Raw genomic sequence first — 72,089 nt, forward strand, 5'->3', positions numbered from 1 at the left:
CGCACGTTGTGCTCCCGCTGCAACGCTGGAACCTGCTGGAAATTAACTCTGGAAGGAGGGTGCTGTTGACGATACGTTTCCAGGGCTTTCGGAGCCACCTCCAATTTGCCTTGCCTTTTTCTTTCCTTCTGCCCCTCTCCGCGCCTCAGATGTGCAGGCGGGGGGGCAGAAACTCCTTTGCAGAAGGTGATTATGAGAAAGAGGATGGGTATGGACGGGGCGGGCCTGTGCTTTTGGAAACGCGCTCCTCTTTTCTGAGAGCATCTGCCCGGAGACGAACAGATGTGGGCACCTGCGGTGACAGGCCACATATGCTCCGTCCTATTCACAGGCATTCAGACACGGCTACAATGGCGCGGCTTTGTGTACGCCGAGTCACCAAATATATTAATCTGTGCTCCCAGGAGCACCGCTCTGTTTAATTTTTCACCAGCAGAAACATCTGATCTAATCCTTCCCCCGGCTCCCCAGAGCGCCCCCTTTCCCCCCGCCCCTGGAAATACGTGAGGTTACCCGGGTCCCCACCTGTTGCCCGCCGGCTGCGGGCGGCTCCGCGGCGCAACGCGCGGGGCGCGCCCCGGCGGCACCCGTGGGGCACCCGTGGGGCACCCGTGGGGCACCCGTGGGGCTCGGCTGCCCGGCGCGGCCGCGCCGAGCCGCCCCCCGGCCCCGCCGCTCACGCACGGGGTCCCCCGCGGGTCGCTCTGTTTATCGAGCTCTGGCAGCGCGGTTATAAACACCGGTCAATAGGCCGCGCAGCCAAAAGGTAACATAAATCTCAGATGTAAGACTGAGATATCCTCCCCCCCCGCCTCCCCCGCACCCCGCAAACAATTTTGGTGAGCGACTCTTTCATCTGATCATCCCTTATTCTGTTTTGATTTGTTTCCGGGCACAATGGGCCCTTTGGTGCCATTGTGGCCGGCACAATGCGCGCGGACACCAGGCTGTGAGGGGAGGCAGAGGCCGTTCAAACACGCCGGGCCCTTTCTTCCCCCTCCCGCTATTGTCCCGCGAATGGCCCCGCCGGCGGCTCCCGGGAAACGGGGCCGGCACGAGGGATGTAGCATGTAGCACACCACAAATCTAACGGTAAGGCGTAGCCGCGCACCTCAGCCGCCGTTGCTGTTTATATATACATATATATATAAATATATATTTATTTAAAGTCAACTCCCAGATTCCTGCCAGCCCCCTAGTGTGTCACGCCGACCCCCAGCCCGGAGAGGCCGAGGCCGGGTCAGCCCTATGGCTCGGCCCACGCGAGCGCGCGCGGCGACCGGTAACGGCCGCTCCCGGGCCCAACGGCCGCTCCCCGCGGCAGCCCCCGCCCCGCCGGCGCGGGCGGGCGGGCGCACGCGCAGCCCCGCCCCAGGGAAGCGGAAGCGCCGGCCCGGTCAGTGCTGGGGGTGCCGTTAGGCGGGGGCGCGCGGCCGTTTAACGGCGACGCGGTGCGCGCGCGCGCGCGGGGAGGTGCGAGGCGCTCTGGGGGTCCCTTCGAGCAGCGAGCGGCGGCGGCGGCAGCAGCTCCGGCCGTGGCCGGGAAGGGGCTGCAGCCGCTCGGGGCTGGTGCCCCGTGGTGCTGCGCGCGAAGCAGGAGCTTTACCCGCCGCCGCCCCTGTGCTGTGCGCGCCCGGCCGGGGGGCCTTGCGGGCCCGGGCGCTGCTGTGGGCACCTCTGCCCCCGCGCAACGGCCCCTCGCGGTGCCTTAGCACGAGTGCGGCGACATCGCGGTAGCTCTTTGGTGACATCTCGCCAGCCGTGACCGGGGCCACCTGTGAATTCTTGTGTATACATAAAAGTTAGAGGGAAGATATTTCTTTCAGTTTGTGAGGACTTTTTTTTTTTTTTTTCCCCGCACTTGATAGTTATGCATTTGGGATCTTGTGGTAACCTGACATCTCCGCTCTATGCAAATAACGTTTGTGTAAATAATAAGACTCCCCAGTCTTAAATTATTCATCCACTGCACAAAATACACATGCTTTTCACTGTGAAGGATTGGACACTCTCATTAGAAACTTATTACTGGAACATAAACCTTTTAAATTCTTAACTTGCCAACTTTATTAAGCTATTTAAGGATGAAAATACTTTTCAAGTTGCTAGGTTTGACTTATTTTTCTGTTCTGCAAACATGGCTGATTGGACAGAGGTTTCTGTAATGTAAAGGTTACAGTTTTGTAGAGAAGCAGAATGAATGGCAGAATATAAAATGTCTGTTTTTTTCTTATGTATACATGTAATATGGCTATGATAACAGGATTAAAATACCAGTTGTGGCCAAGCTGTTTGCTTACATGCTAAGATATGCAACTTTCTATCTCTTAAACTAAACTAGTCCTGGTAATGGATTTTTTTTTCCTGTTAAGGTCTGTATCATAGGCTTGTTTAGATTGCCAGGCAAAAGGAATGGTTCAAATACAGGTGTCCTGGGGTAGGGAAGTGTTTCTATCCCATTACAGTATAGCTGGTAAATAATTTACTACACTTCCTCCTCTGCATGTGTAGCTACTGAGGCAGAACCTGCACTGAATCGTAGCTAAATTGTAGATAATCGCAGACACACATATCCCGCAGAAACAACACCAGCCCTGGCCTGCTGTACCTGTCCAGTGGCCTCCTATCCCTCAGTGTGTCTGCACGTGTGGGGGTTTGGAAGGTAAAGATGTTCACACCAATTGCGATTTCTCCGTGGAAGGCGGTAAAAAGCAGTAACATAACCCGTGCTCAAGCTGGGATCAGAGGTGCAGCTCTCCTGGGGCACTCCTGCAATGCTGGAAGTAGCGTTGTATAGAAATAGGACCCGTTATTGCACTGTCAGTGTAGTCATGAAGCAGTTTCATTTATTTCTGGTTTTATTACAGTAATGTCTACTTGCATACTCCCAAGTTTACTTTGTGTTTGTATTTATGTATTTAATGCTGCTTTCAACTAAAGAGGGTATTCAAAAACAGTCTGGGAGGGGTCTTAGATATTTAAAACTCCAAGGAAGAACTCAAAAATACCTCTGAGAGTTGTCAATTCACAATACTGCTGTGAATCTGACTTCTTATTTCTACACCCCAGGCATGTATGCTGTAATGTGACACTCCCGAGACAGTCTGTAATTGAAATGTCAGAAAACAGCAGTGTGAAAAACAGAAAAAAAACTGTATGTGTTTAATTAAAGCATGGTGAATTTCTTAACTATTTAAATGAGGAAATATTTGTGTAAAGTTAAAATAAAAGCCAAACAAAGCTTGTCTCATTGTGTGAGGAAATAATGTTGTTACCTCCCGTTTTGAGTGGAAGGTCCTTTGAAATAGAATAGTGTTGTAGGAGAGGAAATTGCTGTTGTAGTAAAGAGAAAGGACATTTAACATGAAGCTATGTCAAACTCCTAGGCATTCAAATGACAAGATAATAAATTGGATTCAATTTATTTTTTCAAAGCAGAATTGACACTACGAAAGTTGTATAGGAGTAGAAATACTGCAGCTGGTGTCATATTAATGGATTGCTGACAGTGAATTCAGATGGCAACTGGGCCATTTAAACACTCAATGTACAGGGCTGATTTTCAAAGTTATTCATTATGTGTTTTCACCGACTTCAGTTAAAGGTACTTGTATACATTTACTGTGAAAATCAGATTGTTATTCTGTTGCACATTATCGGCTAAGATGTTGTAAATCTTTTGATTATATATACACTTGTTTTCCTGTAAATGATCACTTTTTACATATTTAATTCTATCTGATTTTTTTTTTAAAATCATACTTGTGAAATCCTTTTTGACAATTACAGTTTTCACTTAATATAAAAAGCAGAGGTGGAAGGCAAAGTGCTTTGCAAGGTGAGGGGGCTTTATGTCCAAATTGCTGAAGGGTAGAAAACTGGTTCAGACAGTTTAAAGGCCATATTAGGGACAATTTAAATAACACAGCAAGACATTAGCAAAACATAAAATGAACTGTTTCCATTTCCAAGCTGTTTTTTTTTAAAAAAAAAAAAAACATGAAATTTCATTGCTTTTCTCAGTATTACATTTTAGAATGCTTGTCTTATTTTTCTTCTTTCAGGTCGCTGAGAATTTCAGAGATCGACCATGGGCATTAAAGGTTTACAGGGATTTGTGACAAATGTTTGCCCTGATGCATGCAGAAGGGTAAATCTGAAAGAACTGGCAGAAAGACACCGTGTCAGTCATCCTGATTTCCCTCCTGTTATTGTAGTAGATGCCATGAGTTGTGTTAGACGCTGGTACACACCAGAATCTTGGGTGTGTGGGGGCCAGTGGCAGGAGTATCTTGCTAGCTTAGAGAATTTTATTGAAGCTTTTGAGGCAGCTGGTATCAAGTTAGTGTTCTACTTCGATGGTGTGGTGGAAGAAAAAAAGAGGGATGAGTGGATTAAAAGGAGGTTGCAGAATAAAAAGGAAATAGACAGACTATTTCAGTTTATCAAAACTCACAGGAAACAACCAGGCAGAGAAATGTTTGTTATTCCTTCCGCTTTACCTACTTTTACACGTTTTGCTCTAAAGTCACTCGGCCAAAAAACAGTATGCACCTTGCAAGAGGCAGACTTTGAGGTGGCTGCTTATGGATTGCAACATAATTGCATGGGGATCCTTGGGCAAGACAGCGACTACCTCATCTATGATACATCTCCCTACTTTTCAATTGAGAAGCTCTGTTTGGACAGACTGGTCACTGTTATGTACTCCAGAGAAGACCTCTGCCAAGCGTTGGGTCTTACGGTGACTCACCTCCCCCTGTTTGCTTGCTTGCTTGGCAATGACATTGTCCCAGAAAGCTTGCTGGAAGGCTTTTGGCGTAAATGTTTAGCCATCTGCCCCCCCAGGAAAAGGAGCTACAGCAGAAGAGCTGACATACTTATGGCAGTAGCAAATTACATCTCGAAAATTCCATGCTCATACAGCAGCCTGAAAGACTTGGAAAAGATGCTACCTTTGGGATCAGACAAGACATTACTCTACAGGGGAATGGAGTCCTACCTTTTGCCTGGGCAGCAGTCTCCATGGCTTCCTCGTGATGTGGCAAATATCCAGAAGTTCTCCAATCAGCAAGAAACAGCCATGTGTCCAGATAAGGAAATATTTCAGGTACTTTGCCTCTTAAGCTCAATGATTGCTTTATTACAATGGCTGTTTAATGAAAATTAGTAGTGAATATACTGAACTGCTCATTTAAATTTGCTTGGGTAGAATCTTTTGTGTGTTAAGTACAGCTGTGATATGATGTGACTAGGGCAAATGAAGCCCTGGTGGTTCGACTGCTTTTGAAACATGAGGCAGGTCAAATAATGGGCCATCAGATAAATTGTGGTACACAATGGTCACTTACCTGTACCTCCCATGTATTGTACAGTGCAGGAGCTTTTGCTACTTAGTTTTGCTCTGAGAACCCACAGGTCAGATCCAGCTGATTACTGGTCTGCTTCTCTGCGCCTGGCCCTTGCAGTCGAGGTAACAGGGGAGACTATCTGGTTGGTAGAAAATGCTGCTTCTAGGACATGGACTAATATTTATATCAACTGAGCTACCTTGTGTCAGGGTTAATTTTTATAACAGCATTAAGTCAAGAGTAAAATATTCCAAGCTCATGGAACTTAAGAAAATATGTTGAAATTTACTTTTAAAGATACTTGGAGGAAGTGTCTTTTGGTCCTTATGTTAGTCATCTATTAATTCCTCTTTTGTTAGGTATATAGAAGCTTCAAACAGAGCCTTTTCTTTTGTCTGTCTCAGCGTCCTTGAATCTTTAAAATTATTTTGCTATTTCCTCTTTGCCCTACACTGATATAATCCTATATTTTACATTTTTCTGCCTAAGAAGACTAAAACAAGTGTAGTATATAAACTATGCAGTGCTCTTTTCAGCTAAACTGCAGACATCTTTGGGGTTGATATTAACCGTACACAGATACATGCAATTTTTGACTGTGCTACTTAAACAGAAGACATTATTAAAAAAAAAAAAAACAAAAGCCTTACATTTTAATAAGGGGTTGAAAATACTGTTTGTGACTTAGGTACAAGGAAAAGATAGGCAGAATATAATTAGTATGTTGGATTATGGCCAGGACAATAGTGTTGATGTGCTTACTCTTAAGAGAGCGTGCCATACAGTCTTTATGACAAGTAGTCATTATTCCTGGGTTTTGTCTTTCATTTGAAGGGTTACATTTTTTTAGCATCATGCTGAGAAAGTACTATAATAACTATAATTTCATAATAGTTCAGGTAGTTTATTATAGTCTAGAAGTTTCATTGAAGACCATGGCCTCACCATTGCTGCATAAATCCCATATTAAGTCAGTTCCTTGGCCAAAGAAATTACCATCTATTTTGTTGATTTGTTAAACTGCCTTTTGTTTTTGTGTTACAGATATTTAAATATTTGTAATGTCTATGTTGCACCTCATATTTTAAAGCACATACCGAACTCTATTTACCTTACACATTATCTAAAATGCAAATAGGCAAAATTTATAGCTCAATTCCAATCTTGAGGGTATTGCCTCATGTTGCTGCTGCTTTTCTCAGGGGAAGAAATCCCGAAATATAACTTTCTAGGCGTCTGTGTGTAAATCAGAAATGTTTTTTCACAATATATCATTCAATACAGCTGTAATTTTGAAACTAAGATCTTTATATTGCATTAGGATGTGTAGGTTATTGGTAAATTGTGAGAAACTAGCATTTTCAAATGAATTAATACCCATGAACATGGTCTGGCTGAAATAGTTCCATATTATGTGCCAATCGTGCTTGAAACTAATGAATTATTAGTTTTTGTATTACACAAAAGTGGACTGGGAGATGACATTACTTAAGTGAATTAAGCATCCTGAAGTTTTTTTCCAGAGCAGTTGTTAACTTGCTCCTGTAAGAGAATACTGTGTTGATGTGCACTGTATGCAGGAGCCTATTGTTAATTTTATACTCACGTGAGATGTTCTCTGGTGTTTCGTTCATGTGACATTTCGATAGAATTAGTTCTGATCAGTAATGACCCTGTAATTGACTGCAGCTCTTACATGGATCCCTGAGTTGCCAGGTTTGCATATATTAGGAATTTTGCAAAAACTATGAGTTTGGCTCAGGGCAATAGCGTAGTGATCTCCCATGAAAGGATTTGAGATAGCTCTGTAGATGGCACAACACAAATAATAGAGATAGTGTATCATACATAGGAAATATGGAGCCGAAAAACTTGAATGCTTGCTCACAATACGTCACAAGTAGAGGAGAATTTATTAGTGTCCCCCTCTGTGGAATCAGGCCTGCCTCCAGTCAGCTCTTTGAACTATCCAGTAGGGTTAGACCAGGGGTGTGGAGCAGAAACAGTTGGTTTCACCACAGTGTAAACTACACAGAGTCAGCTAGTGTCAGGAAAGAAATAGTGATATTCCGTATAGATGATCCTTTAATAAAATGAGAAATTTGGGGTTGTCTTGCCTCGCCCACATGTTTAAGACAAAGTGTGCATATGCACTTTTTAAAGGAGAAAAGATAAGTTTTCAGGTGAGGGTAAAGGAGGATAGCTCATTTTTCCATGGCTGACTTCAAAATTTATAGTAAGAATTCTTCTTCTCAAAAAAGATTTCATCACTAAACAGATTTAGGAATTCAGGGAGGGAATAGGAGAAAGGTAATGACAGGTTTTCTAAGGATTTCCATCCACAAAAAAGCTGGGTGTCTGAAAATGTACTAGATTCCTCTTTTTTGAAAAAACACTTGTTCTCCCCGACCACTCCCTCAATATTTTCACTGACAGAGGAGGTACTGTGTCCTCTAAAAATTAATTCATTGTTTTACTTTTTGATCATTCTTAATTTTGAAGATCAATGGCTTTTTCCTTCTTTAAAGTTAGCTAAAGAACAGCACATCCAGTCTGAAAATCACGTAGTCTTCAATATCCTGAGTAATGGAGTGACCGAGTGCAGCAACTCTCTGGAAGATGATTGTGACACAGAGATTCCTGGACAGGCGCTTATCTTCCGTCCTGCACGTCAGCATATTTATTCTGTCTTGCTGGAATCTGGAAAAGGTAAGGATTAGACTAGTTACCCCATTCTTCAAGCACACTTTGAATTTGGAAATGTAAAATCTTGAATTCCATGTTTCAGTGGATAGATCTGCAGTTTCTTAATCCAGTGATTGGAACCAATGCTGTAACAGGATATGTTTTTGTGCTTATTTTGTTCTGTGTAAAGAGGGAGAATTCTTTATGCAAACACATGGACAAATTTTATGTTCTCAAGACTGCCAGTCATTAAATGTTATTTTAGCCAGAACAGCTCTTAGACTGATTTGAAAAATTTAAAAAAAAATACAGCTTTCTTCCTTGTTTTCTGCTTATTAATCACTTCACATTTTGGTGATGAAAGTGCACCACCATCAAACCTGATCCATTAATTATGTATTTAGAAAGTCCTGACTTCCTTCAGACATCGCAGACTGAAGTTGTGCTATAATAGGAAAGAAAATAGGAAAAAGTGAATCAGAGTTTAAAAAGTCATTTGGAGAGAATAACAAAAAGCTCAGCAGTAATCATGCACATCTGTCATTTTTTATTTTTCAGCCCACTGCATCTAAATTTTGGGGACAATTATAACTTAGTTGGGTTGTGTTTATTCCCCTAAGCAGCAGGATATTCATTGATGTTCTCAGGAACACCCAGAACCAAAACTTTCATTAACCGCTGTCGCCGGGGAGGGTAGTGCTACAGATCTGAACTTTTATTACAACACTTGGAGTACTCCAATGACAATTAAATTTGAGTTGCAGAAGCATTAATAATAAGTGCATTTTTACTGGACATGCCTACCTACTAAGTGTTTTAACCACATGATTTTCTGTTAGTGTATAGGTTTGTGTTTTATTCCAGTTGCTTCTGGGTCAAGGTGGGCCATTAATCAGAATCGTTATGAAAGTTCATAAGTAAACATCATCATCTTATGAATTTGCTCTTACAGCTACAAGGAGGTAGTGTCCTTTACTAGTTCTGCATCCTTTAGATGAAGCAGGCTGTTATTTTGTAATTCAGTGAGGGGGAGCATGGGAAGGATCCACCTAGTGATATGTCTATACTGCAGACCCAAGTATAATGTAGAATTACTTTGGGCTAGCATTAAAAAAGAGCTTACTAGAAGGAGCCAGTCAATTAAATTGATATTTGTGGAGTTTGCTGTCACTGCGAAACAATTGTCAATATAGCTCATTTACAACTAACTTGTCTGTACACAGTGTGCCAGGTTGTAGTGCAGATGTATGTGTGGAATCAGATTGCCTGCGCTAAATATCACGCTTAGCTTTTTAATTCCCTGAGATCCCTTAAATACAAGATTCTTGTCCTGGAGACCTCTCCACAAACATTTTGCAGTTTGTAACTAATAGGGTTGTAAAAGAGGCAACAGTTTGTAAAACAAGTAGTTATAGTTTTGTGTTAAGAACAAATTAAAAAATAATAGGAACTGCTTCCCCTATCCTGAAACAAGAAACTGTTGAATTTGAATGTTTACCTTGAGATTCTCAAGGGTGCCCAAGGGAAAAGGGAACCAGTAGGAGCTGCATGCCTTCATACTCTTTGAATTCACCTGCCTGGACCTTGGTACTTTGCCTGAAGCCATAGTTTGATGAGGTTTTTGTTTGTTTGTTTGTTTTTGTTTTTTGTCACTGCCAATGTGAGAACTTCTCTTGCAGAGCCATTCATTTCAGCCCCTGTACTACCTGTTAATTGTGCTGGTGCAGCTGTTTGTGCAGCTACCTGGTGACCTGAACTGAAAAACTGATCTGAATTAAAATAGCCCCCTTTGTCCCTCTTGATCTTTCTGTCATTAAGCTAAATGTAAACTGAATGAGTTACCTAGTCTGGTTCTTTGGCCAGACAGAGCAGTGGAGATAACCTGAGGGAGCAAGTCGGTACTTGCTTAAGTGAGCAGAGCTGCTGAGAGACTTGTTCAGGGGGCTGTACGTTTAGCTGTGATTAGGGATATGTTAAGCATGTGCAGACCTTTACTCAGTGGTGGGTAGAAGTGTGCAGACCTTTACTTTGACTAGAGTCAGAGCCTTAATTTGATTCCCAAAAAGAAATAGAGCTTTGGTGGTAATCTTGAATAACATGGCATATGTTGTCTATGCATTTTTAAAGTATCTTTACAATTAATTGGATTGCCTGTGTTTGTTAAGTGCAATATTGCATGTAGTGATATATAAGGATCTTTTTTAGAATTGCAGTACTACTGGAAAAAAAATCAAGGAGGGAAAAATAGCATTGAATAATACTCCTGTGTAGCACCTTCATAGGCCAGCCAAGTTCTTTCTTTTGTGTGTCTAACAAAGAGTTCAGAACAAAGTCGAGGGGCTTTGGAACTAACTTGGTCTATGGAAATACCTGCACCTGCATTACTCTTGCCAATTAGGAGGTTATGTAATGTAGCATGAACATGGGGCCAACTCTTGGAAGTCCTGGAATCACGCCTAGTTCTACAATTAGCAGATCAGACTGACCCACGCTTTGATACTGTCAAAAACAGCCCAATAGCAGAATTTTTGCCAGGTGCCACCACTGACTACTTGGAAGGGCTAACACTAGATAGAGGGTATATGCTTATGTAGAGGAGCAGATAGAGCATGGTTTCCACGCTATTAGAATTTGCTGGCACTGCTCATTGACAGACTGTTCGGAGAGTGTGTGAACAAAGAGCTATCTCTGAGTTTCAGTGCGGCTGTTCTGCATGTACATCGTGGGAAAAACTTTGAAAAAGGAGACTGGGATTTTTTTCAGACTTTTCTGTGTAGGGAGAGTTGGCATTTAATAATCATGTCTGCATTTTGTTCTTGTTGCATTAATATGCTGTCATTTTGCAAGATCTTGCTTTCAGCTATATTTATGCAACTTCTTATATGGATAGTCATGGACTTTTTTAAGTAATGGATTCTGATTGTGAAAAGCTCTAAGCTGAAGTTGGTGCTGCATCCTGTACTAACATTCACATAGATTAAAATCACAATGCTAGAGTTTCCTGTTAACTTTTTACTCTACTTCAGTTCAATTGTCAATGTAAAAATAGTGTTTTGTTGGCATTTGGGAGCAATTGACATTTTAGTTAAGTTGTTCTGTGAGCCGTGGAAGCAGTTAAGACTAACTTCCTCCCCACTGATTTCCTCACAGCAAAGCTCTTTTATTCTCAGGCTCCTTCCTAGTATCCTCTCAGCTTGTCCCTATGTCTGTAAAACCTTCTTCAAGGAGTATATTGAGTTACAATATACTGATTTTTCAGGTATGCACTTGTTGCCTCCTGCTCTCCCCGAGTCCTATCTTACTCTATAGAGATAGCTCTAGTGTTTTCACAGCTATTTATGTATTCATTTGCCATCCGGTGCTACCAGAGAAAACAGGCAACTTAACTTCCCTGCTTTTCCTTCAGTTAGGGTTTTGATAGGCTTCTTCTCTCAGCTGAGTCACCAGTTTCTTGTATGTTTTGTAACTTAATATATTTGAAACATCTTCTCCTCTGTCCAATTTAGTTGAAAAAGTGCAGTGGGTTCATTAGTTAAGTAATAGACACCTCCTAATTGTATAAGCTTTGCTTCCTTAGGAAGCCAAGATAAAGTGTGGGAGGTTGAGCAAGCTAACTAGGTTGAACAAGGCAAAGAAATTCACTTAATAAGTCTTAAAGCAGAATGCTAAAACATTAAAAATCTTTCTGAAAGTAACTTTGGGCTATTATACTGGAAGTTCTTGTTAATGAAATAACGTTATTGTAGGCAATGGATTATAATCAAGATGAAAGATTTTTCATCTATTGGAATATGCCATTTCAAGTTTGTTTGCTTTTTTAGTGAAGACATTTTTCATTTTATTCTTCATGTCAGCAGCTCCCAAACAGTGAAGCATGGAAAGAGAGGTGCAGTGCTGTCCCTCACAGTCCAGCTGGTGGCTCTTCAGTGCCTCACCTTTGTTAGGAGTTTGTGCTTCAGGTCCATGGGTAAGAAAGGAGAGAGGTGTAGGGTTGTAAAATAGATGACATTTTTGTTATTTTTCCCTTCCTCTTATCCCTGACACTAGCACCCCATCTGAGGAATTGCTGCCCTTGTACCAGTCACTCATTTATTCCAGCAGACATTTGAAGAGTTGAAAAATGAATGGGATCAGGAGACTGATATGACCAAAGTTTGATGGTGGAGAGGGAGAGTGTTGGAGGGATTCTTTTTTTTTTTAATTTTAGCTGGATCATGTTTTTTTATTGGAGTTCACACTGTGGTATCAGAAATACTTGTGCATTATAGTGCATGGTGATGGGAACTGATGGTAAAAGGTAGGTGCCTGTGGACATGTTAGTACAATTGAAGCCCCAACATCTTAAAACCAGAAGCTTCAGCACTGTGGGTCATAGCCAGAAAGAACTGGGGGTGCAGTTCTGTGAATCTGGAAAGGGATAAGGGAAGAAAAGAAAAAAAAAAAAAACAGCTTTTAGACTTGCCTAGAAAAGATTTGAAAACAGTGTTCAAGGGGTCCAGGAGTGGCTGGGTGTGGAAATTTAAGGTTCTATAACATGGTCATCAAAAAAGCAAAATCCACTCAATGCAGAAGCACCATTTGTGGCAATGGTCACTCCCAGTTTCTGCATAGTATTAGGGAAGGCATCTGCTTATGGACTGACTACTTCAAATTGAGTAGACTTCATTTCAAAAATTCTTAACTTTTTTTAAGTGCACTGAGGGTATTTTCATTTGGAATTTTTAAAGCGTCAAGTGGTTAGATGCACTAACAAAGACGGCACGTAACCATTTCTGCCCTGAATATATTTGTAATATCTAGAAAAATAAGCCAGCCTATCAAGATAATTAGACCAGATATACCAGTGTGCTGGAATTAATGTTATGCAAAGAAAGGAAGAAAACTGTATCAAATAAAGCTGTCTTATTTGGAGGGACTGAGAACATGATTAGGCCTTTGTCATGCAATGTGAATCAAATTTAATAATTTGCTACTCCCTCACCCTCTGTATGCCCTCTTGCTACAGAGTCACTGAGCTTGAAAGTCAGTATGGAATAGGGAGAGTGTGGCTCAGGTAGCAAAACTTCTAAGTTAATAGATACCTTAATGTTTACTTGGGGGGTGGGAGTGTAGAGGTAGGAAGATACTTGAGCTGTTATGCATAAACAATCCATATATACCAGATAAAAGGTCTGGAACAATATAAAAGGGGCTTTAAAAGCTCTCCATCTGACACTGGGATGACTATTGCTGTTGGCTTTCAAATAGATAGCCATCAAGGCCTCCAGTAAAGATTTTGTCTCAAACGCTGACATAGGAAATATCAGGACAATTTGGGAGGAGGATATATTAAAGACTGGCTGCATATGTGGCAGTGGCAGTGGGACACCCTAGAAACTGAGGTAGCTCATGCAGGTCCCTAAGCTACAACAGACACCTCTGCAGCTGACCGAAAGCTGTCTCAGATTGGGAGGGCTTAAAATTGTCTGAAAGCCATTTTAGAATGCTTTCCACAGACTCTTGTGCTTATAATTTCGGCTGCAATTCCCAACCCCAAACTCATGTTTATGGTACATAATTCAATCTCTATTCCTTTGCTCTGATGGTTTGTCATAAAGATACTAAAACTAATTTTTCTTGGTTTGTTCTTAAGGAAGTTAAGCAAACAAGTCATTATGAAGTGCGTTCTATTGCTTTAGAATTCTGACCACCAGAACTTCCAACTTTTACACTGATGTCAATAGATGCATTTGATTTATTAACTTAATTCTGTCTTTTTTTTTTCTTAATAGATGGAGCCTGTCCTTTGGTGGTAAAAGAGTGGTTTGTCTATTTGGGAAATCCTCTACATCAACCAGAGCTGGTACAGCCTATACAGCCTCCTGTTCCAGGTAGAAATAAAATAGGTGCTGAAATCTTAAATGATACAATGATGTCACTAAAACCAGCTTATAAAATCCATCATTAGGCATTTGATACAGAATCCAAAATCACTGTGGAGAACAAGGAGCTGATGTTGGAATTTCTGCCTGTCTGCAATTGCAGCTAATTGCCCTGTGTATTTGTAACAGGATTCTGCTTTGAACTTATTACTGTGTCTCATTAAACCCAATTCTAATTCAAACATCAATTCTAAAAAGCAAACAATTTTTAGGGGTTCTATCACTGTTCCATGGCCAGGCTAAGTGGTGTGCGGGGATGTATTAAAATTCTTCTATTGTGCTGTTTGAGAAAATCCATCAACAGTATTGGAGGAGAAGAAATATATATATATTTTTAGATCACCTGTGACATACCAGTCTCTTTAAGGTCTCTTCTACTCTCTTAAGCATAAACTGTTTTGCATATTCTTACTGTATTTACTTCAGTCTTTTTTGTTAGTTCCCTTTTCCTTTAGTAAAGGTCATGTTCATAAACATCTTATGAGATTATGTGTTATGAAGAATGTCCTTAATTTATAAACAAATATCTCACATTTTAGTCAAAATATTGGGTCTAGTTCTGTTGACACATGCTACCATTGATATCTTGTTGGTGTATAATTGAATTTGAGAGTGTTCACTAACAGGTTTTCATGCGATACCCAGAGTTTTTGATAGCAGTACTTGATAGAATTGATTTAAAGCTTATTTGATTCTAATTTTCTAGGGCTATAATAAACTGCATTTGTTCATGTAAGATTATATGATTATCTTAAGATTATATGTTTATCTTGATGTTTGAAGCTTACATGTTTAGTGAGAGCGTTCAAATTCAAGCATGAAGAGCAGGATTTTGGTCTTTAGCAGACTCCTTTCAAAAGGAGCTGTGTTTGGAAAGAATTGAGTTAAGTAAACAATGTACAAACTTGCTTTTGTATCATACAGAGTAGTTTCATTCTATTACGTTATGGGGAGAGTGATTAGCTAAATGATTTGATGATATCATGAAATTGCTGTGAAATTTTCCAAATGCATGTTAGTATGCAGGGTAAAAAATGATTGTGGAAGTGTTTTATTTCAGTATACAATGCTGTGGTGTATGACAGCTTGCATTTATGAAACAAACAAAAGAAAAAGTGCAACAAAGCATAAGCCATACCTAAGTGTTACAATAAAATACAAAATTACTCCAAACGTAGCCTCAAATGCTGTTCCAAGCACCCCTGCTGAGGTGATCTACTTAAAGAGCAGGGGTTTGATTACAGTAGGGGTAAACATGCCTAATCTACTTTTAAGCTGAGCTCAGCTTGTTTCCAGAGAGCAGCAGGAGTATGGAATCATCACCTCAGTAGATACCCAGCTGTGAGCATCCTATACTCGTGCTTACTCCTTATGGTACCTCAGTTGTGGTTGCTTCCGGTGCAGTTACATTTCAATTTATGTTATGCATTTTTCCTTTCTAGATAATACAGTAAATTTTTCCTTTTCTGTAGAGGAATCTGCTTAATATCATGTTCTCTGATTCTACTCAGCAAACATGCTGTACACAGAACCCACCTTCATATTGACAATAAACAGGATTTAAAATCACTGTAGTTTGTTTGTTTATAGCAACTACAAAACAGAGGTTTATAAAACAGCATCTTCTCAGCCATAATCTTTACTAAATAATTAAAGGCTGTTCTAGCAGACTATTAAAAAAGGGAAGGAGGACTTCTAGTGTGTATTTTTAGTGCTCTGTTGTCATTCCTTCAGCGAACAAATATTTTTCTAAAATTTTTGCAGTCCATATTTGTATGCCTTACATTCGCTCATGCATCTTTTATTTTCCACTGCATGACTTTATAATTCACCAAATAAGGTTCTCAGCCGTGCATCACATCTTTCAGACAGGAATCTTACTTAGAGCTAAATTTAAAGAAGTTAGGAAGTTAAGAGTTCAAAAACATCACTCAGGATCAGGTTACTCAAAAAATTACATCTTCATAATGATTATTTGAGAAATCACAGGTGTAATTAATCTGGGAGAGTCCTTTTTATCTTTTGAAGGAAAAATGGTAACTCCATCATCATACTATTTTAGAAGTATGCTGAGAATATATGGAAAGTCTTGACACTGAAGTTGATTTGTTTTAAAACGTCTGAAGAAAGAATATGAGATGTTAATTTTGAACCACAGTCTACATGACTATACATATTAGAAATTTATCGTTGCTCTTAAAAAAAAAAAGTCCACTGAAATGTGCACATTTTTTTTTAAGGAGCATTGAATCCTAAATGCTACAGCTGGTAGTTTAAAATATTGTGTGTATTACGCATACACATTTTTCTCAATACAGTATGTTCTGAATTAGCACATGCAGGCACTTTCTCTTTTTTTCCCTTTCTGGAATGTTCCCTTTCATTGGAATGAATGTGAGCCTGATGTTGATTTAAACAAAAAAAAAAAGTTGATGAAACATCTCTGAGAATTTGTTAGAAGATTTGTGATCTAAGAAAGTACTGTCTAACATCCTTATCTTGTGAGCATAGCTGATCTCTTTGGTTTGATAGATTTAGCATGTGTGTGGTTTATTATGGAGCAGGAGGAAGTCTTGTGTATGGATTCTGCTCTTCATATTAGTTCTGAAAATGTGTAGGCTATTGTAGCTGAAAATGTTTGCAAATCTCCTCGTACTGCAGGAATCTAGATATACTTTCAGTCTTTTAATGATTATATTTTACAGGGACATGTCCTGAGTACACTCATTTTAAACTTACTGTCTTCTAAATGTTTCTCTGGTGTTCACATTTAATTGGTATTTCAGTTTATGGCATCTTTAAAATTGGACAAGATTGTTGACAAGTTAATGCTGAACAGTGAGTTCTGTTTTAGTAGGCCTGGTGGTGATGGGCTTACGGTTGGACTCGATGATCTTAATCTTCTCCAACCATAGTGATTCTATGATTACAACTGTTGTCAAATGAAGATTCAGTAATCATTACTTCAGATATCAACAATCTTGAAGTGCTCTTGTTTTGTAGGACATTTTCCATATAATCATGTATTTAAATATATGCATTAGGAAAAAAAAAACAATCTGTGATTTTTATTTTCCACTTGTTGGTGATCGATCTGGGAGGAGGTATAAAAGCACTACCTCTTGACATATCCTTGGGGATTTTTGTGACACCCTCCTAGGAGGGCTTAAGGACTACTCACATGCTCCTGAATACGTTTTTTCACACAGTTTTGCACATATTATCTATACAGTGTTCTGTGCTCTCTCTGTAATTCATAGGAACTCCTGGTTGCTACAACCTAGATAGAATGGATAATGTTCTCAAGAGTAATCTCTAAAATAGAAATGTAAATTAGAGTGGAGATGAAGTGTTTTATTCTGTGTGTCTGTTTTCTAATTGCTATATATAGTATAGCAAAATACATAGTGTGGATGTAACCAGAAGGTGTAACTGGAGCAGAGAACTCCTCTTTTTAGGTCTACTGTATCTGAATTTCAGCTCTGTTGTTGACTGTTCATATGGTCCTGGGAGGTCGTTCAGTGTATTTGTTTCTTCATTGTATTTATCTTTCATTTAAGGGTTAATATAACAGCCAACTCTTGGAATCTAATTGCTTGTAGAATACACTGAAATCCTTGCGTGAAAATACTGCTTGTGGAACATGCCTACTGAAAGGAGACAGTGTTGAGTTTTCTTTCCTAGAGCAAATAATTCATATTTTTTTCAGTACCTCTTTTTCCCAGGCACAAGGAAATGTTGTTTCTGAAAGTATAAGGAACTGTTTATAGAAGAGAGTGTTTGAATTTTTTTGTGGAGTTCTCACTGTAGACGTGCATCTTCATTGCGCGTGTCTGAAGGTTAATTGGAAGAAAAGCTAGTGAAAGTGATGCTATGCATTTGAAAAAAAATATTTATTTTTTGTCCAGCAAGATTGTCTGTGTTATTGCTGCAGCTAGTATTACTCTGAAGAAAGAAAAAATTGAATTATTAAGTATACTCCTGGATGTAGTTCCTTCAAAGAAAAAATTGTACAGACAGAAGAGAAAACTTTATCTGATTCTTGGAGTATCTTTTCTTATGCATCTGATCGGGAACATTCTGGAAAGCAGTAGACATCAAAATTAGTTGCTTTTACGCTTGTAAAAATTGTCTCAAACTTTAAAGTTGCTTAGCCTTGCTAGGGAAAGTTGTCTTTATTTTTATGCCTGTTTGCTTTGCTTTCCATCCTGGGAGTCAATCTCTCTGACATTTTTTTTCCCTGATGCAGTAATTGCCAGTACTCAAACCAGTACTCTGAGTTTTATTGTACTGTACTGGCCCTATCACTAGTATCTGTGAGATTTCTAACCTGCACTTCTAATCCAGATCAATCTACCAGTGTATTTTTCTTAATTACATGTGTGTGTGTGTGTGTATATGTATATATATTTCCTTACAAAATAAGATTAGAAGCTTCGAGATTCTTTGGTAGGATTGCAAGCAATTCTTTGCATACTTGCAACTTTTAGTGGAAAGGTTAGCAGTAAAAATAGTAAAAAAGAATCCACTGTGGAAACGCAGAAAGAAAATGCTAGAAAAATTTTCAGTTTTTCCCTCCGGTAAACTGGTAAAACAGTACCATTTGGTTAATGGGCTTTCTGGGCTAGATAAACATCTATCTATGTCTTGTCACTTTAAACATTTATTATCACCAAGTGGTCCTAACTGTGGGCTACAGCTGCTGCATGTCAACAAAAAAAAAAAAAAAAAAGAGAGAGAGAGAAGGTGTTAACAAATGTAATTGAATTGGTCCACATTTAAAATTCACACCTCTAACTCCAGAAGCAGCAGTGCTTTACGCTAGGATCCTATCTTTAATTGGGATTCTTAAGCATAACTGGCTGGCTGTTCTGCTACTTCACTCTAATTAGTGTTTATTTCGAGAAAGGATTAAGTATAATTTAGGTGAGGAGCAAATCTTATATTTGTTCACACATGTCACAAGTTGGGAGATGGCAACATGGACCAATGATGAAGACTTAGATTTAGACACATGAGTGAATGTTACTGTAGAAAAGCCCCAAAGATATAATATATATAGCTGATGACAGTTCTTTTGCAAGTGTTTGCAATAGTGTTTGATTCTGTAGCCTAGGGAATACAGAATAGTAGATAGCCTTGATTTTTGTTCCAGATTTGCCAGTGGACCTCCTGCAGAGGAGTCATGCTTGCAGAGTGCTTTGTGGAGAATGAGTGCAAGCCCTGGGTTTGCCGGTAAATGCCATAAGTGACCAGTTTATTCCTTAAAATAGGCAATGATGAGGAGCCAATGCCAGAATCTTTCAATAAACCTGAATATGTCAGCTGTAGGAGGAAGTGTGAAGATACACATGCATTTTTTTTTTCCTTCCGAATTACTATTTTATGATGATGCAAATCTCCCTTTAATAATGTTCTGAGTCCTCGGGGGGAAGGATGCAATTTTAGACAAGCTTAATTTTCACAAGGGGTCAATCCCTCTTGTCCCAAAGTTGTCTGTTTTAACAACTCAATTGAGCCTACTGTGTTAAACATGACTACAGAGTCAATACAACTTGTTTGGATTACAGGCCTTTTGTTGTTTAATTTTTTCTTGAGTGGCAGTTTTGGTCAAATTCATTTCATTTTCATTTTGTGGTCCTTGCAAGTTCCAAGAGCAGATTCATTGTTTCCTTTCAGATTTTAATGAAGAAGGCATGTTTTTATCTTGCTGCTGCCAATAAGGGATTTCTTTTCTAGGTGGAACACCTAATTTGAAAACACTGTGGTTTGCCAAAGGACCTGATGTGGAAAAGCAACGGTATAGTACATTTCTGGCATGCTTTCACCTTCAGGACTTGATGGAAGAGCTCCAAGCTCTGGAAGCGCCTCATGCAGGATTTTGCTGCTTGATAGCATATCTTTTTATGCAGGTAACTGGAATGGTTACACTTTCTGTAGCTCTCTGCCTCTAGTAAACTATTTCTTACCAATCTATTCCCATTTTTTCTCTTAATCTTTAGTGTAGGCATAACTGATTAAATATAATGTATATATATAAATATAAATATATATACATATATATATAATCTATATATAAAAATATATAAATATATACATTATATTTAATTTAATTAATATAATATATAAATGTACTACATTACAGTGTTTTTAGCAACTCCATTTAACATGCATCATCCAATTTAAAAAATATATTTTTAGTTTTTTAGTAGTACCTCATAACTTTCACATGCTCATGGACAAAGCCTCTTGGGTTGTCCCCCTTTGAGCACCTGTCTACAAATTAAAGCTTCTCTTTCTGTGTTACCTTCATGTCACTAAAATAAGGGCTTCTTCTCCATCCCTGCCCCTCTCCAGACCTCACAGGTAACTGTGTAGACTGTGCAAACAGACAATATAAATATTTAGTCAGCTCTCACTACATTTTCACACCACCTTGTGAAGCTACTCTATGTCAAGCGGGAATTGAGGATATGGCTGTGCTCATTAAGTTCTGAGTAATAGGGAATCATTAGGTAGTAGTTCTGCTATAATTACAGACATTTGGCAGCTTACAGACTACTTCAATTGTAGTAAAAAGAAATGCAAGATAAATTACAACATTCATTTTTACTTATATTTTTCTTGGTTATTTTATACATTGTTTGTACTTGCATCTTTCAAATGGTGATTGCACAAGTAGGTTTTCCTCTCTGAGGATGAGAAGATTATAATGCCTTTCTCTAATTTGATGAGCTCTTGGTGCTCATGCTCATGGTTAATAGAGGGAAAATATTTTACAGCAAGGGGATCAGCTGCAAGAGCTAGGGGAAAAATATATATTCTGAACAGTGATTAAATAATTACTGTCTTGAGGGGGAAGGAATGGGCTAATTCTTCTAAGAAAACAAATAAATTAAGCTGTTGAAAGTGGCTTCTCATTTTTGTTTGGTGGTGGTGGTTTATATCAGTATCTTTTTTTTTCTCCTCTTTTTTTTGGTAATTTTGTATTTTATATTATGCTTTAGGGAAAAATTCTTAAGGAGATTGTAATGGGATATGCTTAACATTTCCCAAAAATCAAACTATTGAAAGGAAGACAGTACAGAGTTTTAGAGAGCCTTTTAACTGGAGTATAATCTCACAATGCTCATTTCCACACTTTTACTAAAGAAACCTAGCCTCAGCTTTCAAGTGGTGTTGAGTTATAATGCCATTTTGGGTCTCAGAGCCCTCTGTATAGCCACAGCAATTGTAGCAGATATTCAGACTTGCTGCACATGTGTAGTTTATGGTTATCATGCTCTTAGGAGGAAGCAAATGATCAGAACTGGCTTGGTGCAGCTGGGGAATCAGCCCAGCTGGTAGAGGCACTTTTTCACAGAAGTAGTAAATGCCCCTATACTGCCTTTTCTGAGAAAAGTATTTGAATCCTATTAAATAGATGTAGAATTTTTCTCCATGTTTTCTCCCTTGAGCACTTTAGGTTTGTTTTCTTCATAGTTTTGAATTCTTCAAACATCAGGATGTAACCTAACTAAAATAATCCAAATATGTTTTTTAATCCTGAAATTTCGTTTAGAATACAAAAGTAAGTAACAGATATTTCAACGGATATTTATGTAAGCATTTGAAATAACTGCCATGATGTGATGACAGTTATGATCTGTAATTCCATGAAGTCATTGATTTGAATGCAGTGTTCCTGAAGAGAGGCCAGTTTTCAGGAAGTTCCTCCTCAGAGCTTGCAGGTAATGTTATTTTTCATCTCCATTTTAGGTCAACAGCCTTTCTTTGGAGGACTTAAATGCATTTGTGGCACTCATTCTGTGCCTCAAAGGGAAGGCAGCTGCTCAACTGGCAGGTTTGCAGGTATTGTATTGACTGGCATAATTTAGTAATATAAAACATTCATGGTAATTTGGGGTTATATAAAATACAATTTTCTTTTGGGGAATTCTTCTGCATTAAGGTTTTTCAGTTATGGGAGCTGAGGGTCAAAGTAAATATATGGGCTCTGAATGTGTTACAGCTTGCATGAATTTTGTATGTGTTAATTATGTAAGAAATTAAAATGGAAAGGACATTTTCTAGTGGTTGGAGTCCTAAGGTAAGAGAATTACAATCTCAGGTTTCTTTCTGACTTGGCTTCTGACTGTCGAATGGAAAATTCTAATGCTGAATCCTGACTGGCAGTATTTCTTGATTTTTTTTTTCCTGAGGGAAAAAAAAATTACTTGTAAACAATTCTATAAAGAATACTGCGATTTGATCGAGTAGTTTGACTGTGATTCTGAAGAACAGTCCACTAGCAAATGTGTTTTAGGAGAAGAAAAATTGAATACCGCTGCAAAGTATGAGAGAAAAAGCAAATAGTTTGTTCTTCTCATATGGTGAAGAGATCTTTCTGTTCTTCACTTCCAAATCTGCTTTCTGATCCATATTTCATAGTTAATGAGATCCATAAACTCACAAATTTCTGATGTAGAAATATCGATGGTTTGAATAAAATGGGTTAAAGCCATAAAAACTCTGATTTGTCTCAGACTGAAAGCAAGCAGGCTGTGGATGTAAAACTAAAGTGCAAATTAAATATTTATTTTCTGAGAATAACATAATGTTTGTACATGCAGATTTGATTATTTTTCAAGAACAACCATTTCAAAATACAAAAGTGCACATAACAGGCAGGAGCTTTTATACATTCTTTTTCTCTGTTTTTTTTTTCCTAGCTTCCTTATGCCCTCCTTATATGGTATATAAACATTCTGCTTTGCACAAGCCTCCCATAGAGCTTTTACATAAGGTCAGAATTAAATTTTGGACCCCAGGTTGCCTATTTCCCTTCTTTCTATTTTAATCTGGTGAGTGGTTTTGGCAAAAAGCCCAGAGCGCCATCAGTCTAATTTTGCAGCCATTGTAGAGAAAAAGAGGCACCAGCAGTCATGCTTGCTGTGTTGTTTCAGATGTTGCGCTGACTGTAGTTTTTTACAAGTGAAGTTATAGGTCACCTTCCACCTGTAATGCATATAAAATACTGCCTGGAGAAGTTGCGATGAATTATAAAAATAAATACATTTCTCCTAGTACTTCTCCACATATACAAATATGTGAAAAAAGTATATTGGAGATGGGAAGCCGCGAATCACACTTTCGGAATGTCGTGGCTAAAGAGGAACCAAGAAAATTTTGGTTAAACAGGAAAAATACATGAAAATTGACAGATAACAATTGCATCCTCTTCAGTTTATTTTAAATGCTTTTAAAAGTAAAATGTATCTGAGAAAATATGAATCAAAACCTGTTAAAATATAAATCCCTTTCCTGCTATGTATTTTCTTCTAGCTTTCAGATTTCTGATTTACTTTATTGAATTATACTTGATATTACAATCAAAATGATGTTTCACAGAACTGGCATAGGTGGACATATATGCATGTCTGTATATTTCTGCTGAAATTTATGGCACTGTATCTATTTGTAAGCTCTTTATAGGTCTGCTATCAAATATCCAGTTATGCCAAAATATCTGCTTTGGAGTAATTACATCTTTTGTACCACTTGTAAAAGAATCAGTTTGGCTGTGTATGAGGTATAAGAATGTCAAACAGTGAAAATGTGCTCCTTCAGTTCTTCAAGTGCTTTTATTAAAACAATTATTTAGAAAGAATTACTGATTCAAAATGAGCACAGTCATGGAGATCTTAAAAGATAAGCCCAAGAGAGTCTTCACAGCTCCGTTGTAAATAAGCTTTCACAGAAAACATCAACAAATATTACTTAATCAGCTTTTGAAATAATTAAAAAACAGGCAGCAAACTACTTTGACAGGCAGAAATAGCATTAGCAAGAATTTCAATGCTATGTGAGTTCCTAATATTTTCTGCTGTGCAGTGCCATGGAAGCAAAAACTTGGTAATACTGTTATATCACAATGTTACACAAGATACTTTTCTGTGACTATTTTTTCAAAGGGATATTTAGCTGCATTCATGCAAAAAAAAAACAAATAAATAAAAATAAGTTGTATATTTTACAGTAGTATGTGTCCAAGTTAGGTCCCTCAAATTTTGGAAGAATGTTGTTAACTATATTTTGTACATTTAAGTTCATTTTTTTTCCATTACCACCCAAACAGAACAGTACAAAAACCACCCTGGTTCTGAACATACCAGATTTTCAGTCTCCCAATCTATTTGGCAAGCCAAACCACATTTGTCAACATCACTAGATGTGATTCTTTTCAGACAAACTCCAAATAGCCTTTTTAAGATATCTACATTTTTCAAAACATATGTTTTGTTTTGTTTTGTTTTGTTTTTAAATGCTTTCTCCCCAGGAAAAATCAAGCCAACTGAATGTATGTCTATTGTGTCTGAGTGACTTTTTCCTAAGAAATATTTGCCTGAAGTTTAATTGAGCAAAACATAAAATACAAGTATAAATATTGTAGAGATCTCCAGGATAAAACTGCTGTTACTTATTTGGAACCTGCTTCTGTGATCCACTTTGGTGTTGACTTAGGTGGAATCGTAATGCATTCCTGAATGCTTCCCTGAATCAGGACTTTATATCCTCACAGACGTTGGATTTGTCAAAAGTGTTTTTAAAATGATAGGTGAGATTGTAAGTTGGGAGAGGGTTGCAGTGGTTTTCTGATTTTGGAAGTCTCCTCTGCAGCCTTTAGATTTTCTCAGTACTTTGGGCTAATCTGGAACAAAAATGCAATAGTGTAAGCTGTGATTTCAAGCTGAGATTGGTTGAGGCCGCCTTCAACCTGAGAAATAAATAGAGCTTTCTTTTCATCTCTTCAAAATGGCCTTAAATGAATTAGTCCAAATATAAACAGTTGAGTCTTAAAGTACCTATATAAGCTTTCTTTTCTAAACAGTCAAAAAAGAATATTAAATGATTAATGAGGGTAAGTTGCATCAAATGAAGACAGCAAGGCCCAGAGACCATTTAATCTTGCCAAAGTAGTTCAAAACCTTTGACATTCCAGTGAAGAAATTCAGAGAGAAAATAGTTTTTCTTTAGGAACCCTGCTTATATTGTGTCTGTATATTAAGACTGATTATATTCAGTCTTCCATACTCTCTTTTTTTTCATGTATTTTGGTCTCTAGACCTACGTGCCTACTTTAGTGAGCTGCCTTCTACTGTCTCCAGTGACTTGGGAACAGCGGATGTGGGTCTCCTAGCCTATTCCTGAGAATTGCCTTGCACTCACTTGCACAGGTCGAATAACCATGCAAATATGGTTGTATCTCAGGAACTTAAGTTACTGATAACAGTATTTGTTGAACATTTCATTTCTAGATCTCTTAATGTTTTCAACATTATCTTTTGAAATTCTAAAGAATTTCATTTTTTCTTTACCTGGTTGCATGGCCAGCTGACCCTACTTTTCCTAATTTCTTGGTTTATAAACATGTGAAATATCCTTTGGCCAGCATATCCGACTTCCAGTCAAAATGTTTTTTTTTTCCCTTTATTTTCTTCTTTTCTTGCTTTAGTCTGTTTGTTGGTTTTAACAGAGACCATTTCCCTGGACATTTTTTACATTTGACAGAAGCTGGAGTATCATAATCCACATAGTTGTTACCTCAGCATGCCAGTCCCCTTTCTACCTTCTGAAAACAGTGTTTCTTTTCAGAATTATGGAGGAAATCTTTTTGAGCAAGCTTGTTAAAACGGGGGATTCATCCTCCTTTTTGTGAAAGATGATCTTGCATTTTTTCTTATCTTTGTGAGTTTACTCTGCTTTCCTGAGAGTTTTCCTCTTCACTGCTACGTAGCTTACTGTTAGCCAGGTGTACAACAGCAAGGAAATAGCAGCCGTGTGTCAGTTGTCAACTGCTACCAGCCCTTATATAGCTTAAAGAATTTTTAGGGTGTTTATGGTAAAAGACAATCTGCAATTTCAGATAACACTGTTACTTTTTACTGTTACTTTTTAATCCATGCTCGGTAATATCGCAGAAGGTGAACTAAAGAGTAATAAAACCCTCCCAAAATATTGATTAGACAAACTGACAACGTTGAAAGAGTCAGGGACAGTTTTTTTCAGAGAAGGCAGTTATTAATTTCTGTCAACAACTGACATTTTCCTGCCAGGTTTTGCACTGGTCAAAGTGTACGTTTACTCACAAGGCAAGCAGCTGGCGTCTCCTAGGCCGGGCCGCGTGCCGGGAGGAGCAGGCCGCACCTGCGGCTGCCGGTAGCGTTTGCGCGGCCCGCGTGGGGCCTGCAAGGCCGAGGGGTGCCCCGCGGCAGGTGGTGCGGAGCCCGCGGGGGCCCCGGAGCTGCGGTGCCATCGGGAAGCAGCGTCTCGCCAGCACCTGCCGCGGCCGCGGGAGCAGGTGGCTCTGTGCAGCTTGGGAGAAGCACAGGCGTTCTCTGAAGTGACCTAACGAGCCACTCGTAGGTGGGTGGAGAAGGGAGATACAGCAAGCCTTGCCGGCGTGTAGTGCTTCATAGCATGTACTGGTGTTTGTCAAACTGCTGCAGTAGAAGTGCTCGTCCTGAAGGTCTTGGAGACAGTAAGGGTGACCAGGAGCTGGTTGTTTCCCTTTCCCTTCAAGTGTATCCTTGTAGGGTGTCATTGTCAGGAGTTGAGTCAAAATGGTGACTTTCACTCCTACCTGTTATTTCCTGTTGCTTTGGGCAAATTGTTCACTTGTTACTTTTGTTCTAGTTCTCACATATAACACTCATGCAACCCGATAGTCTCAAATAATAACAGAAGTTCTTAAATCAAAAGTGCTCTATTAATTTTTTAAATATATTTTTAACATTAAAATATGAATTTTATTGCATATATATTCCTTCTTGCACCTTTATTTTCTGATAATTTTATATGGCACTTACTGAATCATAGTTGAGACATGGTTAAAGCAGCACTTTATGAAGCAATGAACCTGTGTTCAGAGAAAAATTATACATTTTAACATGTGCAGCTGTGTTATATAGTCCTTACCAGCACTGCATCTTAGCAGCCCAAGACTTCATTAGTCTTTAATCAGTTCTACCTATGTTTTATTATAAAACTGATGAAACAAAACTCAGGGACAATAAAGGCCACATTTATAAAGGTATTCACGCATTACCTCCAAAAACTTAGTGGGAGTGAGCAAGCTAAATATGAGTTATAGGCAAATTTATTGAAATTTATTCAACTTATCTATACTGACACCAGACCTTAGTACTAGGACATGGAATAGGGCTGCTGAGAAGAAGCATATGCATATTAACTAAAAAGGCATGTGAAATCCAGCTAGGTTGTTATGCATTCACCTCATATATTTCCTGGTCTTTCTGATGGGAAATAGAACAGGCCCTTAGAAAGTTGTACTTAAACAGCTTGGAGAAGGATAGTTATACATCAAGACAGTTAACTAGATCATAAACATCTAGCCTGACTGGGGGAAGGAACATGCACTTTAAGCTTGGTTAATTAAACCCTGGACAATTTTAGCAGTCATTCAGAATTTTCTGATAATTGTGATGGTGCCTTAATCCATGCAAAGGTTTTGCAAAACACCAGAAAAGAGAAAAAAAAAAAAAAAGAGACCATGTAGTGGCACCCTGGACTTCTGTATGCCTGAACAGTCATCATTTGCCAGTATAGTCTGCTGCTGTGAACGAGCACGCTGCGTTGGCACAGGTAGCCCAGGACACTGTGGTGAGCAGTTGTGCTGATGACCCAATTTTTACTCCTCAAACTGTTCCAGGGAGCAGGCCTCTGGTTAGACACAGCAAAAAGGGCTAGAGTAAGGAGGAGGTAAGGATTTTGGATCAGGAGGATGATCAAGATGCAGGTAATGGCAGAGAAAACCTCTGCTTTTATTGGTTTTACTTAAGGATCTAGTCAGTGTATAGTAGAATATTGAAGTATGTAATAAGAGTTAGAAAGCCTTCTATGGGCTTCAGTAATTTCATTATTTTTAACTAATGTATGGAGAAAAAAAAACAGTCAAGAGAGATAAATTTTTCTATCGAGTAAGTTCAATGTTATCCATGAGAGGACAGTGACAAGGTTCAAAGATGTCACCAAAAAACACAGGTGTCTGTATATAAAGATGATACAAACTTAATGAACCAATTTACTTCTATTGGAAGTATATGGCTGCATGGGTCACAGTTAATCAGGTGATTAGTCTGATCAATACAACTCCAAATTTATGCAAATGATGTATAAATGTCACATGCTTTATGGATTGTCATTAGGTCAGTAATCATTTTATATCAGAGTTGAACAATGGTAAAATTATAGTTAAAATAAGAAAAATAATGATTAGTTTGATCTTTTCTGCAAGTCCTACTGTGATGTCCATTACCTAACTGTTTACAGATACTTGAGTTTTGAGAGTATCTCATCTCATAATTTTGTTATCCGGTGATATCACAGAAATCACAGATATGCTAAGTATTGTTGTGGATATAATTAAGAGCTCTGATAGATATTTTTGAGAATGAAACAAGAATCTAAAAGTGAAATTTGTAGTTGAATGAAATGTTTACCTGGTTGTGGATTAATTAGCAGTGCTATTTTTTGTTATTATTTTGCAAGATACTTAAAGGAAAAAGCAATATTTGAAGCTTTGTTTAGGTTCACTTTGTTGAGGATTATGGTTTAAAATAAATAACACTGTTATTACACAGAAGTATCATTTTACGTCAAACTCTGATAAAACACAGTAAATAAACCTTCCTCAACATATAAACACCAAACAGTTGAGCTGTTTATTGTTAAATATTTACTGTAAGGCATTAGAAACATTTAAGAACTCGTTTTTCTAGTTTCTGTTGCTGCAGATGCCCTCACAGGACTGCCTCCTCTTTTCAATCCTCACTTCCTTTGCACTCACCTTGTTTAAGCAGGAAGAGCTTAACTTAAGCTATAGGCTTTTATCAGAATAAACCTTAATCATGTTTTCAAAATACTGGCTTTTCTCCCCTCCTTCAATTTGACAGGTCAAGGAAGTAGCTGAAATGCTACACAGCCAGCAAGCTGTTGCATAAAGTTGACTGATGCCAGCTAAAGTTACAGTTTTACCAGCCTATCTTTGTAGGATAATATTTCTTAAATTCGTCACCGCTGCTGCCACAATTTTCATTTCCCTGATGCAGCCATTGAGCAGACAGGATTACAAACAGCCATTGGAATTTCAAATACTCCGGGTTGGAAAAGATGTTGAATAGCATGATTTCATGCATAATGCCAACTTTCAATAAGTGAGGAGCTAGTGTTATGAAGGAGTAGCTTTGCATTGCTTATTGCTAAGAATGCATGTGGGTCTCAAATCTTTCCCTGCTTCTGTTGGATAACAAATGTAGGAAGCCTTAGCTGAAAAAAAAACTCAAAAAAAAAAAAAGAATATACAAGAAACTCAAGCCATCATGTAAACAAGTTGCATTTATTTAGGGAGACACTCAGGACAGCTTAAGTAGATCAACTGTGAGGTAAAAGTAGAGAACCCGTGTGACTACTCTGATAATAATTTGATGTTATGAAAAGCACTGTTTCAGCAGGCTGAGGTCAGTTTATTTCTGAAAGAGTGCATCTGTATAGGACTTCTAACAAAATTTAGCATCTATGTATTGAATTGTTGATTTTTCCTAATAGTTTCACTGGTTACAAATTTTTGTGGCTATTTAGATCAGAAGTTCTTTAGAACAACTTTTATTTTGTTGTCAGGGTGATTTGTAGTTTACAAAAGAATTTTTGAGACAAAGTGGCTGCAGATGGTTGTCCACAGCAGTGATCAGAGTGGTATAAACCTCTAGTATAGACTATTTTCTGCCCCATTTTAGCTTGTCTTCACTACAGAGCAAAGGGTATAGTTCCAGTGCCCCTGGTTTATAGCATATATGACAGCGTACACTGGGAATTTACACTAATGGCTGGAAGCAGAGAGATCTACAATTCAGGAAAGGACTCTTGTCTGTTGGTTGAGAAAAATTATTTTGCGATTCGTTCCACTGTAGAGAATTTAACATTAGTGAAGTTGTCGTCAATTGACAGTTCATCTGTCTATATTTAAAACGCAGCCTGTTCCAGCAATCTTCATGAAGGGCAAAGCTAAAACTTGTAGTTTTAATGACAAGTTCCTAAGATAGGATCTACCTGCTGCCTTTATTGCTCAAGCATATATTGTCCATAGTTAAATATTTGATCATTTAAGATAGAGGTGGGTTTGAGGGAGGTGTTACATGCGGTAGTGTACTAATAATAAACTGACTGAGTTCAAATGGATCTAAAAAGAACCGGTTCAGCTAGGAAAATACGCAGATTTTGATCACCATCACTTGAATTCCAGCAGTTTATTGCTTGGATCAGATTTCAGTGGCTTTAATTATCCTTCTTCAATTGATTAATTTTAACCACCATTTAGCAAGTGCTAACCCGCCCTTGACTGTTGGGTTTCCTTTTTTATAAAAGAAAGAAATAGAAGCTTTCAATGTAAATTGAAAGTTTCAATGTAAAAAAAAAAAACTGTTAGTATGTCCCTAGAATGCAATTAAAAATCCTGCTAAATGAGTTCTTAAATGATACGTAATGTTTAGTGCATCATGGTATGGATGAGGCATAAAGTAGTAAAAGTAAAGGAATATAAATATATGTCATCATACCTTTACCTTTCTTCTTGTCTAGACAGGAAGTATGTGAGCCACTTGCTCACCACTTGCCCATACGTTCTGAGTATGGTAAAGCCTGTTCATCCTTTTGAATTCAAACCCTCAAAACTCCACAGAGTAATCAGTGGAGGAGTATATTCCTGAAAACAACCTGTGCTGCTTTCGAGGTATATAGAGTTTGCACTTCTCTTACAAAATCAATTGTAAATCTACAAAGAGATGCCAGAGAACTAAAAAAAAAAAGCTTCTTTAAAATGTTAAGATATGTTTCCGTTCTGAAAATGTTTTGAAGTATTTTATTAGACATAATTGGAACTAGAGATTTGCATTTTGTATTCAAGATACATGATATTTTTTCCTGCAAGTAAATATTCTTCAGCAAGAGACAGTCTGTAGGTCCAGATTTGTAAACTGTTCCCCATGAACACTTTCCCACTTGTGAAGCATCTTTCTGAGATCAGTGAACATGAGCACAAAGAGCAGCCTGAACTCATGTTGCACAAGATAAAGCTCTTTGTTCATAAAGCAGTAAAAGATATGGCATGAGAAAACCTATGATGGTGTCCCTTCTAGCAAAGGCATGTCTCAAATTGTTCTCAAAAATGTTTCACGTTAGCGATATGGGTATTTTAGCATTGCTGTCTCGAGTATGGTTACCCAGTTCAACTCAGGCCTTCTAAGGACCATATCAGCAACCTCTCTCACAATGATTATAGGGGACCACGAACTCCAGAGTTCTCATCTCCAGCTAATGTTGTCAGATAGGACAAGTAATCTTTTTTCCCAAAACCCTGAGACGGTGGGAAGCTGCTGTTGGTAGGAGCAGCAGCAGGAGCGCAGTACCAGCAGCTGGTGCAGGAGGAACCGTTCTCACGCACTCCCTGCCTCTCTTGCACAAATGTCATCAGCTGGTGGTAGGAGTAGCAGCAGCAGGATCACAGGAGTGTATCTCACATGATTCATTGGGTCCCAAATTTATAAAAATAGGAAAAAGAACAGACACGGTTTCCAACAAGGAGTAATCTCTAGGGTGTAATGCCCTGGAAGGCAAGCCTCCTTTTCTTTAGGAATTTTCTGTTTATCCTCATCGTGACGTCTTTGCATTGCAGACGCCAAGCAGTTGTGAGCATTCCCATGGCAAAGCAAGTCTGTGGTTTGCCATGTGCACTGGCTCATTGTTACAGGCTCGCTGTGCTTTCATTTTCTTTGTTTATCATTGCCAGGCATGGAAAGTAGAAAATACTCTTTAGTGAATATATTTCCTGTCTTATTAAAATAAAGAGGGAGCTGTTGATAGCTCTTGCCTCGCTCTAGCCAGTATTGATTTCCATTAAAAATCCACAAGCCTCCCACCCCTTTACTTTGCTGCTCCACAAACTTCTGATTGATACTCCTAAAAAATGAAACGTTATAGCTGTAAAATATTCTTTTACCTTTTAAAACAGTACGTCACCACCATCATTGAAAGTACTAGAGTTGCATTGGTAGCTCAGTTTTCATTTCACATAGGCATCAGCAGGTGTTAGAATCAATAATGAAGGTACTACACTGATCTCCAGCTTGAATAGTGTTCAGATTGCAACCTCAAGGTTGTCTTGTGTGTTTGCTGTTTTGTGCATAACCTTCAAACGCAGTATTTTTCAAGTTTCATTTAGACCCTTGTTCTGCAAATATGTATGCATTTGTTTTGCACCAATTTGAGTAACATCATTGAAAAAAAATTGGGCACGTATTTATGTTGGGTGTAGGCATAGAGCTTTCAGAACAGAACTCTGTAAAGATTTGTGGCCCAGATGGCATCCAGCACCCTCATGTAGTATTAGTGATCTGTTCCAACAGCTGTTTTATATCATTGCTATCAGTGGGATTAAACAAAAAAAATAGTAACAATATATTTTTATCAGTGCAGGAAAGAAAGGTATGAATCAATACTAAATAGAGCGTTCAAATTAGAAGGTTGCAGAATGCTTGATACAGATGAACAGCATTTACTATTTTATTTTCAGCAGCTGAAAATAACTGCGTTAGTTATTCTTTATGAAAATCTGTTTTCAGCAATGATATTCTTTATCAGTACAAACTGATAATTCAGTGAGAGAATACTCTCTTTTGTACTGAGAGAATTTCATTCTGTTATTTCGACTGATCTGTAGGAATATTGGTAGTAGAAGTCATGTTGATACAAATTTTGGCAAGCTTGCTTTAACAGGTTGGTATGTGACAGTCACTCTTGGACTTTATTGGTAATTTTAGTTCAGCATTTCTGTTTCGTTAATTGTCAGAGTGCAGGAAGATATTTTATTGAAGATGCTTGAAGTTCAAATTGCTGATTGCAAAGGAGACCAGGGTGTTTAAACTCTGAAAGAATTCTTTAGCTGAATTAGTTTACAAAAAAAGGGAGTTCTGAATATTCCTTTGTACTTCCTCCCATAAAGCCTTAGTCTTGAGACCACAAAGCAAGCAGATTTAATTTTAAAGCTTGTTATGACATGAGCAAGTCTTCTTATCTGGACATGAGATTTGATGAGGTGATAGAAGCCATCTATTAAATGCAGTGTAAGAATCTCTCAGCTGCAACATAATAACTGGTTGTGTGCACTCTTATGGTCTCCCTGGTACAAATAATACTGGTTCACTTAAACCACATTCCATATTTAAGTACTTTTCAGCATCGTTCAGTGGCAGTTTGCAAAAACCTGCTCTGCTTGAAGGTAGATGAGTTTTTGAATCTGCATATAGTTACCGGTCTCAGCTGGTAAAATGATGACTTGCGTTCAAAGGAAGTAGTAACCTCTTAAAACTCTTAGCCTGACCTTGTGCTGCAAGTATTTTTATTTTAAATGGTGGGGAGGCAAGGTTTCCCCTTTCTCAAGTATGAAGTGCCCCAGCCAGTGAAGGATAGGCAACAGGCCTTTCATTTTTTCAAGTAACCTCTCAGATTAGCTGGAGCTGTAGCATTTATTGGGATGTCTGTGGTTATGTCAGTTGTCTGTGCTGAGGTGTTTCAGGTACTGAGTGTCATTTTGGTTTGGTACCCTGCGGGTCATCAGGGCCTCTCCAAGAATCACTAGAGGCAGAAGTTCTTCCTGCAGGGTTCCCTGGTATCTTCTGCCAGCAACAACAGTTCTAGATCCTCTTTTGTTTCCACACCGTGGATCGAAATGCAGGTAGAGGTACACCTCATTTTTTCAAGTGGGTTTAACAGAACCCCACTGCCCTTTACCTGTGGCTAGGGAAACCCTATCACAGGAACCAGTTTTGCATAATCGTTTAATAAAAAAGAAAACTGAAGTCCTGCCGCAGATTACTGTGTTGATGGCAGTGGTGTCAGGAGGTCCTCCTGGTCCTGACAGACTGCAGCAGCACAGGCTGTGGAAGAGGCATCCACCCATGAGGAGCTGTGTGTGCTTACACTACTTGAAGTTTTCCCCTTACTGGATTCAAGGTTTTATAGTTGGCCATATCCTGCCACAGCAGGATTTTAAAATCACCCATCAAGTTTATTTTGGCTGCAAGTTTTAATTGTCTTGTTGAGATTCGCATTTTATATTTTCTGGCTTTTGTCATACCATTCCAGTATTTCTTCTGAAGAAATCCATGTTAAGGAGAAATAATTTGGCCTTTAAATTGCAGTCAAGGAAGATTTTAGAATATTTAAAATACTTCTGAAGCCTGGGCACAATGAACTTAGTTCTGTCAGAACTTATAATTTAAATGATCTCTAAGGGCTGTAACTGTGGAAGGTCAATGGATAGCTTTATATGTAACACTTTATACTCCCAGTTAATGTTTTACATTCCACTAACGGATTCCTTGTAGAGAATTTAATGTTAATGTTTGAGAAATACTGCAGAGATTAATTTTCCTTTTCTCTTTGAGTTTTCATTCAGAGTGTATCTGTCTTAAAAAAAAAGTGTGTGGTATCCTATTTGTTAAAACAAACTTGTACTTCCTTTAATAAATAAAACTTCATGCAGAATCCATTGATGAATTCTACAAAGTGCTTTAGAGCTGTGGAATAGAGGACATCTGTACAAGATGCCCCATGAGCATCATTCTCACAGTTTTGGGTCTGTTTAGCATTTGTTCTGTTCCTTGCATGTTTCAGTAACATGGTAAGGTCACTTACATTCCTTAATTTGTGGAGTGTATTTCTTTTTTTTCATGTTGACAGCTTGCACAAGTGGACTCCAGGGCTGTGCATCTTGGCGCTGTTTTTATTCGTGGCCTTACAACTTTGCTCATGGCCAACAGTGCCTGTGGCTTTCCATTCAGAATGGATGATTTGATGCCATGGAAAATGTTTGATGGGAAACTTTTTCAAGAAAAGTATCAGCAGTCACATCGCGGATGCTCTTTGGAGGAGCTTTTGGAAGGCAATGTGAGTAATCATATCCCCTTATATACTTTTGTATTCTTGGAAAAATGTACCTGTCCATTACAGACTTTATTTCATTTTCCTCTCTTTCTTATTCCTATTTCATCTTTCCTAGACCCTCTCTGAAAAATAAAAAATAATAAAAAAAAAGAAAATAGAAATGTTGAGACTAGGAAGGATGCTTTTTTTTACCTTTATTTTGATTTCCACTGCTTTGAAGATAATAGTAAAAGAAGTATTAAACTGACTATCCATTACAAAAAATATAGTGACTGTAACAATTTTCTGATATGAAGATGTTAATGAAATACTTTTGCACAAAATTTTAGGTAAAATCTTAAGAATTTCGTTAAACAAACATAGTGAGTGAAAATTTTAAAGTGCTTGAGTGTGTTTTTAAATGTATTAAGGAGACTAAAGTTTGATAGGTGCATTCCAAGAGGAACTGGAAATCAGTGTGAAACATGAATATATATAGGTGTATTTGAGAATCATATTGAGTATCTTTCCATGTCTTTTCGTATTTACTGGGCAGTAATTTTTCAGAAGTTGGTAATTTGTACAGTTGGCATCCTATGTTACTTAAATCAATATGATTTAAAGCACATCTGTATAGGCAAGGGCAGACAGATACTGTCAGGGTCTTGCTAGGCATGAGCCAGGTCTGACCTGGACACCAGGTAGAGCTGCATGAGGTGGGTATCATGTCCAATCTCAGGGGCAGGGTGCAAAGTCTGGATTATACATGTCTGAAGCCTCCAGACCAGGCTTGTGCCTCACCAGCACAGAGCACATTGAAAGGAGCCGGGAGAGGGCTGTACTCAATCTGCGTAGAAGGCACACGAGACCTTAGATTCATGTATCTCCTGAAGGCAGCACTCTGCACCGCTTAATTGTTGAAAAAATTACCTTAAAAATGTTACAACTTGTTACGCATATCACCTCACATTCAAATGTAGTAATTACAAAGAAAAAAAAAAGTTTTTGTTTTTGAAAGATTTTGATCTCATGCATTTAATACCAATTTTTGTATAATTGGTTTCCCTTTCTGATTTTGTGTCCAGTTGGATTCCATCCTGAATCAGTGATGAGGGGAATGCATGTGGGTGGGTGGAATGTGTGTGTTTCCAGCACAGAAGAGGAGGATAATCCTTTCCATATTGAGTCAATCACATGAATAGGACCATAGCTCCTACCCAAGTTCTGTAGTTCCCACTGGTTGTTCTGTTGATTTCACTGGGTTTTGGATTGGGCCATTGGTTCATATAGGTTTTCATGCAGGGCTGGGACAGAATAACAGAGAGTGTAAAGAATAAATGGAACAATAGAAAACCATATATGTCCATGTGAAACAGCAACTTCTTTTCAATTTGTATAGAATCCAGGTTAGAGAATTACCTTTAAAATATGTATCTGCGTCTGAATAAAGTTGATATTGACTAAGAGGTTTTCTTAAATGATATCTAGCATTTTTAGCTGACAATTGAAAATCCTGATGTGGTCAAGTTAAAGTTACTTTTTAACATGTCTTAGAAGGGAGATGAAGGAAGATTCTTAGATCACTGCAACATGCCTGAAGATTTACTTGACCAGCTAATATATCTAAGCTGGGGTTTTCAAAAGCCTAATATTCCAGTCTAAACAAACCCAAGACAAACTGTTCTGCTGTGGAAAAAATACTGTCTAGTCCTGTGAATTTTTAGAGTAGCTTGAATATTTCTTCTTTTTTAGTTATGGTTTTATGGTACATATATGGCAGAGATAGTTCCCAGACTAAAAACAGCTTTGCATCTTATCAGTTTGAAAGGCAAGAATCTGTTTTGGAGCTGGGGACCCTGTCAAAGCAACAATGATGTGCAATTTGTTGTTCCAACTATTGTAAGTTCAACTTTAATAAATACAATTGGTACTTAGTTCCTGGCAGAGCTTAATGTAGCACCGGAAGCCAAGATCTTTCACCACTTGTTTGTTAATAATCTACTCTTGAGCATCATAAATCTAATCTGCTGATAGCTGCAGTAGTGTATCCAGAAGAAACAAAGTTATTGTATGTGGGATGCTTTGTTATTGGAAACATTAGAAAAACGTTGCTGCTTTTGCTGTTTCCTGATGACTCCTGAGGTTTTTCCTCTATGTGCATAGGATCTGTACAGTGTTATGCATTATATCAGTGAATTCAGGAGATCTCAGAATCATTGCTGTTTTAATTATGATGGGTTTAAATGCACTGAATAGCTTTATAAAAAGTACAGTACAGATACTTAGATATTTAGATAGTTAGATACTTGTATTTATACCAGCAATTTTAAAACGTTTTAGGGTTTATTTCACAATGATCCTTGTACCAAAAGATATGTATGAATTACATGCAGTTGATGTATTTGCCAGCAAGTTTTTCTGTAACTCAGCTCTATGTAGCCCTAGTAGTCGCTAAAGATAAAAAGTGGAAGGCCTCAGATAGATAAGAATAAAAAACAGAGGCATCTCGCCTTTTTTAATGTATTAAGCTTATATTATGTTAGTTCTCTGTTTTCCATAAGAGTAATCATGTTAGTTTGTTTATCCAAACAGCAGATTGGATATAATAATCTCATAAGGCAATGAGGCAATGATATTATCACTTAATTAGCTTTTTATTGTGCTTCTCAATAATGGGGTATGTTCGTGATCCATTTTTTAAATTAAAAACAAATTACTTAATGGGATAAACGTAGAAGATATGTTTTTGTCCTTTCTTGATCATGTCTTTCTTCCAACCTTCATAAACACAGTCTGAATTTATTCTGACAAAAATATAATGAAAGGATTTTCCCATTAGTGTTTGTGGGAGTTTGTCACTGACTGTACTTAGTTTGTGTGAAAAAGAAAAATCATCCATGAGTTGTGCGTAAAGTCCTATCTCTAAGGAAGTTTGTTAACTCAAAAACTATACTAGAAAGTTTAATGAATGTTTCAGGAGTTCAGACTCTACTTTTGTTTAAGAAACAGAAATTTGCTGCAGTCTTGATACCTATAGGTCTTTTACCTTACTACGTAATCCTTTCCCCTCTCTCCCAAGTCTCGGTTATTAAAAAAGAGCATTAACATGCTGGTAAAAGTTAGTTCGACTTTATGAAAATCACATATTATGGCATAGGTCAAAAAAATCTAGTTTTTGCCAACTCTTTTCAATCTACCCAGATGTTCAGTACAAATCAATAAAAGAAGAAAAATGTTTCTCAGATCTGACAGACCTTCAAAGCTCCCTGAAATCAGTTTGAGGATGTGCCACATCTCTTAATATTGGATCTTTAAGTAGCTTCAGCTTGTCATTTTGACAAAAGTACAACATTTCTTCCTAAAAGAAACATTTAATTCTTCTACCTTGCATTAGACTAAGTTATGCTTTATCAATCAACAAATACCTGGAATTATGACTGATTTATTGCTATTGTGTGCTAAAGTTCATTTGTGATGTACGAGCTTAAGATAAGATATTCTGTTTTTCACTGATGCTTTTTCCATCAGTTCATCACTCCTTGTCTGGAGGCCTAAACCATCTCTGTGTGAGGTATTGCTGTTAAACGTCTAGTTAGGTATATCTGCAGATGCAAGGTGGTATAACAGGGAGCAAGTGATTTGTGGATGTGAGCAGAGCAGAAAAGCAAACTTCACTGAGAGGGAAACACAAAATACATTCCCTCTGTACACCTATTCACCCCTTCAAGAATCCTTTTTTGATACAAAATGTTTGGTTTCTTGAAAAATGCAAACCAGATTTAGCACTTTCAAGCATATATGAGCCTGGGCTAAGAAAATTATTTTATTAAATTGTAAGTGTGATTGATTTGTGCTACACCTGAAGAGAGACAGGCAAAACAGTCATTGATTCTAACCTAACTGTTTGCAGGAGTCATTGCACACACCCTTCCAGAACCTCAAGTCTCTCGTTTGCAAGGCTTGCATGGCGAAGAACAGAATAATCCAGAGCAGACAGAGAGGGAATGGAATTATCACAGGTTGGTAACATGGTAATTTTCCTCAATAAAGCCAGGATATTGATGAATTCAATTATCCTTTAACAGCAGCAGCATTACCCCAGGCAGATTGTCAAGCTGACTTAAATCGTAAGATCTTTCTCTGAGAAACCAAAGATGTGAAAAAAAAAAGTTTGGATAAATATATATATATATATTGTGTGTGTGTGTATATATATATATATATGTAATATATATTTTTTCCTCTAGCTACCTTGTTACTGAGATGTATGCAGTAAATAAAATTTTGCAAACTGACAGAAACACTGCTGTTATTTATTTAGTGACTAAAGTTATTTTATAGCAGACTCAGACATATAAATGACTCAGGTTTTTTTGTTCCTTTCCCTCAGGGGAGCAATTTTAGTCATGGTAGTTTAAGGCCTGAGTAAGGTAGCAAAGGGAGAGCATTCTTTACAAGGCTGACTGATGCAGTTAAAAATATACAGGCAAGCTTTTGGGCAACATGGAGAAGGGCTTTTTGCCTAAGACTTGCTTATCTTTTTCCAAAATTAACAGTTGGTTTTCTAAAGGTACTAGTCTTCCCACCAGTTCAGCCTAACTTGGGGGGAAAAGACCTCTAAAAGGCTTTGAGCATCATTCACATATCAGCCTGACTTTGAGGCTTTTGTGGCTTCAGAGTAAATTGGCATCATTTTAGTTACAACTAATAGATTTTAAAATGCTATCATTACTATTTTAAAAAGCTGTTACTACTTCCTGCCTCTTTATTATTGAAATATAGATAAGAAAATGTGGGTATAGTGTGCTGGTCTTTCTTAATTAAGAAAAATTTAATGATGCCATCAGCTTCTGCTAGTGTTTGCAGAGAAGTGCATGGAGGGGGCCATTAGCTCCCTTTTTAAACTTGAGTGTTGTTTTTATGCAAGAGGAGAGAAGGTTTTTGGTAACCTTTGAAGGAAAGACTGTAAGATAGCCTGGCTGTGGGCCCTTTTATTTGTTTGTGTTGTTGTATATTTTAATTCTCTACCATTACTGGACCTCTGGTTCTGCATTCATTAATTACAGGTCTGTGCTCAACAGGATCACCTAACACTACAAATTTGATCTGCTTCAGGCATAAGCAGATGATTACATTATGGGTGAATTAGCTGAATGTCACATGACTGTTTGCACTGATTTTATGTTTACTACCTGTTTAATACTTGATCTGCTGTACAGTCTTCAAGATAAAAATTACCCATTCAGAATTACTTGGGCAAATTACAACAGACAGAATGATTTTCTGCTTATTCAGTGCAGTGCGTCATGTGGCAGCAATACTTCTGATGTGGTATTAGACCATGCCTAGCACTAGAAGTACCTGATGGTGATTTACGGTACCAGACCCTGTTAACATCTGCTATTGCTTTAGAACTATAGTTAACCTTTTTCATTATGATTTGTGGTTCAAATTTGGACAAAGATTTCCATTTCTTTTAAATGGTTGTAATCTCCAAATCTGTGTCACAAAATTTCCATCTGGTTTGTAAATACATTTGTTAACAGCTTGTAACTCTGATGAGCACAGATGGAAATGAGAACAAGAACCATACTTATTAGGCAAACTGTAGTTTGTAGAAGTCATAATTTCACATGAGTATTTTGGCATAAATCTAAGAAGTTACGTTTATCAAAGAAGAAAATTCCCTCTATCTTTTTTTTCATTTAATCTTATACACAGTCAGAATCAGTTAGTAAATACTGTTTTTCAGGAACACAACAAAGAGAACACAGGCCCAGCTTTCAGCAAACACACAGAACATCTTTTGTTCCTCCATATCATAATCAGATGAGAGGGTTCACATGGAGAGGCCCTCAACCACAAGGTAAAAAAAAAAAAGGGAAAGAAAAAGAAAAAAACATGCATGTACATTTGGAATTGTCTCTATCAAAACTGTAATAGCTCTGTTTCTTTTTGCAGTTTCCATCTGTATGTATGAGGTTATCCTGTAGCCACAGGACTCAGAAGTAAAACCTGTTTTGTGTCAGTTATAGTTATGCACTACTGTTAGCAGAAACTTCGATCTGAGCTTAATGCTTTATAAAAATGCTGGGTAAGGGATTCTAGCAGTAAGTGCTGCCTGTCGACTTGAGAACATTCACTTAGATCAAGATAAAATACTGTGTGGTGGAAAGGCTGCCTCATTTTTCGCGTACTTGTTGTGCCTTCCAACACATTGTTTGCATGCTGTTACAGTAAGTGTATGCCTTAGACATGTTCTCCAACTGCCCCATGTTGAGGAATGTCATCATTATCATTCGTAGGTTACACATATTTTTATTATTGAATTTATTGTTTTTAAACAATATTTAAACAATATTTAAAAAGTAAAATTCTGTTTCAAAATCTGTTTTTCATCACAGTTTCTATTCCCTTCAACTCGAACTAAACTGATTTCAAAATATGTTTGAACACAGGTTAAGTAGGATACGTTTTTTCCTCAGTGTATATAGGGCCATATAGCCTATTCCTAGATGAAATTTCATTAATTAGCATTGGACACCATGTTGTTTTGCATCACTTTGTTACTGCAATTCACAAATAACTAAAAATAAACTGTCCACTAAGAACTACAGAAGTTATTTTTGAAAAAGATGTGCTTCTGTAACTCGTTTCAATACTCCAAGTGATAAATATTGACTTTTTGTTATCATATATATTACTATATGTATTTAAAACAATGTACAAAGGAGAGCAAAAAATGAAAAGAAAAAAAATCTAAGTCTAATTTTAGCTATGCATTGTCCTACTTTATGTAAAAATTTCTGTGATTTGGGCAATGATTCTCATACTGGCATTGGACAATCCGTCTGAAAGAGCACAAAGTCAGCTGAAGATAAGGGAAGGAGATGGGAGAGATTTTATGGAACTGCTTATAATGTCTGCATGAATGATTAAGATATAATATTATTTATATATTATATAATGTATACTTATATATATTATATATTTTCTATATATATTATATATTTATACATATATATATATTTATATAATATATATTATTTTCCTTTCTCGAATTTACATAGTCTGATTTACTGACTGTGGTCTATGACTTACATTATTCATTATCCTAAGTTGTCAGTTCAACTAGAATTAAGTGTTAAAATGTCCCAAATACTTTGAGCAATTGCATCATGGAGATGAGCATGATGAGATGACGAAGAGCAATTGTTCAAGAAGAGCAATTCCATCATGGAATTCATCCTCCTGTGTTTCAAAGTAAGAGCCTTAATCATATACCAGTAATCATACGCTTACAAGACGGGGTCATGTTCTTTTTCTGGCATAAACATAAATAAATTTTATCTTGTGTAATATTATGAATAAATGAATATTTTTGTTTTAACGTTAATTAAAAATACCCTGTTTCCTCCAGATAGAGAATATAGATTGAGACATCCAGGACGGAAGAGAAGATTCGAGCTTCCTCCTCGGTAAAGAATATATCTGTAGATCCAGCAAATTGAAATGATGGGATAGTTACCATTTAGATCGTTTTTGTCTCTAGCATCCGCTTCTCAGGAACTTTGCTGAGAAACTGAGCCACATATTTAGCCTGTTCTTCTCTTGTCATTTTAGAAGTATGTTTGGTATGAGACCAAAATCACTAAAACTTAAGGGAACCAGGTATGGCATAGTATATATCTACAATATTATGTTGTCCCATTGGTACTAGAAAGTCCAGCATGTCATATCATTAAATTATCCTGAGTTTATAATTTTATACATTTTGCATGTAGTTTCGCACTTGTACGATACTTTTTTTTTTTTTTTTAAGAAACTTTGCTTTAGGGGTTATAATATCTTTCTTAAGGTCTTCTCTTTGCATATGCATTCAGTTAAAAATAATCAGAGGAAGTTGGCTTAATCGCTGTCTTCAAACAGTAGTTTAGAAGTTTAGGCAGTTGTTATGTAAAAGTCCCATTTTAAATTGTGAAGTATATAAATTATATCCCCCCCCCCAAAAAAAAAATCAAGTGTCAACAACACTTAGGTCACCTAGAAGATGGATGACGCACTTAAGACTGTGGTTATCTCCTTAGTGGTCTCTATCTCAACAACCTAATTGAAAATTGTCTCCATTTATGTCATCTTCAGCCTTTTCTTCAGGATTTTCTAAGCTTTCTAGCAGTCTTTGGATTGGATTGACTCAAGTGAATGTTTACAAAACTGATGTTTTCTGTCTGTTTATGTGCTGTGGAATCGTCCTATCTTTAGTTTTGTACTTTAGTGTTTTCCCGTACATTAAGTTACATAATAACCTCTATTCTCTGTATGGGAAATGTGGGATGAAAGAAAAAATAAAGCGTGATGTCTTGTTCCTACTCACAAGAAAAGACTAAGGATAAAAATGAGGGAATATACAAAGAAAGGGGAAAAATGTTGAGATGCAATTTTTAAGTCTGATAAGGTTTGCAGATTTTCATAAAAGCATCTCTAGTTATTGAGAAAATTAAATATTCTAGATAGCTTTTAAAAGTTTTCCTCTTTCTTATTTACAATCTTTAGTAAAAAGAAACGATTTTTTTACTATATTGAGCTAACACATTTTTGTCCTGGTTCTTGCTTAACAGTCATTGAATCAGAGACTACAGATTTGCAATTTTGTCTTGTCCAAATTCTTAATCTAGCATTCAGGAAAGACATATTTTGCACAAATCATTCAATACCAGTATATCCTATGCAGCCAAGCTCTATGAAATATGTGACAATAATTTTTTTCTGGAAGTGTGACAGATTTTTATTTTCATTTTGGCAAGTTAACTTAATGAGCTTAACTTAGTAATGAGTTATTTAATATTTAAGTCCTGGAAATCACTTTGATTGAAGAATGCTTAGCAAAATCTGTGGGCTTGCACTGTAGTCTTAGTATTTATTATCTTAGAAAGTCAGCTGTATTGGTTTATTTTTCTTTTTATTCTGAATAACACTGATTAGTATCTTGTTCATATAGTTTTCATGGTTATCATATTAGATTTTATTGATGCACCAACTATATCTGGCTTGTGTTTCTTATTGTGGTACTGATAGATAATTTATTTTTATGAGCATTTGAAAATTAGGTCCTTATATGAAAACTATCTCATGACCCTTGTTAATAGAAATAGTAATTGCTATAGGACTTGTGCTTGCATTAAGCTTTATAGAATTTTTCCCTGTTTAAGGTTTAAAGTATGTGTTGCTCTGCACAACTAACACATCAATAAATCCAATATGCATCATTACAATTGTTTAACTGTCAACTTAACACAGGCCACAGTATCTCACCCTGCATCAGGCTGTAACTTCAGATTAAGTAGACCCGGCCAGAAAAGAGTGTCTAGTCATGATATCAAGACTTCAGGCATTGCAAAATTCATCTTATTTCTAGCTAAGGATTGCTATAAAAGATATCGGTGCACATTAAGAGTATTACATTTTCTTTGGTTTCATAAGCATTTTGAGTACTGTGTTTTTGTTTCTAGAATGTTGTGTGATGTTTGTGCATCATATTTGGCTCCTCACAGCTGTTTTGTGTTTTAGATGGCCCAGATGACTACTCATTGCTGAAAGTTGATGAAAATGAATAAGAAAACAAGATATATTTTTATGAAGTACTATGTGCTGAAGATCATAAAAACTTCATCAGTGTTTCAAGAACAGTTATGGGAAGACTCATCAGAAACTTATCATGACTATTTTCAATTAGATTTTATTTTGTATCCTTTTTGTTTCTAGCCTATTGCTTACAGATATAAATGTATGGAATTTTATAAAATAGTTATTAACTAATTTAAGTTCTGGATGTGTTTGTTTTGAGCCCTTTACAAAAAAAACTTGTTGACACAGTTAGGAAAATCAATCCTAAAATAAATATGATCAAAAATCGGAGGGAAATTGTATGTGTCAAAAAGGCTATGCAGAAATTTAATTAATTCGTGTGGTTCTATTCCTGAAAGTTGGTTAAAAAAAAAAAAAAAAAAAGGCTTCTGATAAACCTAAGGGTCATCCTGTGCTGTGAGAGAACGTCCATCTGTCCTGTACACATAATCATGCTTTTCTTTTACATTATACACCTTATATTAAGTGTTCACATTCCTTCGGGATCAAAAAAAAAATGTCCTCAGGCTGAAGAACAAAAAAATGTCCTTCAGTCTCAGAAAGTGATAAAAGTGTAGCTAAAACATCTAATAAAATTTTCAGATTTTTGGTTTTGTTTAAACAAAACTGCTACAGCTTTAATGTTCATTTGGTTAGGGGTCATTCAAAGCTGCATCAAATGCAGTGTCCTTTTTAAGAACATCTAGAATTGCCTTCCATATGACATTTCCTAAACATTTAATATTTATGTCAGACCTTAAATCTGTCTTTGGCTTTGACATGAGCCTCTCACCAGTATAATTTTGGATGAAATTGTAAATCAAGAGAAAATTAGCAAGCGTTTTGAAGGCATTTTTTTTTTTTTAGTGGCAATTGTTTCGAGTACCAGGGGTAATTTCTTTTCTCCATTAACATCAATGGTGCATCACTGATAGATGTTAGTGGGAGTATGATTTCACTCTATACTTGTAAGATAGTCTTAAGGATAGAAGTAAATGCACAGTGTACAGTAACATATTTCCTGCATTAATTTTCACTGGTATATTACTCGTCTAACAGTCTTAATCACTGTTTTGGAGATCTGTGTATTTTTAGAATAGCACATATGTCCAGTCAAAACTAAATCTGGTTTTAGAAGTGTTTAGCATGAATACATGTTATTTTTATATCTCAAAGGTAAATTTTAGGTCTAATATTGAAATTTATTTTCAAAAGGAATACTGTAGTGACTGTACAACTTTAATCCTCCTGGTACAGTGATTTAAAAATTTGTTGGGATTAGTCCATTCATGTTTAGTTAATTTTGTTTTTTGGGTCTTGTGCAGGTAACTAAGTCAACTGTCAATACATCTTTTTCTGCTTAGTTTATACATTGTGTCAGTGTGAATGGTATGGTCAACATACATAATACATGATACTCTAATTTCTTAGTATGTATTATTTTGCCTATAACCCAATAAATATATTCTACTCTACTCTGCATATAGCAGTAGTCCAGCTAATCAGATAAACTGGCAACAGCACAACATTGCTGATTCTATTAAAAATTCAAGTAGACAAAACTGTTACAGAACACAATATCTGATTTGTATTCTGGGGATCCTCTCATGACAGGGGCATTCCTGCTTCCTTTTTCCAGTGATTTGTCACTGATTGCAACTGTACAATCTCTTATTTTTTCAAGCTCTTTTGGAAAAATGTGGTTTGAATTTTATGAAAGTTCTCTAGTTTCAGGAATCTTATTATATATAATAGTGTATTTGAAAAGAATGTGTGCCAAGATCAGTTGGTAATTCCAAGTTTAGGTTCTGATATGGGGAAAGATTTCTGTTGACCTGAACAACCAAAATTCAATACAATTAGAGTAGGAGTTTTGCTGTGCTAGTTGTGGTATGTTATGAATTATTGGTAATAATTATGCTAGAGCATAAGCAGAAGCTACTATTACTATTATTTCCAAGCCAAATTTTTTTTGTTTGTTTCCCACCAGGAATCAGAGAGTCAACGCAGAAGCATGAACTTGAAACATGGAGGTGCTCTTTTCCTGTCCTGTTGGGCTTTAAGTTAGTCAAAGCACCACAAAACTTACGGACTATAGAAGTAAATTGCATACAAGAAAATGGCCTTAATATTGCAGTCTGATAGGGTTTCCATAATATTTGGGCTACAGGGATACTTAGGATCCATACAAGGGAGGAGGAAAAAAGAGACGCATGGATTTGACATGAAGAATTTTATATTTGTGAGGGAAAACATGCAAGAAAAGCATTCATATTCCTTGCTTGTCTTTACTGCTGATTGTCTCCTCTAGACACAGCAAATGTTAACCAAAATTGTGCTGCTATTTATCAGCTGCTTTTCAGGAAAGGGGTTAAAGAACTTTCATTAACATCAATAATTTAATCGACTGTGACTTTAATAGAAATAGCGGCTGAATCATTGAGAGTGAAACCAGTGGGAAGACATTTGTTGGTGCTCCCTTTTTATCTTTAGGCATATTTCATATCTTGCATTACTTTGCTCAGTTGTGATACCATCGTTCTGGGGATCTGAGAGCTGCAGAAGTTGCTGAGTTAATATTATGATGCTTGTGACAATGTATGAAAAAGGTATGAATTACATCTGTTTTATAAAATGGAGAACTACAGTTTCAATTGCTTGTTACATTAACAAACACTGCCTTCAGACAGAAAGGAACTGCAGTGCTAAAGCTCTGCAGCTTGTTCTGTACTATGTTTTCTGGGCAAAGCTTTAAGGATAAGCAAACACGCTATAATTTTGCAGAGGTAGCCTTTAATTAAATGTTGGGGAATCAGATGAAAAGTTTAGTTGTTCATATGAATATTGAGTCCCTTCTTGTCGCTTAAGGTAGGAGGCAGGCTAAGGTTGTGCAAAGATCTTGTTGTGCTGCAGAGTGCTACACTCCTGAGAAAACATCTTGTGGTGATACAAGAGCATGATCAGCTTAGTAAATAAGAGGAAACCTTCACTTGTTTGACCACATAGGCATCTCATACTTGAGGATATAGGGATACCGTGACCATAGGTGAGACTCTCGTGAGACCACCCTTTTAGATAAGTGTTGGTGATCTGGTAATGTTGCTCCCGAACGTAGGTCAGTCAGACTTGCTGAGACTGCGCGGGACAGGGCTCGGTGGTGGTAGATGTGGAAGCTGCAGTGTGTCCTAGAGTTCCAGGTGCAGATGGGGCTGAGAGCCACGAGGGTGGCTGCACACCAAGCGCATCCCCAGGCTCTGGCCCCAGCCCCTAGGGGTTGGCTGTCTGCAGCTGGGTGACCTTGTTTCCAGATGGTGTGTAAGAATTAGCTGTGTGAGAGAGCTGTGAAGCCTCGCCGGAGGCCGCTGTGCTCAGGAGTTTCATGTAAGCTCAATTCCTTGCCCTTGCCCCTTTCCTGATCTGTGCAGATATGCCTGGGTCCAGCCTCATACTTTGCTGATCCTGCCTATGCCTTGCTCTCTGTACTTCCTGACTTGACCTTGGATGTGCCTCATCACTATGGACTTCTCAGGTGGTCACTGGGTTGTCTGAACCTAGCTGCTGTCACCGGACCTGCTCTGCTCTTGTTCAGGTATGTGGCACTGCACCCTCATCAGCGAGGTCACCGCCGTGCTTGCATTGTCACCATCAGCTCCTGGCTCGCCCTCCCTTGTGCAGCCTGTCCTTGCAGCTCCCTGGCAGTGAATTCTAAGGTCCAGGCAGCACAGTGAGGGAGCTTGGCTCTATGTGCAATAGTAATGAACAGCATAAATACAAATACAGCTTGTGGGAGTAGTTGTTTTGAGAGAAAAAAAAAAAGACATCTACAACCAGCAAGGTATCTGTATATTTCCGTACCTGGTTAGGAGCTTACATCCTTTGCTTTCACAGACCTTGCAGGTGACATCCAGAACTTCCTCACCCATCATCTTTTCCCTCTGGTTTAATGACCCATAAGATCCTTTAGTCTACATTCTGCTGGAGGGTTTTCCATTTGAGTAATGTTTATTCAAGTTTGAGGCATTCTGGTGATAAAGCTAGACTCCTGTTATGTAATGTGTATATGAACACCCTGTTCAGATGTGGTGCTTACTGAATGTTATCATAGAATCATAGAATGCTTAAGGTTGGAAGGGACCTCTAGAGGTCATCTAGTCCAACCCCCCTGCACACGCAGGGTCACCTAGAGCACAGGGTGGCATCCAAGTGGGTTTTGAAGATCTCCAGAAATTTATTGAGAAAGTTTTCACTTTCCTTTTTATTATTTGTGTTATTAATAAAACCCACAAGGGAAGGGTTTTCTTCTCCGCCTTCCCTATACAGAGGACAGACCTCAGAAAGGAACAAAAAGCCAAGGCTCCATGAAATCCACTAGTGACTTTGCACTTCCAAACAGAAATGGGAGAGGAGCTACATAGGTGATGCACAGCAGTACAGAGCGTTAAAAAGATGGCCTGTGCATCCAGAACAAAAGTTCTGTGCTTTAGCAACAATTCAGAAAACATCTAAAATGTGCTGAACTTCCATCATGGCTACAGTGTGACTTTCTGCATATCCAGGCTGATTTTGCAACTCAGTGTGACCCTCCCCAAGTCTAATCTACTAGTCTACTGCCCTCCCCAAGTCTACTTTGATTATGTTTTGAATGATTTCCTGAAGTCCTTGAACAAAAGAAGTCATCAATAATCTGTGGGTTCATCAGCCTGCTACTCTGAGGACAGACTTCTTTTACTGCTTTGCATCTGCATGTATTACATTAATTCCTGGCAGCAAATACTGCTACAAGAAACTTTTGCTCTAAGCAAGTTAAAAAATAGCATCAAAGAAAAAATATTAAGTGCTAATAGAAGCCAGCTTCTGTGTCCTAACACTTACTTGTTGTGAATAGGAAAGAAAACCTAAATTTGTGTTTATGCATTTATTTACACTGGCATTTTATTGCTTCATCAGTCCACTGTCTTCTCCCTCCCTCTCCCTGCTGAACAGCCCCTGTATTGCACTGGCCCAAGTTAGCGATGCTGATGGCCGGCTGGTTTAGAAATTAGGATCTGAAAGAATAAAAGAAAGATGACCTTCTGATGCTCGTGTTGTGCAAGTGCAGTGATTCAAGGGGTTGTTAATATCCCTGGTAGTGCTCCCTGGGGGCTCCGGCTGGAGCCAGCCTGGAGCGTTTTGTTGGGAGGATGGGTGTCCAGGCTGCTGCAGGCCAAGATGCGCCTGTCATGAGGGAAGGAAAGGTTTCAACCATGAAGTGGAAGTGCTGCTGGGTATGTGAGGGTAGAGGGTATGAAGCACTTGTGTAAGAGACTTCAGCTTTTTCCATACTGAAGTTCTCTCACTTTTTTTTTCCCTCTGATGTCTTTTGGTTTTAAGCGGGGTACACTAGGCAAGGAGATAAGGCAGTTTGAGTGTAACTTTACAGAAGACTATTCAGAGCCTGTGAGGCCAGAATTGCTTGAAAAAACAGAAATTAAGGCCTATGTTTTCTCTTGGACAGTTTGCACAACCGGCTTCACATGAACTGCTTTCTTTGGATTTGTTAGCCTGACAGTGCTGGGAAATTAGCCCAGCCCTTCTGACTTCTCATCAGTTTCCTGACTGTTGGAACACAAACTTGTATGACAGATTGCATCCAGCACAGTAGTAGTTAATGGAAAATAGAATGCTTTGACATTCGCTTCTGGTGGGCTGTTCTCTGGTGTAAAGGCTAAACACCTTTTGTCCTCCATAGGAGTTCGCTTACGGAAAGCTTTTGCAAAATCTGTAGGTTTCCAAATTTGTTTTCTGAGGCTGTGGTTTGCTTAATTTCTACATTCACTAGCCAAGAAATATTTTCAAGAGTGATTTGTGATTTTTTAAGTCTCTAACAGATGTCTCAAACAAGGCTTTATTTCTCAGAAGCTGCTGAGCGTCTGTCTTCTTTTGCTAAAGCAGATGTCCTTAAAGTTTTTGCATTAGAGCAATAGAAATGAAGGCACCTAAAACATTGCCTGCTTTCCTGAAAAACTGGGCTAGGCACCGCAGAGATGCACCTTACAAAACAGCCTTGGTTAAAATTGAGGGTTCAGGGGGAAGGGTGAGGAGAGTGAGAACAAATACAGTAACAGCCTATGATTAGAAATCTTAACAATGACAGTGAGTTCAGTTTAATTCCTATCTGCTTAAAAGCAGGCCTGGGGAAATGCTGTGCTTAGAAATGCCCTGGAAAGTGCAGCTGGTCCATGCGCTTTATCTTGAAAAGCAAGGGATCTTTCCCATTTTGCAGTAACACTGCCATTTACTGGGCCATACCACTAGCAATTTGCAACAATGGGAGGGGAAAAAAAGCTGCCATTTGACCTAGAATGCAATTTTCAACTAATTAATAAAGTGACCATTAGTGCCCGAGGGGATAATAACAGGAATAAGAACAAATTACTAGGGGGTGCAAAGGAGGCTTGGGCATTGTATTGCAAATTTCTTATGGCACTATTCTTCTTTTTTTTCTCACTAATACTTTTAAAGTGCCCCCACTCAACACTTGCTCCATGTAGGACCCTTGCAAACCACATAAGAATTAGCCCTTCAAAGATCAATCAGGATCTAATTGTTGTTAACAAAGTGCCACCTGGAGAGAAATGTTACAATATACCTTCATTACAAAGCATTCAATCTCTCTCACACTCACAAGTCCTGGCTACAGTATAGACAAAAAGAAGCAGTTGCTAGCATTAAGATCAGGCACCTGCAATTGCTCGTAAAACGCTGCCAGTCCCTGCACAAATATGTCCCTGGCATTTCATGAGCTTCGTCAGGACTGTTCTGCTTATGCTTCCTCCAGGCAAATCTTGCTGTGGACCCTCTGTTTGCACTGCTTTAACGTATCGCCTCAAACTCATGGGGATGTTAGGCAGAGCAACTGCAGCGTGTGCTCTGATCTCTCCTAGGCGTTGGGAACTGTTCTCAGTGGGGAATTTTTGGTGTGTTGTGCCCTCCTGCCATCAGTGTGCCACAAGCAAACGTTCAGGAAAGCCCCAGTAAGCTGATTTTGAATGGCACACTTTCATTTCTGGTAAATGGCTTTCCCTGGCCTGTCAGGGTTTAAACTGTAGGCATAGCTCATCTGCTGCAGGTCCTGACTGTGCAAGGACTCTGCAGCTTCACCGGTTGAAATTCAAGACAAGTCTCACATCGCCACTTCTTGCATACTTACCTGGGGCTACATTTACACAGTAGTTTAAGTCAACCGATACTACTGTTGTTGTCTGTTCCTCCCTCCGCCTGCTTGCTTGTGCTGGCACTGGCATTCCTCTGACATCCTAAGCTGGATCCAGATCCTAAGCCAATAGAAACTCTTTTTTTAAAGCTCATTTAATTTTTCTACTGGTTTAATGCACTGGACTGATTTACCCTGTGGTCACCAAGGGTCCTGTTGCAAGGGCAGCTTTGGGATCTCGTAGCTGATTTACAGTGTCCATTTAAGTGAGCTCCTGCTGGCCGAGATGTCTCTGCATGTCTGCCCAATGCACGTCTGACTGACAGGCAGCTAGTGGCTCTCCCTCCCTTGGCATTTTCCAGTCCTGGGAGCCAGGACTTGGCTGGCCTGGCCTGCCCTTCCGCTGCTACGCTAAGATCTGCATGTTCAACCTTGGGGCAGCTACCACATGCAGCTGACGTGCAAAGAGGCTTAATGCAGGGCTCCTTAGCTCTACCGCCAGGTAAATGGGCCAAGGCCAGAACCAGGTGTGTGTGGAGGGGAGGGATGATGAGGCCGCCTAGCTGAGTTTACCTCATAGTAAAGTAAGAATGTTTTTTTGTTTTTCTTCACTGGGAGCAGTTTCTCTGGTTTCTCTGAGCTCTCGGCTGATTGTTAGAATGCTGTGTCTGGTTTGGGTGGTTCACAGCTATCCTGCCCTACAGTCACCACTCTTACTCATTAAGATACAGTAGTTACTTTCTTGTTAGAACAAAACAAGTCAGCTGTCATACTGGTTCCCAGGTTTTCCCTCTGCACAGCCCTTTTCTGCCAGCTCAGTCTCCAGAGAAATCCTGATCTGCTTGTGCACAGTACAGCATGCTGAGTAAAGCAGAGCAGGAATATTGAACCTGTTTTGATTTGTGGCCTCCTAAAAATCTCCAGTGGGCTACTTTACAGCAAACCAAAGGCTATTGCCAGCAGGCCTGCTTCGCATGTGCTTTGTTTGCAAAGTCAGGGAGTTGTCTTGACTGAACGCTAACCTGATCAAGGAACTAAACATAATTACTGGGTTTCAGAATTATCAGTTCCCAGGTCTGTCTGCTGTGCGTCTGCACAAACACCAGCACCAGCACAAAAGAGGGGCAGAATTAAACAGCTAGGGGCAGTTGAGCAAACACAGGACCTAACCTTTTGCGAAGACTTGCTCCGTATGAAGGTGAGCCCAGCCTCTTTTCCCAAAGGCCAAAAGTCATTCTTCGGGTGCTGAGAGCACACATAGAAAATGAGTGATGTAGAGAACAGTTTCTCTCTGGGTCCTCCTCCTCCTTCCTTTAGTTTACTGCTGGCATATTCAGTCCTTGCTGGCTCCTTGGCTGACAGTTGTAGTAACTGCCATAGTTGCTGTGGAACTGTCTGTGGAAGCAGGCCAGCGGGGCAGGTGAGGGCAACGCCGCCATCTCCAGCCGTTCCCCAGGGCAGGCACTTCATTAGTGTGTTTAATTCCAGCTATGTGCTTCCTCTCCCTGCACTGTCAGCCTCATTCCAGTCGTTCCTCTGTAGCCAGGAATTTGGTCAGAGACTCCATTTGTTGGCTTGTGCGTCATGTTTGTGTCCGTGCTAAAGAAGCAAAATCCTTAGCTCTTGCATAGTGTGTGTTACACAGGCAAGTCACAGAGAATGGCTTTGCTGAGGGCAGTTCATAACGGTAAATTGGCAGAGGCTTCCAGGAGTTTCTGTGAAGTTCATGCAGTCTTAAGAGACAGACCAGCTCCCTGCCCTGGCGTGCTATGTCCAGGAGTTTTCTGTGGGCTCCACTCCAAGAAGTGGTGCTTGTTAGATGCTGCTGACGGGTCCCTCAGTTCTGCACTAACCTGACAGAGCTCTCAGCCATGGGAATGCCTGGGTTGTGGCTACCCTGCAGGGCCAGTGTGGCTGGTGCATCAGTCTGGCTGGTGCTGTCTCAGTTTGGGTTCAGTTAGTAGGCAATGTGGATCCTAGCGAAACTTTTTGCAATACATACATTTTTTGATATAAAAGCACTAATAACCTAACCTGATTATTTGTAAACATGGGATTAGTCTTTACAAACACATGAAGAATGTCAGCCATCTGGAGTCTAAAGTATGCTCTTTTTTTTTTGTCCACAAAAATGCTAATATGAGTTCCATCAGTAGTATGGCATTAATCCCAGACCTGATTGACCAAAGTGATTTGGTGTGCCAGGGAACAAGCTGTGACAACCAGGTGCTTTTTAGGGGACCTCTCAGTCAGTCAGTTGGCTGCATGTCTCGGTAGCACCTGGAATACTTTTATAACAGTGATAGCCCATTACATGCAGAAACTATAATTGTGCCGACTGCTCCATAGCATGTTACAAAGATAACGTATGGTGGGTGTAAACATTGCAAAGCTGTTCAGAATATGTTACTAGTAACAATTAAAAACCTAACCTCAGGAGAACGTTTGAGTCTGCTATTGCAGAGCCAGAGAGCCTGCAAAACCAAGAAACTGAAAGCAAGACAAAACTGCACGAGATTATAAAAAGGCAGTGTCCAGTGTCTGGTTGACCAGAAAAATGAAGACATTACTGCTTAAAAATGGTAGGTTTTGTAAAGCCTTCTAACTCACCTCTAAACAGAGCTTCCAAAATTGCCATGAAAATGTACCCAGCCCAGCTACAAACCTTCTTACCTACTCTTTGCCATAGAGAATGATAAAGAAAGATAATAAAACTATAGTAGCATTTTGCATTTTTTTTCCTTCCCACAGTGGGAGTTAGAAATTAACCTTTGGAAAGCAGTAGCCTTTGGAAAGTGGTGACTGTAGTGAGGCAAAACAAAGGCAGAGAAGAGGAGAAAGAGCTAAGCTTGTATTTTGATAAATGTGCCTGTGCATGTTGTTCTGAGGATTGGGAAGCATGATGGAGAGATGGAAGAAATTGCTTCTTTCTTCCTCTTTCTCCTTCAGCCACCTGCCCAAGCCACTATATGCACCTCTTTAGAGATATATTCTCTGATAAAGAAAACCATATACCAAATCAGACCAATTCTCCTGTGTCGTTAAAGACTTCATATGTTAAATGTCATTCCAAATGCCCTTAACTAGAAGATGCTGTATATACTCACCTTGCAGCAGCTTTGTAAATGGTCTGCATTAACTCTGCAATTTAAACGCATACTTTGGATTTTTCTTTTGGAGTTCATATATCTTTCTCCATCTTCAGAAGTAAGAAATGTGTTGATTATAAAGGAGCTGTGCTGATTTAACCTAGGTGAAGATTTGTTAAACGCAACATAAGTATTTTTGAAGTAAGTAGTCTTTGGGGCAGAGAGGTTGCACTGAGCTAATATGTATGCACAGGCTTTGCTTACATGTGATGGAAGAAAGGAAAAAGGCATCCCCTATGACCAGAAGAAACGCCCCCCAAATATCACTGAAAGAGATGGGCTTCTGGCAGCACAGTCCCAAACTTGCATATTTCCCAGAGCATAAGATTGGTAGCTCTCAGGAGCCTGAGGCCCCTGTCCTTGAAATGAATCACAAAAGGTTCAGCTACTCAGTCTTTTCAGCTTAAAAGTGTCCTTAAAAGGCTTTACTAGAATTACAGTGCATGTTGTCAGAAGTCAGCAACAAGAACAGGTGCTTGGGATTCCTTGCTGCTCAAGCAGAAATCTGTAGTTCAAATGCGATAACATATCCAGCCATGTAGATATGTCATTTCTAAGGGAGTTCTTATTGAACGCTTGTTTTCAGAGTTGAAAAGTACCTAATTTGCCTTGCTGTAAGACGTCTCATCGGTGAGGTGTGGAACAAAGAGTTAGGAAAGCCAGCTAATTTTCTTGCATGTTCCTAAGCCTATCATTTACTTACTCAGTGACCTTGGTCAAGTCGTTCCAACTTCTTTTGCTACTGAGGTTCATCTGCTGGAGCAGAGACTATCATTCTCTAAAAGTCTCTATGAAGCTTAGATGCATTGGGCACTGATCATGGTAGTGGATGGCCCTTAACTGCCACTGGAATGTTGCCCACAATAGCTGTAATGGTGAGGCCAAATACTGAGGAGCACAAACCCAGGAGCTGCTTTGACAATAGGGGAACTAGATTGTCCGTGCTGCTGTTTGCTTATTGTTAAAGCAAGGCAGACAATATTTGCTTCTCAGAAGTACTGTGGGAATTAATTAAATCTTCAAAAAGGAGTAGGGAATCCCTGTGTGAATGGGCTGTAGGTCTGAAGAGTATAAATTTATATATATGTTTTCCTAAAATCTGTGGAGAAACTATGAATTCATGTTGGAGCATTCTGGGTTGTCCAGACTGCAAGCCTCTGAGCAAATTCATGCTCCCCAAAGAAAGACACAAGGAACAGAGACACAAGAGTCTGCCATGCCCAAAACAGCTTGGCAGTCCCACAGGAGCAAAAAACTGGCTTCACTGAGGGTCTGTTCTTCCATTAACACAAGAGACGTGAGTCCCATTAGCGTTAAAGGGAGGTGCCTGCTAAACTTTCCCACGCATTAGCGGAGGGAGAGACTTCTAAAGGTATTAGGAGGTAACAGACGGTTGTTGCTGCACATGTTCACTTTCTTCATTATTTGCCTGTGATATATACCCATGCTTACACCGTTTAGATATATCTCCTTGATATCTTGCTATCTGTCACAAAGAGACATCCTGAAGCTGTCCAACATGCTTTCCCATAATCTTCAATGCAAGACTATGAATATAAAACTTGCCTCTTACCTGTTTGCATACTGATTCCCTAAGACCCAAATCAATCTATTGTTGATTTCCAGGACTGTAGTCCCCTTTGAGTCCTATTTTTTTACTGAATGCTCGTCAGCAGGGATATGTGCCTGATTTTTTTTTCCTGTGGCTGTAAAATTTGTTGTCCTTTGTAGCAATCTTTAAAGTTTACTTGTGGGCTGAGGAAAGTTATACCCTCTATAACAATGTGTTGTGGGGGTTTGTTTAATCCTGTAGGGCATTTGGTTGCATTCGCCTGGGGGAGGGATGCAGACAGAAAAAGCTGTAGAAATCAATGGAACTGGCGATCTAGTCCTAGAAGGTGGCAATCTGTTAATTAGTGTTCTTGGGAAAACCTGCTTGTGATGAAAATAAAGCCCCATCGTTAAAACCCACTGCATTTTCCTTTTCTGCCGCTGAATGTTGTTAACAATGTTGCACTCTGGTTAAGTAAAAATCTAAAACTGCAGTGAAGTGTTAGTAATCGGTTCCTGAGCAGATTCCCTAATGCTATTCACTTTTCCCTGCTAATCTTCCTGTGTGAGTTATAACAATGCAGCACCAAATGAGAAGGAAATGTCAGGTTATGTTTCAGGGCCAGCCTCCTGCCCACCCTCCATCTGTGCTGATGTCAGTGCTTATTGGAACATATGCTGCCTGTTGCTCACTGACCATCTGTTAGCTGAGCTGATGAAGTGTTCCCGTTGCTGGGACAACGCGGCCCTTGATTGCCACTGGCACCGCAAACATTTTCCGCTCAGGTTTCACTTTTATCTGTGCTCTGGAATGGCAGTCCTGGCTTGGTATGGGTTGCCCTGGGCCTGCCTTTTCCTTCGGCTCGCCAGAGGGAAGCAGTTGCACTCGGAATTCAAGTTTCAAGTTTTAGGGCAAATGAAAAAGGCTGCGTACTACTGCATACATGATGCCCGTGGTAAACTGTGTTACAGGCTTAAGATCTAAGGGCAAGCACACTTGCTGATAGGAGCCCTGTGTCAGTGGCAGGGGGAACGTCTATGGCTCACAGCTCCTGGTGTTCATAAAATGTGGTTGTTAAGAGCTGGTAGACTGTAACTGGCTCAGTGCAGAAATGCTTGTAGCCATGAAGGCTACAGAGGTATTTGGGGAGCCAGGCAAAGGGCTAGAGATGGGCAGCTTTTCCCATGGATGAAAGTAATTTGTGCTGTAATTACTGTATTTTAGGTTTGCATCTGACATCAACAAACCTTCAGGGACACAACTGAATACTATCACATGTACTCATTCCTTCAGCTCATTCTGTAGAGAGAAAGAGATGTTAAGCCACAGTGGCAATAATATAATTTCACCCACATGCACCCTCTTTGCAGCTCTGTCTGATGAGCTTTCCCTGTCTCTTAAAATGTCTTCAAACATTAATCAATCCTCATGACAAGCCTATGGGGCTGGCAGGTGGTATTTCCTTTTTAAGGAAGAGAGAAGCAAAGTGTGAGAGCTGGCATGAGAACCGAGGCATGCCTACCTCCCAACCCCTGCCTGCTGAGATCACTAGACCATGTTGACCTTCATTATATGCTGAGAGCCCAGCTCAGCTGTGATGCCAACAGAGCTGCATACCAGAAATGAGGGCCAAGCTGACTGTATCCTTTAGTTCTTTTAGTATTATATGTGAAAGGAAAAGTATCTGGTAATTCAGCTTTTTTGGTGAAGATGACTCTGGTGAGTAACTTCCTCCAGTTACCTCAGCAAGGCTCTGTGCTGAGGTAACTGGAGGAAACTTGATGGCCTTTGGAGTGAGAGCAGTCTGGATGCTCAGTAGTGTTAAACTCTCTAAGTAGAGAAATGTGTTGGCCTCTTATTTTCTGTTTTGGTATTCTTCAGTATTTTCTGCAGTGCTGACTCTGAAGTTTGTCCCCTGGCAACATCATTTACTTCCAGGATCTCTCAGCCCCAGCCCTTCCATCCGTCTTCTTTTTCTTCTGCCCACAGCCTTGCCTCTTTCCTGCATTTCCAGAATCTTCTTTCATATATGCTGCCACATTCTAGGCAAAAAGTGAACTTCTTCCTATTTAGCAAAAAGTGAACTTTTTATATTTTCTTTCCTACAGGCTTTAAGTCTTCTCCTACAACCTTCCCTATCCATTTTTTCTGTGGCCTTCACTCTAGCTAGCCTTTCTGCTGGCTCTTCTCACTTCTCATGTTTTTGAAATCTTCTTTTCTTCTGTTCCAAGCACAAAAATCCTCTTTAAAGTTATTGTGTCAGGAACTTGCAGCTTCTTTTCATAAGGCTTTAAAATTCTAACCTCTCCAGAAAAAGTACTCTTCCCTTTTTTTCCACCCTTTGCATCAATTATGGCTTTAATTAAATGATTGAATAGTACAATAATGCTGTGTTCTGAGAGACTGCCTGTTGTGTGGTTGAAGTGATATGGGCAAGATATGATATATACTGACATAATCCTAGACATTAATAACAATAATAACATATAACTGCAGCATATGTTACTATTTCAGGTTGTTCTGGCACAGTAGACTGGTTTTATTCACCCTGGGGACAAGCACATGAACAAGTTACCAGAAGGGCAGCATGGGTGGGGATTTATATTGCCTCATCTGCCCTGTGGTAGGGGCCCATGTGTTGGTGGAGGAGGAGTGAGGTAGTGTGCTGTGCTTTTGTTGAGTGGAAGCCGAGTGTCTTACCTTGCCTTTATTGTGGGTATGATAAAAGCACTTATCGTCAATTTATCAGTTACCACAACAGAGTTTAAGCACTCTACGTTTATACCCTATCTTGTGGCAACTTGTTTGGTGCCAGTCTCCTTTTAAATCTGTCTTTGTGTCTTTTAGTTTTGCCAGAATGGTATAAATGTGCCTGTACCTAAATGAAAATTGGACCTAATTTTTCTCTCTTCCAAGAATCTCACAGAGCCTGAGGTTTTGCTGATTATACAGGCCAGGCTACTAAGCCTTTTGAATGAAAACAATTCAGAATTTGAGTCTGCATTAAGATTTAACAACTTGAATTTTACTTGATTAAGCTACATTTTTAAAAAAACGTAGTATAAACCATTATTTACCCAACCTTTAGCTAGATTTGTGTTTCAAAACAGAAAGTGCTTTGCATAGGACTGGGCTGCATATTCTGTGCAGGTATTAGACTCAAACAAAACAGTTGCACAGTTGTACTGGTCTCTACATGTAGCAGAGAAGGTAAATTACAGCACGGACTTAATGAATGGTGTTGGAACAGCAAGCCCGGAAAAGACTTTCAAAGCTTGGAGATGCTGCTAAGAAAGTTGAGGTGAGACATATACCTATACTTTGTCAAAACCTTCTAATGGCGGAAGATTTCTAGGAGTGTGTAGGGCCAAGGCTCATGTTGAAATGCCATATAGTGATCATTACCACTGCTGATTTAATGGGTAGCTGTATAGCAGTTGCTATGATCACCGTACAGCTGTGAAGGTCTGTGGTACAGTGGCCTATGTGCAGCACTGGAAGGTAAACCTTAGGTATGCTCTTGAAAGCACATATACAGGCTCCTGAGGCCTGCTCACGTTGGCCTTGGCCAATGCTTGTGAAAAGCTGATGGAGTGGATCTAAATTGCCTGTTTGACGTTGTTTAAAGAGGTATCAAAGTCTGTTGCAAAGGCACAGCTGTGCTGCTAGGAAAGCTCCTCAACTGGCTGACACCTCTAGACTTCATTGGACAAATGTTGATTTTTACCAGGCAAGGATCTTAACTCTGATGAGGCTGGCGTGTCAGCCATTCAGGCAGAGTCATCTCCTGAATTTGGATGGTTGAATCCTGTGAAGGTCAGTAAATACTTGATTGTCTTGCTGTGCTTTGAGGTTTACAAAGTGGGGCTCTGGCATCTGTTTTTGTGGAAAAATCCTGGCCTCGGTCTGGTCAGGGGCAGTGTGCCACTAACATCCATTGCGTGAGGATTTGCTGTGCGCTGCCTGAGTTCTGCAGATCATTCTCCACACAAATTAATTAAAAGATGCCTTAGGTAGGTGTCCAGCCGGCACAGAAGGAACCCAGCTCGCTGTTACTGGTCTGCAATCCCCAGTTTTCCAGCTGTCGCTATGTAACACGGTCTCCCCCTCACGTAATTCCTTCCTGTAGTCCAATAGAAGTCCTTTAAAGAAGAGAAAAGGGAAGAAAGAGGAACAACAAGCAAGTAATCCTGTCATACGATCTGCCTCAGTAGTTTGGGGCCTGCTTCTCTTTCAGGGGCTGTGAGCATGCTTTGAGGCGCACAATAGCGATGCCTCCTCCATTGACCGCGGCGCTCAAAGAGCCAAGCGCGGCGAGAGCCCCACGAGCAGCGGCAGCAGCAGCAGTGGTGCAGCACCACGATGGGCCCAACTGTTAACTGATTTAACACTCTGCCAGCTGCAGTCCCTGAGCTCGGAGCGAAGCAGTAAGCCTGTGCGCCTCTTTGAATATTACCTTTCAGCCAATTAGACATATGTCACTTCAATAAAATGTTCCGTGTGGGCTCCTATTGAGGCAGGGCTCTGCTGGGGAGAAAGGAATTGCGTTACCTGCTTTTCTTATGAACATGGTATGAGTAGGGGCTTGTTGTTGTTGTTTCTGGTATTATTATCAGCTTTGAGGCAAGGGCTTGAAGAAAATGGTGAGGGGAAGGGAATGATTTTTGGAACTCCAGAGGTTTTTTCAGACATACACTACAGGCCAGCTGGGCTGGAAGACCTTTACAGTAAAGATGGATTTGAATCAGTACATTGAAATGAGACTTCTGTCATCACCTGAACACTGAGAAGGTTAAAAACAGCATCTGCAGTGGCCTGAGTTTGTTTCACATGTGAGTATCCCTGATCTCAGAGAAACCTTGGATTTAGGGGAAGTAAATGGCTGTGCAGATGTCTGAAGACTAGTGCTGATTTACAGAAGATAACAAAAAAAACTTTTTGACCCAACAAAAAGTTTTGCAAAGGAGTGCAAAATAAAACTGTAACTAGTGAGCTGCCGCTTAGGGATAGCATTACAGCTGCTTGGTTGGTCCAAAGGGCAGTTATCCACTGTGTCACTGACACTGCAAGCACAGGTCTGTGGTACCACCAGAGCTTCTCCAAAGTCACATCTTTAGGAGGTGGCTATTCTCAGGAAATGCACGTTATGGATGCCTATCTTGAGAATCTGTGTGAAGAGCAGAAATGTTTGTATTTGTGACAGTATAAATATGCCACTTTTTTCATTCAGATTGACTAAATATTTTTATTTCAATAAGGCTGAAATTCTTATTTCAGTCATGTCAAGCTGCTTCACTTTGCCTTTTATGTTGAAATACATTGAAATGCATATATTGAAATGCATATGAAATTGCAGTAAAATATGGGGAATATATGGCACATTTTTAAAATAAATCTAAAATATTTTTAATGTTTAAAATATTTTAATATTGTAATAGTGAGAAACTTTTTGAAAGAAACTGAACTTAAGAAGTTGAGCAAAAATAATGGAGTTTATCAAAACAAAAGACAAATTTAGAATAAATGTTTCTAGTTTTTCTCATAGCAATGTACAAATTGAAGGTTTTGCCTATTGGACAACAAAGTATATGTAACCTTCAAGAAAAGAGGGGAATGGGAAATGTTTACTGCTCCTCTAACTTGTGAGAGGAGTGCTGAAGCTAGATTAATCGCAAAAAAGCTGTGGGGTTGAAAATGCTCAGTGAATAGGTGTGATCAGTTTATTTGATTTTGGGTTTCCCAAGTTTTCCTTCTCAGTCTCTTCAATCATCCTCCCAGTAGGAGTTTCTCTGGAGCGTGGTAATAGGGAGATAGTGATTGCCAAGTCAATGAGGTCGGACTTATCATTCATCATATCTGAGGGTGAGGGATCAAGTGGAAACTAAATGTTTAGGAACAGTCTTCGGGTACACAATGCTTTTCATATTGAACCACACTCAAAGTCTTGAGTTTAGATATTGAAAGAGAGACTGTTTTTTTTCTTTCTTTCTTTTTTTTCCTTTTACAGTGTTTTGACCAGCTCCAGGCAGTGATGACAGGATTATGAGGTGGTAATATATAAGCTGGAATGAGATGCTATTTGGAAGATCTCAGGATTGCAGTCAGATGAATACTTTAAGCCGACCTAAGTTGTAAGTGTTGATAAGAGAAGTAGTTCTGCATTTCCTCTGCTACTGGCTGCTTGTTCTCACGGCTGTACTACTCCCTTCTTTGCCTCATACTGTTCTTTGTGCAGTCAGAGGGTGAGTGGGAGCAGATTCATCTGGAAATAACCTGCCATATTACTTTTGAGTTTATGGAAGTGTGTGTGCAATGGAAGTAGCTGGATCTAGTTGGTTTCAAGTCTTGTATTGGTAGGCATGGCGTCACAGGGATGGAATTGAGTAGCCAGAGCAGTGAGAGACCCACTTTATTTATTTATTTATTTAGGCCCTGGCTTATTGTATCTGTTGAAGCCTGTCTTCCTGTTTAATAACAGGACAGTATGTCCATTTTTAACAGCTGGGTCACATACCAAAAGAAGTGACTTGGGCAGAGCTTACAAAGCACAAGTGAGTGTCACTGCCCAACCAACGGCCAGTGAGCCAAGGATAGACATTTCTGTTGTTGGTAGTACCTGTGATGGCAAACTCTGACAATGCTCCTTGCAGGTGTTGCTACCTGTAGACTTTATTTGGATGTGTTAACCTTTGCAGTGGAATTGCTCAGTGTTGCTAAGCATTTTTTTGATTATGATTGTCCCTTTATCTGATTACATATTTTGTGAGTAAAATACAGACTCTGAATACAAGTAGGATTCTGAAAAGTTTAAATGTACTAACAGTAAACAACACAATATTTCTCTGCTGTGGAAGCTTTGTAGATATTTACTGCACACGTCTTGTATAATACCACACTGTTTCAATGTGGTATTTCAGAAAACATGATTATTTTCCTTTTCATCTTTCTCTGATAAATCTTCACTGAAGTGATGCACACACCGTATTACTTTCTGCCATCAGTCACTTGGTATGGCTTGGAACTTGCATATCCTTGTGCATTTGAACCCATTACTAATGCATAAGCATTCATCAGTTTGGCAGGAATGGACATTACACATCTGTAGTTCATAAACTTCAAGACAGTTTTGGGTGATGATGATTCAGGCATCCACTGAATGTCCAAATTCCCCTTGGCATCAGCTGTCCAGCCGTAACTTGTTGGATCCAGCAGAGTGGATTCACATTGCAGAAATCATCTCTAAATTCCTGCTTAATAGTTTGCATGCAGTTCACTCTGGAAGAAGCAGTCTTTGCATGGGGGAAGCTGGCTGGAGTCAATTTCATCCCTTTTGGCAGAGAAGAGTCGATAATGGCATCAGTTGTTGCACTTTTAGGGACAAACAGATGGCATGTGAATTCTTGTAATTTCTGAAAGAAATCTGATGAAAGCTCCCGGGGTTGTCCAAACACTGGGAAGTTTTATTGATAATGGCATTTTCTTTGCATGACTTCAAGGGTTCCCAGTTTTTCTTGTCTGAAAGCACACTAACAGCATTGCAGGCCGAAAGGACATGCAGGCCAATCCTTGTTCTGCATGCACCAAGGGAGCATACTCTTGTATTACTGTCAGTAAATGTTTTGTGTCCATTTTTCAGCTTTATTTTGCATTAGTCAAGACCAGTAATACTGCTGGATTTCACTCATCATTCAAGCATACACTATAACGTATGTCTTCCTGCTTTTATGACAATTTGAGAAGTTCTGTTTACTGGTGTTAGTCTTTGGTTGGTCAGAAATAGAAATAGAGGGTCATAGCTGAATGGAGAACTCCATAATGTACTTAGCCTTTGTAAAGTACCCCTGTCCTATCCCTTAAGCAGGAATTGAATTAAATTTGACCTGTTGATGGGACAAGACAAAAATTTGACTGCTATTCGGATATTTTGGTCTGCAGTTGTGCCTTTGAAATGAATGCTAGCAGCAGATCCTCTGTTGGATTTCGCACTTTTGTTATAATTGCCTGGTAAATGATTAACAGTGTATTAACTTTATGACTTTCTGCATCTTCGCTTAGTTTGAATGAGCAGAGATGCCTTGTTAACAACGCTCAGCCTTTGGACAAGTCTTTGTTAATAACACAGACAGATGGGATAGTGAGGGCTTCGGAGGGGGGCTTTGGTGGGCTTTTTTTCCCCCCATCTGACTAAATAAAATAAGTCTTAGCCAAAGGGGTTTATCCATTGCTCGGTTCTTGCTGATGGGCTTAAGTCTTCCTTCTGTCCTGTTAACATTGTATGAAGAAACCATGTGAAAGAAGCATTTGACTTAATTCAGTTCAGTGGACAGACAAGGCCACAACTCACTCTCGCTGCATGCTTTGATGTCTGCTGTCCTCTGTGAAACTGCTCTACACAGCACCACTTGGATGCCTATTGATTTTTGCTTGGTTGCTTTCAGCTCTGTGTTCAGCACTAAATTATCTTTGGCAAGCATATCCATCAACGAGTTGTCTGGATACATGATCTGTTTCCCATTGTCACTGGCTGATACGTACCTAGTGTCTCCTTCAAACCTGGTCTTTCAAGTTTTAAAGGATTTGTTTCTCAGTTGAAACATTATTTATTGGTTTACATTTTTCTTTTCAGATAGAACCACTCTTGCTTTGAGATAAAGGTTGTTATCATATCTGGATGAGCAAAGACACTTTATGATAAATGCAAAGAGTAGTGGGTATACAGAGCTTTTTTTCTGCACAATATTCAGTTTGGATTCTGCATCCGATAGTCTTCAACTGAGTTACTTTGCCCATAATTTGAAGAACAAATGCAAACAACACCGGTAATTAATGAATTCTTGCAACAACAATTTCTGTATTGGAAATGACAAGGATACTGTTTTTTTTGCTGCAATATTCCTTAACTGTGCATCAGCACATAGTGGTTTACAAGCCTTTTCAAGTACTTGCGGAATTTTGTTTATGGTTGGTGGAGGGGGTGTTTGTTTTTTTCCCTGTTTGGAAGACATATTCTTCTTCCTTGGGCCCTGTTTCTATGCTTTCCTATAAATTTCCCCATTCTCATCCTTTTGTGCATTATCATTTTGACCCAGTGACATCCCAAAAGACCTGTTGTGGCCATGAACATTTATGCTTCTCATAATTATTGAATCTTTGATGTTTCTTTTTTTGTTCAAACAGTTGACAACATCATGGAATGGAATCTGATTGCCGAACTCAACAGCTCTCAGAAGAGGATTTGCAAATGCATGCTCAGATGTGGCTTTAGGTTAGGGCTTGGTCTTCTGAAGTTGTGTGAATTATGTGTGTTTTGTGAGCCTTTCCAAGCCTGCTCCTCCCTTTTTATTGTTTTCCTTCATTGATATGAAGGTTTGATTTGAACTAATGGTTCAAATATGCATTAAAAATATGCATGTATTAGAAGTATCAACAAAGTTGACCATCATGTAAACATGCGCAGAAGCAGCATATGTACAAAGAAACTGATACTGTGGCATGCAGTTATCATTTGGTGACCATGCTGGAAAAGCTAATCAGCTTGATGGCTGTGATATGTCATCAAATCATGTAGATAAGCTCTGTAACAACAGTCAAGCCATGCAGATAATGAAAAACTGCTGAATCACACAGAAGTCCACCTAAGAAACACCAACAGCAAAATAATGCAAAGATGGATTACTCTCAGAATAAACTGAAATCAGTCAACGCTTTGTGTTATTTCACCCATATAAAATTCTGTTTTTACTTATGGATCCCCTTCTGAACCAGAAGGATAATTCAGTTGTTACTATATTTTCATATAAATAGCCTTGAAAACTCAAGCCTTTTAGTTCATTCTCTACTTTCTCTTTAAATGATTAGAGGGATCTGGATTAGAAGGCTGATGAAAAAGATAAGTTCTTAGGAAGCATTTCGTTCACAGCAAAACAGCACATTTAACTAAATCTCAGGCAGTTGCAAATGTCCCCACCAGCTCTGGCCAGCAGTATTTGCTAATGCCTTAAATTAAAAAGATGTTATCTTCAGAAAGTAATTGCCCATTTAGAGCACTGTTTGCACAGAAGAACCTAGTTCTTCTCCCACTCATCTTTCTTTGCTCCTTTGCCTTAGTGCCTGAATGCAAGTACTCAGACAAATACCCAAGTGGTAACAAACCACCTAATCTGATGGATAAGGTAAATTGACTGTGTGTATCATACTTTGTATTTTTCCTTTGATTTTGATGTTCTAAAATGTCTCATAATGACTAGGAAAGGGGAACAAGAGCAACAGACCAACAATGTGTAAAAAAAAATAAATAAAATTTAAGACAAAAATGTTCTATGACATGAACAGAAAAAATAATGGAGCATGGTTTCTGCAGGACTTCCATTTCATGCTTGTATTCTCTGATGCTTAATAAAGTTTTGGACCTAATCTAGGGTTTTCCAGTAACTGAGACATTCATTATATCTCCCATATAGATTCCTTGACCTTAAAAGGGTTGAGCTTCTGCAAATGCATTTTCTTCCATAATGACACAAACAAGACCTGCTTCCTATGCCCAAGTGTTCATTTTCCTGAGAGCTGGAGAAATTTCATATCTTAGAGAGGTATTTTGGCTTCCAGCAAATTTGGTGGAAACTAGTTAGTTAAAGTTCATTAAGAGAGCTAAGCACACAGCGAGACAAGCAAACATGCAGAAAGTTAGTGAATAAACCCTTATTTTTCCTTAGGAAACTAGGTTTAAAATGGTTGTCTCGTATCAGGCTCTTATCTCTGAGCAGAGAGGTCTATCTTCCATCCACTCCTAGTGACTTCATCGCAGTTCTGAATCACGGATGCTCTGGGCATTTTCTTATCTGCTTTTGTGTGCACTTAGGAATCTTATGTTAAGAGCCCTTCTTGTAACAACTTGTCTTCGCTGAAAATATGGTGAGCTACCACGTTCCTGTGTCCATCCACACTGGGAGTAAGGAAAACCCTGAGCAGAGGATAACAAGATGTTACGAGCATTGACAGAGCTCTCAAAATGTGACTTTTGATCCTATGTGTGCCATGCACTATGTGCTTGAAAACACTGTTTATTCTTTTTTTTTTTTTTTTCCTACTGCCTTGAAAAACTTGAGAGTCAAACACAGACCCCATACTTGTCTTTGAGCAAAACAATTAAGGTAATTAGCCAAGGCAACTACTCAGTCTATGTGGAGCAGAGCCGAGGAAAATAGGAGGAATTTCTTCCTGTGAATGAGACACTTGAAGTTATCTGCAGATTCTTAGCAGTTGCTGTCAACTTGAAAATTTAGTTGGCAAGCAAGCCTAAAGGGATGAAGCCCAAGCAGGAGGAAAAGGGAAAACAAGGCACTTAAGACTATCCCAGAGGAGATTAGATGAAGATCCCCATACAGCCACTCTTGACACTACTGGCATCAGTTTAAGAGACTGCCCTGAATTAGATTTGTCAGAAAGCAGAGCTAACAATAGCTGCTGGGCCAAACAGACAGAACTGTGTCCCCAGGAGGCTGGACTGTCTATCAGAGATTAGTCACTGGAGACAGTAAAGGTGAAAGAAAGGGAGAGTCAGAAACAACCACCATCCTCTTCCTCAGACCTGCCAGGCCCGGGGAGTACTGCGAGCAGGACATACTGCTTGTGGGTAGCTGCAGTATCCCCCATCCAGAACCATGCTGTAGGATATCTGCAACCAGTGAGTTGTGCCACCTGGGGCACTGAAGATCTTATCTGTCAAAGGGAAATACACATGCTGTATGAAACAATTTGATACTTGGCAAATGAGAAAATAACTGTCCAGATTGTTTGCCTGTAGAGAAGCACGGTGGAGAGTAACAAAGATGAGGGCAAAGCCCCTAGTGATATTAGTGGCTAAACCAAATTCTGTTTTCCCAACCTGTACTTCCGCAGCATCTCCATTACGGTGTTAGCAAGACATGTAGCAACACATGTAAGTCCCTTTTGTGACAACATCAAGCATGGCCACGTTTTCTCACTGTTGCTGCAACTCCGAGGACTTTGGGAGTCACCATCAAGGAGCCTGGTGTGCTCCAAGCACATTTTCGTGCGGGGGATGTTGAGGAATGCTGAGGACACTGTCTTATGGACTCATGGGCTCATAAAATGAGTCCAACAGGATTCCTGGAAGCAATATATTATAAAAGGGCTTAGGAAAGTGTCTCAGTCCTCTGGGAGAGGAAATGAGGAACTCACCTGGAGCTGAACTTTGAGTAACTGGACTTCTCTTTATTTCCTGAGTAGTTTCGTTGCTGTCCTTACATGTTGCCCTATACTTTGAGTAGCACTTCTTGTGTCAGACTGCTTCCTTGCACCATGCTAGCCAAGGGCATCCTCAGGTCAGCGATGCATTTAGTTTGTACAGGGAAAGTGCGTGCTGAATCCTGCAGTCCTCACACTCCAAGTGCAAGTGCTGTGTGGAGAAGCTTTGCATAGGCCTGCAAAATGACTCCAGTTCTCTAAGTTAAAGACACCCCTGGTGACAGGATAGTTTCATTCCTTCTCCTCAGCCCTGTAGGGCTGCAAAGGCTTCCGCTGTAGGAATCAGTAGTGGCCTCTGAGTCTGGAAGTCTTTCAGATAAAATGGGCAGGGGAAATCAGCTTCTATATTGGTATTGTCATCCTCATACAATATATTTAATAGGCTAATAACAAGGCTGCTGAGAAAAATCATATTTATTATTTGTGACTCGCAAGTTGGGTGTAAAAAAATGTCTTGAAGGTCTCAGTGAGAGTCCAAAAAAATCCTGGAAAACCGTGAAACTTCTGCAAAGTCTTAAGTGTCAAGCCTGTGAAGTCTGCATACAGTAAAAAAAAAAAAGAAAGAAAGAAAGAAACTTCAGCACTAGCACAAGTGCCAAAGCACAACTTCAGACTAAAGCACAAGATTTGTCCTTTAGTCAGCTATTTTGTAAGTGCTGCTCCAAATGAAAAAAGAGTTGGAAACAGGCAGCCTCTTAACAATGTTTTTTTCTTTGCCATTTAATAAACATACATTAGATGTTACAAATTTAATCAATAAAAGGATGATGTAGTAGGTGTTTATAATACATGTACAAAAGGGCTATTCAAAATACATAGCAACAAACTGGCAGGGTTTAATTTTCCATAAGAGTTTTCCACTTTCCTTTAAATCTGGGGTGGGAGTTGGGGGTAGCAATTAGAATTGCATAAAAAGGATAATCATAAGAAAGCTTCTGGTATTGTTGATGTTGTACAACAAAGTATACAACTGAATTCAGATAAAGTTTCCAATTAAAAGAGACTATATGAATGAAAAAATTGTAAAGTTATAGGAGATTTCTTTCACTTCTTAATAACTGCCATATGTTATTCATACAAGAAATGAAAAACTAGCCAAGATTTCTAACATGTTTTATTAATTCAGTTAACAACTTTTAAAAAATGTATTTTAAAAACTATTAGTGTTCTGTGTGATAGCACACATAAATTATGTCAGCCAAACAGTACAGCAGGTTACATCAGAGCCTTCTGTGACATTTATGAAGCCAGCATCTGCTGTGCATGGTGGGTTGGCTTTTTCAAAAGCCTATCTCAGGGTTTTATGGCTAGGTTTCCAAATATATGCCCTTCCACGTTCTTAAAGTGACACACACATACAGGCTGTTTCGTTTGAGATGTGCATCCACAGATTTCTCCCTTAGCAAACTCTGTTCGAGTCTCCGCTTTTGTGTGTGCTGGCAGTGAAATCCTGAGTGTCAGACAGATGCTTATGTTGCAGCAATACCTTCATGTCCAGACTAAGACCGTGGTCCCACTGTTGCACAGGGGAAGGTTTCAGTTCTCAGATATTATTAGCAGTTGCTTGAAACACACATAACCCAGGGTCTCAGCATGCTCAGTGCTGTAAAAGCCCCATCACTGCCTTGGACAGCAAAGATGCAGATTTTTTTTTTCAAAGTATTTGAGCATCTAATGAAACAGATCTGGGTTCTCGCTGTCTTTTTCAGCACTTAAATGACAATCTAGCCCTTACATTGTGCAAGAGGTCGGCTGGGATGTGCCTGCAAGAGTTATGTAAATGGGAGGAAGATAGGGTTTTAAAGAGCTTAGGATCTAGACAGATGAGAAGCATGCAAAAACGGGAGTGCCAGTGAAAAAGCCTCTGTCCTGAAAATCTCAGTGGGAAACTGTGTAAGTTGGTCTGCCTGGTTTGTTTTGACATGGTAGTTTTTTTGTTTTGCTTTGCTTTTGTTTTGCTGAACACCACAGCTGCCCTCTGATGTGTGAGTGAAATAGGTGAAAGAATCTCACAGATTCCCATTTGCTTCTTTACCATCCTATCCTACAAAAATATTTTTTCCCATCAAGATTAGCAAAACAATCTTGTGATATATGGGTTGATATATAATATCTGTGTGTGCGTGCACACGCATGTGTATACATATAAATTATGTAAACTATTCCACTCGTAAGTGTTGAAATCAAATGAAGCCTGAACCCCCTGCCATGCACTAAATCATCTTGCAGTCCTGATATGTGCATAAAGCAGGCAATCTATCACTTCTTCCTCAAGAAAGCTTTCTCTGAGTCTCCATTTATCTGTTTTATGAGAAGCAGTCAGAGCTGAGATCTGTTTTACCAAGAGGCATCCACATTTTCCTCCTGATTGCGGGGATCAGTGTTAGATTCTCCTCCGAAACCTGACAAAACACGAAGCTGTCCTTGAGCTCCTTCGCTTTTCTAAACCCTTCAGTGGCTGAGATACCTTTCCTTGGGGCAGCAGTTTTGGTTGCAAAGAGCCCGTCACTGCATCAAAGCCCCAGACTCTGAAGAACATGGGCTGTGCCATCACAGGGCTGCTTTTCAAGGAGGCATCTGTGCTTAGCATATGGCAACTATTTATTATAGCTGTTGCACTGAGAAACAACAATTCCCATGATAATTGTTTCTCGTATATCAAGATGCTTCAATCTCTGTTTCCCACAACATTCTGCTTGTCTGGTATGTGTGTGCCAATGTCACCACAGCCCTAGCAGACAGTTGTCTACGTTTTGTCATTACTGAGGGTAAACAGACATGACTTGAGTGGGAAGGAGAGCGGGGGAAGTGGACTGCTAATTTAGTCTCGCTTTGATACTGCACTGTGAAAGAAGTCCTGGATGATTTGTGGGCAATATTTACAAACCTCCCCTCCCTCGAACCATCCATCCTTTTTCTTCAAGCACACATTGTTTAACATTAATGCTTATTATTTGTCAGAACATGGTACAGACGATGCTCGGTTTTGCAGGGGAGGGGCGGGGGACCTTCTCCTATGTGTTATATTCGCAGTCAGTGTTCTGTTCATCATTCCAGAAGAAATAAGATATTTTTGCTTGAAAATATATGAGATGTAGTGTTCATTTCCTCACACATGCGTGCATACACTTTCAGGATCTATAATAGATGTATACAACACATAGCCTTTCTCTTTCGGTAGACATCATTTACTTACCATTCATATGCTAGATGTCAAAATCTTTACACACGTAGATTAATTAAAAAAAAAAAGTCCTGCTATAAAGTAGCCTCCCACTAAGATGCTATAATATCTTGTCACCAGCAGGACCTCAGCTTTTGCTGCTTGACCTGGCTGTGATGTTCCCTTCAAGGCACTGAGTTTTAGAGAAC

At 39.1% G+C, this 72,089-nt stretch overlaps 1 protein-coding gene across 1 annotated transcript; it reads left to right on the plus strand.

Annotated features, from left to right (window-relative positions):
• Positions 1–4,001: 4,001 nt before the first annotated feature.
• Positions 4,002–44,845, plus strand: FAM120B (family with sequence similarity 120 member B). Its single transcript, XM_010216340.2, has 10 exons — positions 4,002–5,110; positions 7,880–8,060; positions 13,808–13,906; positions 19,697–19,869; positions 21,716–21,808; positions 34,751–34,957; positions 38,844–38,952; positions 40,686–40,799; positions 42,354–42,411; positions 44,501–44,845. The coding sequence occupies exons 1-10, from the start codon at positions 4,091–4,093 to the stop codon at positions 44,511–44,513; spliced, it is 2,067 nt and encodes a 688-aa protein (XP_010214642.2). The 5' UTR covers positions 4,002–4,090; the 3' UTR covers positions 44,514–44,845.
• The last annotated feature ends 27,244 nt before the right edge of the window (positions 44,846–72,089 follow it).

The sequence above is a fragment of the Tinamus guttatus genome, unplaced genomic scaffold (genome assembly GCF_059628265.1).
Source record: "Tinamus guttatus ecotype Peru unplaced genomic scaffold, ASM5962826v1 Tinamus_guttatus_pri_ptg000601l, whole genome shotgun sequence".
Lineage (NCBI taxonomy): Eukaryota > Metazoa > Chordata > Aves > Tinamiformes > Tinamidae > Tinamus > Tinamus guttatus.

Excerpts from the sequence above, each read along its gene's own strand:
- FAM120B (XM_010216340.2), top strand. The coding sequence starts at position 4,091 with ATGGGCATTAAAGGTTTACAGGGATTTGTGACAAATGTTTGCCCTGAT. Across the intron at positions 13,907-19,696 it reads TATACAGCCTCCTGTTCCAG|GTGGAACACCTAATTTGAAA; the intron begins GTAGAAATAAAA and ends TTTCTTTTCTAG. Across the intron at positions 38,953-40,685 it reads AGGGAATGGAATTATCACAG|GAACACAACAAAGAGAACAC; the intron begins GTTGGTAACATG and ends ACTGTTTTTCAG.